Raw genomic sequence first — 69,757 nt, 5'->3', positions numbered from 1 at the left:
ACAGTTTCAACGAGTCACTTCAACTGTGCTCTCATAGACTTTGAGAGGCCAAAGAAAACTTCCAGAAGTAGCGAAATTGAGAGTGGAAATCTTGAGAGTCTCATCTTTCATATTAAGGAGCGGTAGAATCACGGACTGTTATAGGTGGAAGGGATGAGATAGCATCTCCAGGTCATTCATTTTGCAGATGCAGACACTGGAGTTGTGATTTATTCGTGTATTGCAGCTGCAAACACACGTGCTTAAATCAATACTAATGATTTGAATAATTAGATACTAGTCAGCAGGGGATATGAGAAGGCATTTTGGCCTCCTATTCATAGTACTGGAGCTGGGATGATAGAAACCAAGAGGAAGGGTTTTCTCTTGTACACCCAGATACTGGTAGCTGACACAGTGAGTACCTCTGACCTTTCTAGGGGTTCTCTAGCTTGTTTTCCAAGATTTGGGGCAGGTGGAAGGGGAGGAGGGCCTCATTTAAATCCCAGCTAAAAGCCAAGAACTGTGCTGACGTTGCACATGTGTTATCTCACCCTCAATGTATAGCACTCTGCTCTTTTCACACCACCGACTGCACTACCTTAGTGGCTGGTTTCTAATCCGGTTCTCACTCTCAAAGGGTAAATTAATCCTCCCTCCCTCCCTCTTTATTTGCCCTTTGATTATGGAAGAGAAATGCTTCAATCTGAAGTCATTGGGAGCCCCAGGGGACTGAGTTAGTGGGCCTTTTTCACCTTCTTAGGAGTTATTGGACTTCTAAGGGCATTAAAACTCTATTTCAAGTACCTTACTACCCCCAGAAATATTGGGGGCTAGATCTCGCAACATAGCAGAAAAGAATTTTTATTGTAGAATGTGTATTACATCCTAGGCACTGGAAGCAAACCTCAAAGCTTCTATTCCTAGGAACAGACGGGGTGCAGGTCACCAGGAGGAATTCAGGACAGGAATATAGGAAGAGAACGTGATTCATGGATTCAGAGACTAGGGACTCAACCCCTGTGTCGGTGAATTTCTGAACTGCTCACCAGCAAGCCTCACCTATAAGCCTGGGCAGGGATCATCTGTCCTTGGGATGCCACAGGGCCTGGTTTTAGAAGTGGAACAATAATGCTAATTAAAATGTCATGTTCTGGCCTACAACAGACAACAGCTGGTTTTAAATTTAAGAAATCTTTTTTAAGGAATTGCATCCTACTGGCCTGTACAGACGATGAACCTGAGTTGGCCCTGGCCTTTGTCCGAATGTGTGCTCTAAGTCACTTGCCTTTGCCCCCAGGGATCTAATTAGGATGAGCTGGCCCACTTGGAACGCCAAGGTTGGAAACACTTTTGTTGGTTAACATTAGATAGCTGTTAATATTCTTATCTCGTGTATTTTATCAAGCCTCACACATGTTTAGGCAAAAACCTCCTTTTCTGGGAAAATTAAGGAGGAAGATATCAACTTTTGTTCTCAGAATCTCTGGTGCTTTCCTGCAAATGATGCTATCCTGTCTCCTCTTCTTACTCAGTGTCATGAAGGTCAGAACTCTGCTGAAGCCTTATGTGCTTCCAGCTTGTGGTTTTTAGGAGTTTCTCTGCTGCCTCTGGAAAAAGTGACCATCATCCTGGCCTGTGCTGACCAGGACTGGGAGCTGGAAGAGGCCAGCAGCCTCCGTGCTGTCACTTGCTGAAGAGGTTGCTAATAGCTCTGTGATCCCGGCTTCCTCCTGGGACAGTCCTGACTGGTGGATCCTTGCCACTGAAAGGTAGCAGGCTTCTAGCCACGGAGTTCTAAAGGTCTGATTGCTGGGTTCAAGTCCAAGACCCTTTGATGGTAGAATTAAGAAGTAGATGAAGCAGGGACTTCCCTGGTGGTCCAGTGGTAAAGAATCCGCCTTACAATGCAGAGGACGCGGGTTCGATCCCTGGTCAGGGAACTAAGATCCCACATGCCATGGGGCAACTGAACCTGCACGCCACAACTACTGAGGTTGCACGCCTCAACTAGAGAGCCTGTGCGCCACAACTAGAGAAGAGAAAACCCGCACGTCACAACGAGAGAGAAGCCCACGCCGCAACGAAAGATCCCGCGTGCCACAACTAAGACCCAAAGCAGCCAAAAATAAATAAAATAAATAAATAATAAATCTTTGAAAAAAAAAGAAGAAGAAGAAGTAGATGAAGCAGAGACGTGTTGGGAAGTGGTTCAGTTTTGGGGGGATTCTTCCTGGCTCTGCAGTCCCAGGATCCCGGGGGAACCCAGCCGAGAGGGTGGAGGTTTTGGGTGTTGGAGGTTCCCCATCGTCCAGCCACCCCGAGCCTGGTGGGTTTCCTTTGCTCTGGGGACAGTAGCATCTCTGGGGGTAGGCTGCTTTTCCCATTTCTCTTGGTCGTCTTCTATTGCAGCAGCAGAAGGCACAGCAGGCCATTTCCTGAGCCGCCCTGGCTCAGAGAGGCAGAGGCAGAGAATGCCCACTGGGCCCTCACCCCTTCAGCCACTTCCTGAGGAGCAGTCCTGGCAGGAGCGCCAGCCATGTTGGTAGGCGGCTGCTGTCCAGGAAAGCTTTGGAAGTGACTTGAGCTTTCCACTCAGGGCCCGGAGGCATATGAACCCTGGGGTCCGGCTGCTCGTCTCACCCGAGAGCTCTGTCCCAAGCCCTGGGGCTCCTGTCCTAGGCTAGTGTTTGCTTCTGAGTAAAACTGGGGGCAGCTTTTGGCTCCAATTTGCCAAGTAGGCCTGGTGTGATGATCTGAACAGGCCTCATTGAGCTGCTCCTGGCAGAGGAAAGGTAGGCAGGTGGACTCTGCTCTCACCTGTAAGGTTTTCCCCCTCTTTAGGGTGGGAACGTCCTAAGCTAAACTCACAGCCTCTCTTGCACCTCTGTTAAATGGGCTGTCAAGGGTCCCCCGCATCAGGCTTTGTGACGTCCAGGTTCCCAGGGAGGGGTTGTGTGGTCTGTCCAGGCAGTGTTGGGCCTCGGCTTTTCAATGTCAGGCTCACCATTGCTGGCAACACGGGGAAGGTGGCTGGGCAGTTTGGCCCCCTCTCCCAGCTTTCCAGGCTTCTCTCCTTTTCAAGAAATTGTTGAGTCACCAGCATGTGTGTCTGGCATTTGGTTTCCTCAAATTTACAGCCTTCTCAGGGTAGAGTTTTTTCCTTTCTTCAGCTCCCAACTGGTTGGGCCCCTGGTTGCATTTCTTCCCAGTCCTCCTGACTGGCGCAGAGCTGTCAGGCCAAGACGAAGAAAGGGCAGGATGTCTGGGTCACTCTTGAGAGGTACCAGGCAGCTGTGTCTGCTAGAGGTTTCCTCAGCAAAGCACCAGCTCGTCTCCAGCGTCTCAGGAGCTGCACATAGAGTGACAGCTGCCAACAGAGCAGGGACCGGAATCCGTGGGTCTTGGAACCAAGCCTCCATCCACTCCACCCACTCTGCAGAGCCTTCCCCTCACAGTGTATCTATTTGAGCTTTTATTTACAGCTGCCAACTTCTATCATTAACTCCTATGCCTAAGAAGAAGCTCAAGGACTGTCTGGTTTTCTGGTAATCACAGCTGAAGAACAACCAACTAGTTACTGACCCAGGTAAGGTAGTATTCAGTCATTCAGTTTTCTAATTGTTTCATCAATTAGAAATTGATGAATCATTGATTCATCAAAATGTACTCTTTGCCAGACCCTATGCTGGGTCCAGGAGATAGAATGGAATAAGACACAATCTTGATCTCCAGGAGCTCCAGTTCCAGTGGGAGTTCTTAGCTCTGTGAGATGGTGCGAGTCCATCAGTGGCCTAGGACTCCACAACATACATTTTAGTCCCAACTGTAAATGAGGATTCCATTTACACCATCTTCTGCAGTGCCTGGAGGATGCGAGCATTGTTTTATTTCCTCGTCTCATAGCACCTTACTCTGAGTTGAACCCTGGGCCTTGCTTGGCCTTGAGGGAGTCCACTCCTATGCCTTAGTTTCCTCAACCAGAAATTGGAGATGGCAAGAGCACTTAGACCTGGGTGGGTGAGATGCAATGACGGATCTCTTCCTCTCTCCTTACCCAGGGTCCTTGCCAGGTTGTACCTGGTGATGCTGGCAGCCAGCCTTTTTCCGGCCCCTATTTCTGCTCACCCTGTTGCCAGAGAACTTGGGGGTCTGGATCCTATCTGGCCCCGTCAGGGTGGATTACTGAATGAGTGGTTCTTTTGCCCCAGTCCCTTTCCTGTGCTATAAATAAGCCCCATGTTTATTTTCTTATGTTATTGAAATGAGCACTTGGGATTTGGGCCTCTTGACAAGTCCGGAGCGCGTCCATCCGGTGCCTGGTGAGGGCCCTGCATGGCTGGCTGCTGTCTGAAGTTATTTGCAGTCCTCCCGCTGTGTTTTGGACGTGGCTTAATTTCAATAGTAAGGGCTGTATGCAGCCCTGTATCTGCTGATTTTCAGGTTTCAGCTTTCTGCCAGCCTTACTGCCTGCTTAGAAGTAAAGCCGTGTTTCTCATTCAGGGGATAACAGCCACAATTGAGGTAATGAACGAAAATTGTGTATTGGTGGCAGCAGCTCCTATAGGATTTCCTATAGAGTCTTTCTCTAGTAGATCCTGAGGGGCTTACCTTCATCTCCTTCATTCTGCCTACCCTGTGCCCAATCTCTGTTATTGTTTTCTGGATATAGGCCTAATAGTCCTAATGATTCCTCTCCTTACAGCCTTGTTCTTGTCACCAGATTGGTTTGATATATTGACAACTTGACCAAATGAAGATTCCATTGACTCCATCTTCTCCAAAGCATGGAAGATGCAAGGATTTCTTTTCCTCTTCCCATAGTATCTCCCATTTGCCAGTTGTACCTTGGCCCTTCTTTAAAAGTTATAAGATGAATATCCATTAATAACAGATAGATGCTCCCTTTAGTACCATGGCTGCACCATCTCAATGGAGAGGGTGACCTGGGACATGGTGGAATAGAAAGGAAACATCTGGCAGCCCAGTGCAGCGTATTATATGCTATGTGGACGTCTGGGAAATAGGAAGTGTTCCGAGTTAGGATTTCCTAAGGAGTGATTTCTGGCTCCTTCAGGCTTTGACAGTTCATCAAAAGTATCCAATGAGACTGAGCAGCACACAGCATTGTCTATGAGAACTTGGGCTAAAGATCATTATCTGCTTCTCAGGATGGATTAGCCTAGTAAGTCACTCAGTAGAGGAACCTTTCTGTGGACAAACCAGAACCTGTAGTCTATTAATGAAAAGAGTTATATCTAACAAACAGTTTTCAGACAAGGAACCAGGAGAAAGTAAATTTTCACTCATATGTTTTTAGTCTGTTGACTCCTAAAGATTCTTTTCTTTTAAAAAATAAAAAGCCTATTGTGATGGATTCATATTTATTGAGCACTTACTATGTGCCAGATACTGTTCTCAATATGAAGATGTTGCATTGAACAAAGTGCCTACTCTTGTCAAAGGTACATTCTAAGAAGGAAGACAACCAAAATGAGTAAATGAATAGAATTTCAAATGGTAAAAAATGCTATGAAGAAAACAGCAGAGTAAAGGGGAGATGGATAGTGACTTGGGCATGAGGAGGTATTTAAGATGGGTCGGTCAGGAGTGGCATTTAAACACAGATCTTAATGTTGAGAAGGAGTGGACCATGGAGATACCAGGCAGAGGGAAGAGCTAGCGTAAAGTCCCTCAGGCAGGAAAAAGCTCAGCTTGTTTTTAAGAACAGCAAGAACTCCTGTGTGACTGCAGTTTATTGTGTGTGGAGAGCATGGTAGAGATGATTGCCAGAAAAGTAGGCCAGCACCAAATTTTGTTGGGATCATGTTGGACAAAAGAGTTCTGGATTTTTATTGTGAGTGTGGTGGGAAGACACTGGAAGGTTTTAAGCAGAGGAGTGGAGTGGGGATGGGATTTTTGTTCAAAGATCCTTTCAGCTACTATGTGGAGAAAAGGCAGTAGGGAACAATAATGGAAGAAAGGAAATCAGGAAGCTATTTTAGGAGTGCAAGTGAGAGATGGTAGTGGCTTAGACTAGGATGGTAGCAACAGAGATGGTGAGGAGTTATACTGGGAGCAGAATCCATTGGACTTACTAATGAATTGGATATAGGAGATGAAAACAATAGAGGATTCACAGCTAACTACTAGGTTTTTGTTATAACTGAGCGATACTATTAAGTGAAATATGGCAGACCGGGCAGGGGTAAGGACAGAGAAGTATGAGAGGGAAAATCAAGAGCTCCACTTTAGAGGTGTTAAGTTTGAGATGTCTTTTGGACATCTAGGGGTGGTGTTACTTAAGCAGTTAGATGTCTAAAGCTCAAGGGAAAAGTTAAGACTGAATATATAGCTGGGATTTAAAACCATAGGACTAGATGAGATTACCCAGAGAGTCAGAATAGGTAGAGAAGAGAAAAGGACTGTGGCCTGATTTACAGGTAGAGAAGATAAGGAAGAACCAGAAAAGGAGACTGAGGAGTTGCCAGTGAGTTAGGAAGAAAACCAGGAAGATGTCTGTAAGATAGACTGTGATAAATTAGAGATACACATTGTAAACCCTGGAGCAACAGCTAAAAACATTTTTAAAAGAGGCATAGCTAATAAGGCAATATTGGAGATGGAATACCATAAAAATATTCAATCAAAAAGGATTGAATTGATTGAGAAAAGAGTAAACAAAGAACAGAGGGGAAACACACAAAAAGCAAGACAGTAGACGTAAACCCCAACATGGCAATAATTACATTAAATGTAAATGGCCTAAACATTCTACTTAAAGGACAGAGATTATCATTCCATATGCTATCTATGAGGAAAACACTGTAAAATACAGTTGAGTTGAATAGAAAAAATTATAGTAGACAAATATGAATCACAAGAAACTGGAAGTGATTTTATCAATAAAGGACAAAATAAACTTCAAAACAGGAACATTTCCAGGGAGAAAGAGGAATAATATATAATGATAAAGGAGTCAATTCATAAAGAAGACAAGTAATCCTAAGTAAGTAGGAACTAAATAACAGTGCTGCAAAATGTATAAAGCAAAAAACTGACAACTGAAAGTGAAATAGAAAATCCACAATTATATTTGGATATTTCAGCACTCCTCTCTTAGTAATTGACAGAACAAGTTGATAGAAAAATCAGAAAGCTATAGATGACCTGAATAACACTATCAACCACTTTGGTTTAATTGACAGTTACGGAACACTTCATCCACCAATAACTGAATACACATTCTTCTCAGGTGCACATACAATATTCACCACCAATGTGTTGCACCATAAAATGAATCTCAATTTTAGAGGAAATGAAAACATAAAAAGTGTATGTTCTCTAACCATAATTCAAAAAAACACATACACCCTGTTGTTAATTGCAGCACTATTTACAATAGCCAGGTCATGGAAGCAACCTAAATGCCCATCGACAGACAAATGGATAAAGAAGATGTGGTACCTATGTACAATGGAATATCACTCCGCCATAAAAAGGAATGAAACTGGGTCATTTGTAGAGACGTGGATGGACCTAGAGACTGTCATACAGAGCGAAGTAAGTCAGAGAAAAACAAATATTGTCTATTAATGCATATATGTGGAAGCTAGAAAAATGGTACAGATGAACTGGTTTGCAAGGCAGAAATAGAGACACAGATGTAGAGAACAAATGTATGGACACCAAGGGGGGAAAGCGGAGGTGGGGGGTGGTGGGATGAATGGTGAGATTGGGATTGACATATATACACTAATATGTATAAAAGATAACTAATAAGAACCTGCTGTATAAAAATAAATGAATAAAATTAAATTTAAAAAATATATATATACATATACAATAAAAATGGAAATAAAAAAAAGTTCAGGTTGAGAGGAGTGTGTGTGGAATTCCAACGAGGCCTAGGTTAGAATAAAAGATTCCTTGATAAATACGCTGAGATAAAATGAGACTTTGAGAAGGTTTCCTGACAAGACAATGTTTAAAGCAAACAATAAGTTTGGATGAAGTATAAACAGATGTATAATTCACCAACACTTGATGCTGGTTTGAAGATGGTGAAGTATACTAGAAAGAGGTCTAGCCTCAGAGGTTAGAGGCTTGTGCCTTTCACCGTAAGACCTGAGGCAAATGACTTAATCAGTGGTATTTGTTTTTCTCATCTAAATAATTTTAAGAACGAAGGAGTTTGATTAGGCTTGTCTCTATCTTTGTAAGCTTTAATCTTTCATCAACAAAATGCCAATGTACTCACACACACAAAAAGTATGTTCTCTGATCACAGTGGAATTAAGTCAATAACAGATATTGTGGAAATCCCTAATAGTTAGAAATGAAATAACATATTTCTAAACGCACGGGTTAATAAAGAAAAAGAAATAAATTAGAAAATATTTTTAGCTGAATGAAAATGAAAGCAATGTATTTAAATGTGTCAGGTGGAGTACTTGGAGATCTATACTTGAAGTGCTAATATTAGAAAAGAAGAGGGACTTCCCTGGTGGTCCAGGGGTTAAGAATCTGCCTTCCAACGCAGGGGACATGAGTTAGATCCCTGGTCGGGGAACTAAGATCCCCCATGCCACGGGACAACTTAGCCCATGTGCTCTAGAGCCCATGTGCCACAACTAGAGAGCCTTGTGCCACAACTATTGAGCCCACGTGCTCTGGAGCCCATATGCCACAACTAGAGCGCCCCTGCGCTACAATGAAAGATCCCACATGCTGCAACTAAGATCCCGTGTGCCACAACTAAGACCCAACGCAGCCAAATAAATATTTTTTTAAAGAAAGAAAGAACTAAAATCAATTATCTAAGCGACTACCTTAAGAAAATTGAAAAGAGCAAATTAAATACAAAGTGAGTAGAAGAAAGAATAAAGATAAGCGTGGAAATAAAATAGAAATGGACGAACAATGGAGAAAAATCAATTAAACAAAAGCTGGTTCTTTAAAAAGATCAATAACTAGACTGTTCAAGGAAAAAAAGAAAGAATAAATTACCAGTATCACAAATCAAATGGGGGCATTGGTACAGATTCTAAAAATATGAAAAGGGAAATACATATGAAAACTTTATACTGTTAAATTCTACAGTATAGATGAAATGGACACAAACTTCAAAAGACACAAAGTGATAAAAACTACCTCAAGAAGAAATAGAAAATCTAAATAGCCACATATCTGTTAAAGTAATCAAATTTGTAGTTTAAAACTTTCCACAAAGAAAAATCTAAGTCCGTATAGTTTTACTGGCAAATTCTATCAGATATTAAGAAATCATACCAATCTTACACAAGCTCTTTTCAGAAAATAGAAAAGATAGAAATATGTGGCAACTCATTTTGTGTGGCCATTATTACCCTGATACCAAAGCCAGACAAAAACATTGCAAGAAAAGAAGACTGCAGACCAATAGCCCTCCTGAGCATAGACACAAAATTCTTTTAAAAAAAATTAGCAAGCCAAATCAACATACAACATGACTAAAGAATATAAGGTTGGTCTAATATTTGAAAATCAATATAATTTACAACAGCAATAGAATAAAGGAGAATAACCATATGATTATCTCAATAGATATAGAAAAGATAATTTGACAAAATTCAACACTCATTCATCAATGTCTTTAAAAAAACAAAAAAGAATCTTCTGTATAGTGCAGGGAACGCTACTCAATGCTCTGTAATGACATATATGGGAATAGAATCTAGAAAAGTGGATATATGTATATGTATAACTGATTCACTTTGCTGTACAGCAGAAACTATCACAACATTGTAAAGCGACTATACTCCGATAAAAATTAATTTTAAAAATATTTTCAGAATTCAGAGGAAGGCTTTGTGTGAAAAATAAACATAGAAGACCCTTGTGTTAAAAAAAGAAAAAAACATAGAAAATATATATCCACACAAAGACTTGTACACAGATGTTCATGGCATGTTTATTCATAATAGCCAAAACCTGGAAAAAACTCAAATGTTAAACAACAGATGAATGCAAAGGCAAATTGTGGTATATCCATAAATGGAATACATCTAAGCAATAAAAATAATGAACTGAGACACGACATGGATGCTTTTCCAAAATAGGTGAGCAAATAAGCCAGACACAAAAATGTACATACTGTACATACGTACTATACATACATACAAACGTACTCTTATGAGTAAAAATACAATCCACTTATTAGAAGTTTTACAACAGGCAAAACTAATCTAGAGTGACAGAAAGTAGATCAACATTATCTGTTGCTGGGGATTGGCTGGGATGAGACACAGGGGAACTTTTTGGGGTGAGGAGAATGTTCTATATTTTGATTGTGGTGATGGTCACATGTCCAAACATCCAACTCTACATGTAAAATTGGTGCATTTTATGTAAGTAATACCTCAATAAAGATGATTCTTTTTTCAATGGTCGTTAAAAACTGTCACCTTTCACAGTTCCTTGGCTTTGTCATGGACCAGCGTCTTTCTCCTTTACCTGGACGTTTGCTTAGGCCTCAGGTCTAGGCTACCTCCAGTTCCATAGCCTCTGTTTAGTGTTTTCTGTTGTGTTCTTGATGTAGACGGCAGATTTGCCAGGCATCTAGCTGATGTTTATTAAATGCTTGCTATAGTACTGTACCAGGTGTTACAGGTAAGTAGGTGAAGAAGACAGCTTTTCTGCCTTCGAGGAGCTTATAATCAAGTTAATACAGGAAATAAGACCCTTATAGTCCTGTCTACTGTACACAACTGAACGATTAAGGGTGAATTGCACACACTCCCTGCTGTGGTCGCTTCTGACTTGGTGAAGAGGGTGAGACTTGAGGTAGGTTTTGGAGAATTAATAGGTGGAGATGGGCACTATATGGATAGGGGTGTGCTGGGAGGTCAGGCAGGCACTTTGACCTGGGGGGAGTGAAAGGAAACAAGAAGATGAGGAAGTATACTGGATATCCTAGATTTGTAGGAGCACTGACTCCAGGTTGGGACATTAGAAATGATGAGGCTGGAGAGTGGTTTAGGGCTAAACAAAAGAGCTGAAATGTCTGTGGGCAGTGTGAAGGCCTTTCAGATGATTGTTCTGCTTGGGGACGTGATCAGAGCTAGTCTTTGACACCACCGTGTTGACACAAATGATGGAGTGGAGCAGGGAGGGATCAGAAATGGGATGTAACTACTTAAGCAGTAGCCTAGGTAGTAAGTGACAAGGCACTGAGCTGAGTGGTTGCTGGACTCACTGGGGAACTTGCTGGGAAATGTTGAAATCCTTTGAGATATGGGGTTGAGAAGAACAGCCACTTCACCCATATAACATACCAGCCACACTGCTTGTTACGGATCAAATTGTATCTCCCTGCCCCCCACACTAAAGTTAATATAGTGAAGCCCTAACCCCCCAGTGTGACTGGATTAGGAGATAGGGCCTATAGGGAGGTAGTAAAGTTTAAGTGAGGTCATGGGGTGGGATCTTAATTCATTAGGACTGATATCCTCGTAAGAAAAGGAAGAAACACCAGATCTTTCTTTCTGCATGAGCAAAGACCACGTAAGGACACAGTGAGAAGGTGGCTGTCTACAAGCCAGGAAGAGAGGCCTCACTAGAAAACAAATCTGCAGGCACGTTGATCATGGACTTCTAGCTTCCGAGAACTGTGAGAAAATAAACATCTATGGTCTAAGCCACCCAATGGGTGCTATTTTGTTATGGCAGCCCACGCAGACCAATACACCACTCACCACGAGATCGCTTACCACCCACGTTACCCAGCCCATAAATATAATATCGAGGACCTCAGGGCTTTATATTCTGGTGAAACACCTTTGTGAAACAGTACCTTAGCCTTTGGCATCCTGCCCTTAGCCACTCGGATAGAAGTCAACCCTGTTAGCCCTTCCCAACCGTCAGAGTGCGTGATTCCTCCTGTCTCTACAGCTCTTCACTATTTTCAAGTATTTTGACTCTTTGGGACTTCATAACCACTTATCTCACTTCCTATGAGATAAGCAGGAGTTGGTTTTCCCCATTTTACAGATGAAGAAATGGAAAATCAGAGGATTTTAATGGCTTGCCTAAGATAACCAAGCTAATAAGTTGAAAAGTCAGTTTTTAAATCCAGCTCTCCTGTCTCTCGCTCACCACACAGCTTCCCGGCCCGTGCTTTGCTATGCCCTCCTCTGGACAGAGCTTTCTGTTCAAACCTATCTCAGAGAGGAGATGTGGGCAGCCTTTGGGCATTCTTCTCTTCCTTCCCTTGTTCTCCCGACACACACACATACTCACTCCCTCACTCATTTATTCATTCTCTCTCTCTCCATAATGTAGCTTGGCCTTAGTGTCATAACAACAGGGAGCTCTTCCTTTCCCCCAGAGCCTAAAAATGGCAGAGCTCCATTGTGGGTAGAGGACAGAGCAGGGATGGGGTGGGGGGCTTGTGATGCAACCAAAAGAGAAATCTCAGGAGGTGTGGCGAGAACGCTGCAGCCCCTGGATTATCTGAACTGCATCTCGACCAAGGCTCTGGGGGCATCTCATGTGGGCCCCACCATGGGTTTATTCCCAGCTAGTTAAGGCAACACCTAACACATGGTGTGCACAGGGTCATCGACTGAAGCTTCTTTTGGAAGTTTGCCCTTCCTAAAGCCTGTTGGTCTGTGTGGAGCTAAAAAAGGAAAATCTGTATGGAATCACAGAATTCCCGGGAAAATGTCGACTCTCACACCCCATTGTCTCTGGAGCTGGCACGCATCTTCTCACTTCTGAGCCCTGTTTTGAGGGATGGGTTGTTTGTGGAGGGCCTCTTGTTCCTGAGCAGCTGAGCATGCAAGTCTGAGCCTGTGTGAGGAGAAAGACCCCCACTGCTGCATCACCCCGACCGGCCTAATCAAGGGTTTCTGCTGAATCACAGACCAGCCAGCTTGTGGTGCCCTGAGGTTGGCAGTTGTTCTTGTAGCGAGACCTGGGACAATGGGATTGGTGAGAAGCTGACAGCAAGAGCAGTTTCTCTGGAGGTTGGAAAGAAGCTATCTACAGACCGCCCCTGAGGTAGAGTGGAGGTGTGGAAGGCTTAGGGGCGTAAGGATGGTGGAGGGATGACTGGGGAGAGGAAGGGTTTGAGCCCAAGGGTAAGTGGAAGAGCTCTGAGATGAGCACTCTCAGACACAAGACCTCTCGGGCCATTTTAGGGAGCTGGCCTTGTGCCGGCCCAACCCCGGGGACACGAAACAAAGAGGTCAGCCTTCCAGTCCTGGGCTTGGCTCGTCAGGGGTGCACGTGACCCCTTGAGGAGCAGGGTGGGCAGGGTCCACGGCCAAGCAGAGGCTCTGAGTTCACTCCAGGCCCATCTCTAGCCTTCCTCTTCCCATTCAAAACCAAAACAGAGCCTCCCCTCGGCCCCACCTTCCCATTCGTTCTCTCACTTCCTCACTGTACTATTTTCTGAGGCATTCAGACGTGAACGGAATTGGCCCTCTTTCGGAGCTTTGTAGACACGTGGGCTGGTCAGGCAGATACACAGGTAAATCACACGGTGTTCTGTGCTGAGACGCTATTACAAACAGTTCTGTGGGAGCACAGAAGGAGCAACCACCGGCCTGGCGGTGGAAGCTGGGGTGAGGCGTGGTGCTGAGAAAGATCTTCACAGAGGACATTATCATTTGGAGGCCACAGAGCACGAACAGGAGTTTTCCCGGTAGAGAGGGCTGGCGACGGGGCCCAGGCATTTGAAGCAGACAGATGGCAAGTCCACTACTGTGGCCAAGTGAAAGGCCCCAGATGGTTTGGGGAGCAATGAGTGGTCCTGGCGGCCAGACAGGGAATGGCTGAGCTATAGTAGATATTCAAGGAAGCCCTGCTGGCCTGGTCCTCCCCGGAGACACTCCTTGGAGGCACAAGTCCCAGGGATGGGTTACGTGAGTCACCAGGGAGGCCCAAATGACCCTGTCGAGCCATCCTGCCCTTTGGCAGTAGCACTCATCTGGACTCCAGGTTACTGGGGTTGCTAAGCAGGGGTGCAAGGCAGGCGGCTTCCCATGCACAAGGCATTTCTCCCTCTGCTTCTGTTCCCACCTTGGGACTTAGCAGTGACTTGGTGTGGAGAGTCCAAGAGCTGCCATGACCCTAACAGATGAAAAGGGTCATTTTTAAAGACAAGTTCCCAGCTCAAGCCAACCTAAAACCATCTAGGTCCATATTGAACGAGAACTTACCCTACAGGTACCGAATCTGAGATGTGTCTCCAGGAAAGCAGCATTTAAATAGTTGGAAAAAGATGAAAAGGAGTCTCCCGTCGGACTCAGAGCTGGTAGCCGGAGGGAGTAATCGTGGTCCTTCATGTCACCACTGCCACATCAGCTTACAAAGTCCATGCATGTGTCATCTCCATTTAATCCTCCCCCCGCGTTGGTGAACTGGGCGGGGACAGGCTTCTTCCCCTCCGTCAGATGTGAGAGCTGAGGGTCAGTCAGGTCATTTGACGAACGAAGGTGTCTCCCCCTCGGCACGGGGAGCCGGCGGGGGGGCTCCCTTGGAGAGTAACTGCCTCTTCCTTGAGTCACCTTCATGCTGGAAAGCAAGGAAGCATCTATTCCATAGCAGAAGCTGGGCCCCCCACCCCTGCTCCATAATTTGTATTTAGAGCTTTGCTTTAAAAATCCCCCAAACAAACCTCCTGCAAGTTCTCTCAGCCACTAAGTGTAGAGCCAGGACGGGGACCTGCCTCTCCTGGAAGCCTGTCCTGCACTCTTTGTGCCAAGCAGCCACGTCTCCCCACACTGGACCTCCATGCCCTGGCTCGCCCCTTGCTTTCGGAACAGACCCTGGAAACACAGATGGTACCAGTGACATTGAGGGGCCATGATGAGCGCACTGGAGATGCAGGGGCAGCCCCTGTTTCCCTCCTTCCCCCCTCTGCTGCTTGCCTGCTGTGCAAGCAGGTCCTCTGGGATGAGGGGGGTGGCGCTCCAGCCCCTCGCAGGCCACGCACCCCTCTTTGTGCAGGAGCCCTAGCCGGCCACCTGTTGTTAATCTAGCCCTGGTAATCCATTCTGTACTGTGTCAGCAGTTCAAAAGGGCACTGTTAGTATTTTTTGCCGACTTCAATTAACGTGAGATTTCAGAGGCCCCTCCGATCACATTTCATCTGTCACAAGTCAGGAACAAAACAGACAGGTTCCAGTTGAGAGGAGGAAGAAGAAGGAGTTTATTGCAAACAACAACCAAACAGACAGTTTGGGCTGTGCCCAGCCAAGGGTGCGCTGGGCGCGCGCAGCGGCATCAGTGCTCCATTTGGCCCCGTGCCTGGGCCCCTACGTCCTCTTCTCATCAACAGTCCTCCCCTCCCCCAAAGATGTAAGTGCAATAACTTACTTTAAAAGGCAAGAACGTTTCTTTTAATATTTTTGCTATAATGTAGTTACATGGTGGTATAGGCAGTAAAATTTTATGGAACCGACCTCATTTTTTTATACATTTTTCTGAAGTTTTAATGTCTTTTTCATATATATTTTTAATATTCCACCCCAGGCCATCAAGCTAAAAGAAAAGTTGCATTTATACAGGGTTATGGTATCTTACAAGGAGAACAGTCAGTATTGATTGAGGTTCATGTTCCTTCCAGCACTCAGCTCTCTTTTCAACCACTGCACACCAAACAGACTATTAGACATTGAAAACTGTCCTTCAAAATCAGTAGTATAAAGGCCTAGCTCTATGTATGTATGTGAAGGGGAAGAAGGGGCGGGGCAAGGACAGGTAATGTTTTGTTCACTGGAACACCTTCCCCTCCCTCCAGCATCCTCAGGGAAGTCTCGTGGGCTCCCAGTGACTTTGAGAAGTTGAGTGTTTGTTGTCTTCTCGTTTTCCTCTTTCATGATCACGGATTATTACCCTGGGGGCCTGGTTGCCAGCCATCCTCACTCCCGCTAGGCCTGTTTGCTTTGGCACCTGACAGGCCATCACGCAGACCCAAAGCCCCAGAGCGTCCAGCCCTGAGAGGGAATGGCTGCGGAAGCGGGATTTGTGGTGGTTTTTCCTGGAAGAGTTCCTCTTGTCCACCCAGCGGGAATGAGGGCGGAGGGGACACTGTCACTGGGCCCAGTGTGGCTGCAGCCATGGGCGCTGGGAACCCACCTCACGATTGCTACCCCACCCCCTTGCAGTGTCTTTGAACTAACTTGGCCACCATGCTTCCCCAAGCTGGAGGCATGGTGGTGAGAGCTGAGAATCAAGTATAGTTGAACGAATTCAAGGAAAGTTCCAAAGCCCATGTCTTCCAAGTGCCGTTGAAGACTTGGGGACAAGCCTCTCTGTGTGTCCCCAGAGCCCTCTCCTCCCATGCCCTGGGAGCAGTGAGGGCATCTGAGGGTGGTAGCAGCAGCTTAGTAGTGTCAGGCCTTGGCTGCCGAGACTGGTTCCCAGCAGGGATCAGAGGCTGGCAGTGTGGGAAGGCTGCCCATGGGCCTGCCAGCCACCTATCACTTCCGGCTTGCGTGGCCATCTCTGTTGAGATCTTAGGCAAATAGCAAAGAAAACCCCACCTCTTTTAGCTTACTGGCTTAGCAGTGACCCCCAGAGAGGGTCCACTCTCCTCTGCACCTGCCTTCATGAAACCTCACTCCTGAGGACGCCGCCAGCCCCAGAGAGTCGCCCAAGCTTGCTTAGTCATCACGGGAGAGGCTGTAGGGGCACCTCCCGCCCCAGCAGCTGACAAGGCAGAAGGCCTGGGCCCAGCCTCCTGACCAGGGGAGCTCTGCGCAGCACCGGCCATCAGAGCCCCTCGCTCAGCTCTGCCTCAGGTGAAACACGGCTCAGGGTGGCCACGTCCCCCCCTGGGGGCCAGGGTCATCTCCACTGTGAAGGGATTGGGCTAACTAGAGGGTTTCTAATGCCTCCCCACTGGGCGATTCTGGGATTCTCGGAGTGTCAGGCAGGCCCTTGAGGGCGGGGACAGGGTGAGGACAGGCCTGGGGCTGGGAAGCTACCTGTGGGGAGATGCATAGGGACATTTTACACCAACATTTTAATCCTAGATACTTGACTGTGTTGGTGGGACAGACAGCCAGAGACACACAGCCTTCTTCTATCGGAAGCTTTTTCTTCTCAAGCTTTGGGTTGCCTGACTTAGGTCTGGCCCAGGCAGAAAGCAGACACAGAGAGGAATTGATGCCCGGGGTCCCTTCCAGAAGATTCCACTTAGGGCCCTCCTTCTCCCTTCCCTCCTCCTCTGCGGCTATCCTAGTTCTTTCTCTCTGTCTGATTCTCTCCCAGGGGAGCACATACCCCTGGTGAAAGTCCCTCTCATGTCCTTCCCAGCCAGTAGGGCATTTAAGGAGGAACTGGGGGATTGTCTCCAGCCTAAGGCCATTTCTTCCTTCCTCTTTCTGGATTCTGGGAGTTTGAGTTGTTTCCGCCAACCTCAGAACTGGAAAAGGCTTCCTAAGAGTCAGTCCAAGATCCTCAAATGTACGAAACACTAAAGCCAAGCCTCCAGGAACATTTAATTCAATATCCAAGACCCTTTTCACTTCTAGAAGGTCAACTCTAGAGCTACGGTTCACAAAGAGGTCTGACTCTTGTTAAGGGAAGTCAAAGCCAGCTCCTTCCCCAGTCTTGTTTCTGGAGCACATGAGAACATGAGACAGAGGTGGAGACCACGATGTCCCCGAAAACCTAAGCAGCTCAAGGGGAGGGTCTCACTCCTCCCTGCCCACCACCCAAGAGGCTGTCCTGTGTCCAGGCCTCTGGGCCTGGTGGACCTGGCCCTCCTCACTGACAGAATCGGGGTAGAAAGGAGAAAAGGCAGGCCCTTCTCCCCAGGGGCTACCTGCCAGGGGGCTTCCCAGGGCTCTGAAAGGCCTGCTTTGGAGGACAGGTACCCTGTGCCCCGAGCTTAGGTGACGGCTGGGCCCTGGAGCCTAAACTCAAGCTGCAGGCCTCATATCGGCAGAGGTGGCACCCCTGCAGAAGGAGGCCCCTCCCTGCAGGCGGGGAAATCTGCTTCCAGAGAGCATCCTGACCTCTGTGTCTGGAACAGAGCAAGTGACCCAGAGGAGCTCAGCCCCACGAGCCCTTCCGGAGGCCAGGGCGAGGGGCTGGGGTCTCCCATCCCCTAGGGCAGAAGTGCAAGGGCAGGCGCTCTCTGCCCTACGCCCAGAGGAACACAGAGCCTCCGCCTGAGTGGAAGGCTCTGGGCAGGGGTGGCGCTGGAGAAGGCTGAGGGCCACCTAAGGCCGTGTAGGGGCTGGCCTGCCGCTTGGAGCCCGAGTGAGCGTGCACTCATCCTCTGGCAGGTCCTGCAGCTGCTCTTGGTCCTCTGCCACCGTGCCCGCCGGCTTAGCTGCTGTGTCTGAGGTGTAAGTCCTTCCACACCAGGACACTGCTCAGCAGCCCCAGTGAGTGACCAGAATGGGACATGGGGAGGGACAAGCACCTCCAGATCCTCCTGGAGGGGCTTGAATGGATGGAGAAAAAGCTACCCAGACCTGCCCACTGTCGCCATCATCCTGCCTGCAGCGGGATGTCAGGTGGCCGGAGAGCGGACCTGTGTGCACGAGACCCTGCCCCCCCACTCCCCTGGACACCTCCCTGCAGCCCTCCCTGCTCCTGGAAGCTTCCTTCCAGCTTCATGGGTACCGTGGGCGGTCTGCATCCTCCCTTGCACTGTTCACCCATATCCAGGGTCTCGGGGTGCGAGGGCGGCTGTGCGTCCTCCGGGGCCAGCGTTGCTGGGTGGCAGCAGGATCCTTCAGCTCCAGCTCGTCTCTCTCTCTGCCCAATCCCACCGGGTGTGCCCAGCACAGGGGACAGCAGGACGGGGACTCCTCGCCATCCAGGGTGAAGGCAAGGCGCGTGGCTTGGGTCCAGGAGGTGGGATTCCGTGGGCTTTTAGGGAGAGAAAAGGAGATGGGAAGGCCAAGGCCGACTCTGCAGGGCAGCCTGTTCTTCAGACATAGTCATTGGCCTGGTGACCAAGGGACCACACAGCAGAGGGAAGGACGGACATGACTGCACTGTGGCCACTGCTGGGTCTGCATGGGAGTCTATCCTCGACTCAGCGGTCAAACTGGGCAGGGCAGAGGAGCAGGAGTGGGGAGAAAGGGTCTTCAGCTTATAATGGATGCAAAGCTGCAAAACTCGGCCGCCTGGCTTCCTCCACTGCCTCTGGCCAGGAGCAGGGGGCTCGGCCTCAGTGTCTGCTGCCCCCTCCCTCCCAACAGTCCACGGGGCCTCAGACTTGGAGCGGCGGAAAGTGCTGAGGGTCAGGCCCCCGGCCCCGGGCCAGGTTCCTAAGAGGAAAGTCGAATGGGGGGCGGGGGGCCTGGGAAGCATGGGCGTGGCCAGTGCCCCGAGATGGGGGAGGGCACGGGGATGGGACGGGGGTGCTCTGTCATGTGGCCCAGGAGATGGCTGCGCTGTGCTCCTTGGCCTTCATGCGGAGGGCCGCGATGCTCGACGTCTTGCGGTCTGGCTCACCGTTGAGCTCGTAGCCGTTGAGGCCCGGGTTGAGGCCCGCGGCTCCAAACAGGCTGCCCATGTGCGTCTGGCCCACGTGGCTGCCAGCCCCAGAGACACCCAGGAAGTCGGTGACGCCGCTGGCCCCAGAGCCGGGGGGGTGAGCGTGAGGGGACATGCAGGCGGGCACAGGGTCACAGGGGACCACGCACGCTGGCACCGGTGAGGCAGCCCCGTTGTTGCTGATCCAGGACGGGTTCTGAATCTGGGGAGAGGGGAGGCAGAGGTGTCACAGGCTGGCGGGGGCTGGGGTGCGGGGAGTACATCGGGGCTTTCCCCTCCCCCACGGATGACCACTCCTCACTTACGAGCCCACCCTGATGATGAAACCATTCCGGAGCGTTTGCTTGGGAGCCTCTCAAAACCTTTATGGCCATCTAGCCCCTTAGGAGCCTTTGGCTTTTAGGCTCTGGCTCCTCTGTTCCCAGGGCCAGGCGAGCGAGCGGCAGATAGAGGTTCCGTTTTAAACTTGAAATTTCATCAAGCGTCTAGTGAAAGGGCTGTCCTGGGGACACAGCTCACCAGCTGAGGGCAGCCCGCAACTTAAAGGCAGATGCAGACTTTGTCTCTGCATCCGTGGACCGCTAGGGTCAGCGACTGTCTCACTCGTCTCTGGCTCTTCCCCAGGCCTGGCAGGCCCTCGAGACTTGATAGACGGGAGCTGACGTGAACCCAGAGAGCTCTGGCACTGGGAACATGGGCTGTGGGCTTGCAGGCTGTGGTGTGGAGGGGATGGGGTGGACAGCGGGGGCCTTCCAGGGGCTCGAGCCCTTGAGGCTTCAGAAGTAACTTCCGGGACTGAAAGGGCTGCCTCAGGAGGTGGTGAGGGGAGGGCTGGAGCCGGGCTGGGGGTGGGGTGAGGTGGGGGGGCACATGGAAGGTGTTCAGGCAGCAGGTGGGGTTGACCTGGACATGTTGTCTTCTATCTGTGCAGCTGTAATCCCTTCCCTCCCCAGCTTCCACCTCTGGACCCATTTTCCTCTCAGCGTTTATGGGGAGATAGAACTGGGGACTCAGCCAAAATTACATCCGTCCAAGTGTCCAGGCTGCCTGACTTTACTCACACTACTTCTCGTCCCTTTGCATCCCACTGAGGACTCAAATGCCCCAGGACGAGGGAATGACTGACAGCCATGGAGGAACATGCTCTGGTGGGGATGGGAGAAGATGGGACAGACTCCTGGGAGAGCTGTGAACACGCAAAACAACCTTTCTGAAACTGGATAAGTCACAAAGCACTTTTGCACAATCTAATTTAGACCTTCGAACAACCTCTAAAAGAGTTGAGGCAGATGCTTTTCTAAAGCCCAATTCACAGGTGAAGAAACGAGGCTCAGAGAGCTTGTGACTTGCCTGTAGTGAGAAAGCCCTGGAGCTGGGATGACTAAGGATTCCATGTTCATTCCAGCCCTGCCTCAAGGCCTCCAGGCTTTAGGACCCCTCTCCTAGGAAACACTCGGAGTGGCTCCCGGGGGCCTGGAGGCCCCCCTGGCCTTCAGCAAAGCTTCCTCGGTTCTGATGCTCACAGCGCAAGTGGCCAAAGGGGCAGAAGAAAAAGCCACTCTCACCGCCCCGGCCTTCCTCCCCTGAAGTCCAGCCAAGGCTGGGTCAACACTTACGTCGGACAGAAGGAGCTCCGGGCCTCCCACATTCTGGAGGAACGCACACGCCCGGAATGGGCCCCGAGTCCTCTTTCCGGGGACGGTGCCCCTTCTCAGAGCGTGAGGGGCTGGGGACAGGCACGTACCTGGGCATAGTTCTCCGCTCGGGTGAGGAGGGGCAGCTCGTAGGCCGTGGAGAAGTGGGTTCGAACCTGCTGCATCTGCCCAAAACGCTCCCTCTTCCTCCACTTGGCCCTCCGGTTCTGGAACCAGACCTGCAGGACAGAGCAGTTGTCACGGGGGTCAGGCCAGGAGCTGGAGGCCCCGCCTTCGGGCAGTGCCAGCCTTTCCCTTGAGTCTCACCAGTTGCAGTGTAGGGTCGAGGCCATGGGGCTACAGGTAATGTGTCCGCCTCGGCCTTTATCCTCAAGAGTTTACAATCTAGAACGATAGACGTTGAGAGCCTGGAAGGCACTTTATTCCAGTTTATCATGTGGGCCTGATCTTGGGCCAGTAGCTTCCTTTTTCTAAGCTTCAGAATCTAGAGCAGGCAAGTGTCACACACACAAAACACACGCCACTAGTCATCTTAGCGGTCATCTAACCAACCCCAGCATGGGGGGCGGCCTGATCCACTGGGGCCACAGACTCCTGGGGAGAATCTGATAAGAGCTGTGAGCGCTCACCCAGAAAATCATTCTCTTGGACGATCGCACACATGTGGTTTGCCATCATTTTCCAAAAGGTCTGGGCTTCCTGGGACCTCTCTGCCCAGGTTCAGGATTTCCACTTCCTGAATCCTCTGTGCAGACTTTTGTCGGAAAGAGTCTCCCGGCTCAGGACACCCTGGGTTAAAGATTCTCTGGGGGACAGGGGTTCCGTCGGGCTCCAGAGGCAGTCAGGGACGGCTTTGCGGAGGGAAGGCTGGGGCTGGGCTCCGAGTGCTGGCTGGAGGGACGGAAGTCCAGGCCGAGTTTAGAAACAGCAGGGCACACTCAGGAGACCTCGGGAGGCCACACTGCCAGTTGGGGGAGTGATGGGAGGGAAAGGACCATGGAGGTGGGAGCCAGATTGTGGGGGGCCTCAAATGCCAGGTGGAGGGGGTCGCCACGGTGCCTCGAAGAGAGGCAGCTGCTGCAAAATCTCAGGCTGAAGAGTAGCCTGGTGCCGAGGAGGAGAGGAGGCCCACCTGTCACTGAGCATGGGGGTGGGGTGTTGGTGTGACCTGACCAGGTACTGGATGGGGAGGGCGGGCTCTGAGTCAGGTGTGTGAGCCAGGGTCTCTGGCCATGGGGGTGGAGGTGGGGTGGGTACTTTTCCTTTTGCAGGAGCAAAGTTCCTGGCAGGCTGAGAACTTTCCTAAGGCTCACGGGCAGGAGCTCGCCTTGGGATCTGTCACTCCTGCCAGTGACTTGGGATCTGGGGAGGGGGTGACGGGGACAGGGGAGGGTGGGAGAGGGGGAGTGAGCAGGGCTCAGCTTCCAAGCCAGAAAGGGCTTCAAGCTGAGTCCAGGGCAGACCTCTGAGCTCCGTGGAGGGAGATTCCTGGCAGCTTGATGTGCACCTACCCGCTGCTGACTGAGGTGCACGTGGGCACACCTCGAACAGCACACCGCCCCCGCCAGCAGTCTTGCTGAGAGCATGGAGCTTCCTCGGACGAGGGGGAGGGAGCTGGGCCTGAGGCCTGGACGGATTCACCATGCAGCAGCATAGAAGCTGCTCAGCCCACGGGTGCCCACTGGGGTGCCTGGCATAACCACTGGCCTCAGTTTCTGCATCTGGAAAATGGGGCCAATATCTGTGCTGACCTCTTCCCAGGGGTGGTGCCTCTGAGGGCAGCAGGTGAGCTAGATGGGAAATGCTGTCACAGAGTTTTTAGAGTACTTCACACTTGTTTATCTTATAGCTCCTGACCTTCCTTGCTGTCTTTTGCTAGAAGAAAGAAGTCAGAAAAGAAGCGGGGGGTGTGTGGCCCAGGTTAGTGTGCGGAGGGTGGGGGTGAGGAGGGAGGGTGAGGCTGCAGCTCGTCCCAGTACACAAGCATGAGTGTCACACACACACAGAGCGCTGCTGGCATCTCTTTCAGCGTCACTCTGTTTCCTGTCTTGACTCTGGTGTAGGAGAGGCACTCTCCTCGGTCTCCCACCCCCACCCCCGGAGCCGGCCCTCTCTTGGGCTGGAGTCTCAGCCGCTGCCCCACAGCCTCCCGGGGCTTCCTGTCCTCCTGGGGCTCCTGGGGTCCGGGCCCAGGCCGCCCACTGGGAGCCAAGGGCAGACTGGGTCTCCTCTCTGCGCCGCTGAAACGGGATCCCCCTTTATCGGTGGTCTGGAATGGGGGACTGGGGGCAGGATGAGAGAATGAATCAGAGGCGCTTGTTTTCATTTCATGTTTAATTTCCTGCAGGCTTAGCTCAGTCTTTCCGCTCCTTCCTCAGCCCCCCAGGGTTCTCTGAGGGGGAGGCCAGCGGGAGGGGAGAAGCCCACTGGAGGCATCTAGATATATGACTGCTTTCTTTCTTTGAGGCCGGGGAGAAGGCTAGAAAAAGGTGACGTGTCTGCCACTGGGGGGTTGCTGTTGAGTCTCTGTGGACTCGGTCCCGTGGTGGGATCCAGAGGTGCTGGTGGAGGTGACACGCAGGCGTGGGCTGGGCTGGGAGGGACACGGATGGGGAAGGAGGCAGCCCAGTATCCTGCACGGGGGCCTGGGGTTGAGGGGAGGAGCAGAGTGGGGGGAGACGGAGTGCGTGGTGGTGGCTGGAGGTGAGCGCGGGGGAAGAGGCGGGGGAGAGGGGAGACCTGGGTTCTCCGGGAAGATAGATGAGCCTGGGGGAGAGGCAGCTGAGAGAGCACTGTCTTGGGGAGGGAGTGGAAGAGGGTCAGGCTGAGGGATTTATTTGAGGGCTAAAGATGGAGATCGTGGGAGGCGGCACAGCTGCGTGGAGCAGGCCGATGGGAGAAGAGCTGCCCACCTCCACTCTCTCCTCCGGGTCTTTCCTCCCTGGGCCTTACCCTGCATACGAGGCTGGAGGCTTTCTGCCCAGATGAGGCTTTAAGTCAGCCTCCTGGTCTTCGGCCTCCTCACACCTCAATCGGGTGGCGGCAGGGGTATCCTCGCGGGCCCCTTCCGTGCTCACATCCAAGGGTCCTGAGACTCAGAGCATCCTTCCATTTCTGACCCTTGGAGCCTGGGGCTGTGACAGCTGCCCCCTTAGGTGCTCCGTGCCTCAGGCTCTGTGGCCCTAGGCCTGTCTCCACTGTGCAACCCCAGAAGGAAGGGGGACTGCAAGGTCCCAGCCTTCTGTTCTTCGTGTCTCGGCCCAGGACCACCCTGCTCCCAGCCACCCCAGCCCGGGCCCACTCAGCACGGGCCTCTCCCCGAGGAACCAACCATCTTGGCAGGGTCCTTGCTAACCGCAGCCCATGTTGGGCCAGGGCGGGGTGGCCCGGCGCAGGGAGGCCTCTGTCTTATTTTCTTCAGACACCAGCTGCGGAGACTGGAGTCCCAGACAGCAGGGAGAGGCCCCTGCAGCCCCCTGGAGCGGGGCCAAGCCCCGGGCTTCTTCCCAGGAAAGGTCCGTCTCGGTGCCCCCCATCACCCCCTCCCTGTCCCCACTGCCACTCTACGCCAGGCACCTGGCTTCCCACCAGCTGAGTACGGGCCCTAAACAAACTCAGCAGAGGCAAGCAGGGAGATCCATCCCCACATTCCCCCATCCCTGGGGCACTGCCAGGCTCAACCCAGAGATCTGACATACATGACAGTCCCACCCACCCTGCTGCCTTTATACAAAGAAAAGTCTCAGAACAACCTGGCATGTGTCCTGCTACGGCAAACTAAAGTAAAAGAAGCACTGGGCTGGAACTCAGGGTCCCACGTTCTATTCTCAGCACTGCCACTGAATCACCTTTCCTGAGTCACCTGATCACAGGTGATCGCTTCCTGCCTCTGGGCCTCTTCTTCCTTGATATCAAATGAGAGGACCAGGTGATCCTTTCCAGCACTAGCATTCTATACTTCTATGGCCCTTCCCTTAGATGATAAGATATGCACACATTAGAGTTTCCCTTTCTGCCTTGGCTGCCAGGAAGCTCAGGGTTGAAATTTGCACTCAGTGGCAAATATGATCCTTAGTCTAGATCTTTGACATAAATACCTTCCCATTTCATGACTTTGTTCTTGTTCTTAGATGAAAATAATAAACCTTTAATTGTAAGCTACCCCAGCTCCTTTTTGGAAGTAGGCATAAATGTGTCTGTGTGTTTGTGTGTGAGTGTGTGTCTGTGTGTGTGTATGCAGGGAGAGCGCTCCATTTTAGCACTCCATTGTGGTGCCTGAAAAATGTAAAACGTACCCTAGTGTCATTTCCATGTGTTGTACTAGAAGGACCATCCTTCTTTTGATACTAAGTGAATTTTACTTCTTGGCACTCCTGTCCATTTGTTAGGGACACACATGTGTACTGCACAGAAAATGAACGGTTTGCTTCACACAAACGCAGCATCTACAGGAATGCCCCATAACAGCCACCCGCTCTCCACCTACTCCTTTAGCTCCTCCCAAATCCATTGGCTGAGCTGAGGCCAGATGCTGTGGCTCCTGTCCAGACTCTTGAGGCACCAGGAAGTCACATGACTCAGGTGGGACAATGGGTGTGAGAAGGTTTCTGGAATCACAGTGAGGCCTCAGCTGCCCTGCCTTTCTTCCCCAAACACTTACTGCGAACTGGAGAGGAATAAACCGGGAAGCTTGTTTTTGGGAATTTACAGATAAACGACCTGACTGTTCAGAACGCCCTCGGGTTCCTGCTGTTTCTGGATGGCTGTGTATTCACTGACAACTACCAGTGCCTTTTCATATTAGCCATTTTATTTTATTTTACTCTATTTTATTATTATTATTTTTAATTTTTGGCTGCACCGCATGGCATGTGGGATCTTAGTTCCGCAACCAGGGATCTAACCCGAGCCCCCTGCAGTGGAAGTGTCGAGTCTTAACCACTGGACCAGCAGGGAAGTCCCCCACATTAGCCATTTTAGATGAAAACGTTTCTGGACCATATTACAAATGCCTCTGCCTTTTTAAACAGAGCATGGTGGAGACTGATGAACCTTTTATTGATGCCTTAGAAACACTGCTGAAGATTCTCTAGTGAACAAATGCAAGAGAAGGCGCCCTTGGGGTCTGCGAAGTAACAGGGCTTTTTGTCCTGGTGCTGAAAAGACCTGAGCAGAGCTGTGCTGAGCTGATCTGAACTGTGCTGCTTGTTTTAAAAAAAACTCCTCTTTGGTCTGAAGCTGTTGATTTCCACAGCCCACAGGAGGGGGAAAATAGCTATCTGCCAACACCTGGTTTGCTGTTTCTAACATGCTCTGGGTTGGAAAGGCAGGCTGAACATGACCTTTATTCTGTGTTACGCTGAAGCTGTGTCTGGGGTACTTAGAGGACTTTGATTCCTTTCTGGTTCTTTCTCTGCTGTAATTTCATGCAGGGAGGGAAGACACACCTCTGTGGTCAGAGGAGGTCAGTTGGTCCACGTATGTTTATTTTTTGCCTTTGTTGCTCTGAGTTCGGCCTTCTCTAATTGGTAGGAATACAGTGTTGAACAACAGACCGTACCTGCCCTCAAGGAGCTCATGTTCCAGTGAGAGGAGACAAACAGATAAAATATTTTAAGCCGTCATAAATTCTATAAAAAAGATAAAATAGGACAATGTGGTAGAAGCTGACCTGGTTTGCTTGTGTTGTTTTGTGTTAATGTGGGTTGAGTTGTGTTGGGTTGGGTTGAGCTGTATTGGGTTCTATTGTGTTATGTTGGGTTGGGTTGAGCTGTGTTAGGTTTTGTTGTGTTGTGTCGGTTTTGGTGGGTTCTGTTACTGTGTTGAGCTGTGTCATGTTGTGTTGGGTTGTGTTGAGCTGTGTTGGGTTAGGTTATGTTGTGTTGTGTTGGTCTCTGTTGGGTTGCATTGAGCTCTGTTGGGCTGTGTTGGGTTGAGCTCTGTTGGTTTACGTTATGCTGTGTTGTGTTGGGCTCTGACAGGCTGTGTTGAGCTGTGTTGAGTTCTGTTGAGCTGTGTTGGTTTAGGTTATATTGTGTTGTGCTGTGCTGGGTTGTACTGTGTTGAGCTGTGTTGAGTTCTGTTGAGTTGAGCTGTGTTGATTTGGGTTATGCTGGCCTGTGTTGAGCTGTGTTGGGTTGAGCTGTGTTGGTTTAGGTTGTGCTGTGTTGTGTTGTGTTGGGCTGTGCTGGCCTATGTTGAGCTGTGCTGGTTTAGGTTACGTTGTGTTGTGTTGTGTTGGGCTCTGCTGGCCTGTGTTGAGCCGTGTTGAGTTCTGTTGAATTGAGCTGTGTTGATTTGGGTTCTGCTGGCCTGTGTTGAGCTGTGTTGGGTTGAGCTGTGTTGGTTTAGGTTGTGTGTGTTGTGTTGTGCTGGGCTCTGCTGGCCTGTGTTGAGCCGTGTTGAGCTCTGTCGGGTTGTGCTGGGTTGAGTGTTTTGGTGGTCGGGTGATGGTGGGGGCCCCTTCTTTAGCCATGGTGGTCGGGAAGACTTCTCAGAGGAGGCATACTGAGTTGGAACCTGCAAGATGGAGGACGAGGCAGCCATCCTGGGCAAAAAGAAGATCTGGGTTGTCTCTGTTTCTGCCCACTGGGCTGCTATGGATGTATTTAAGTTCGTCCTGTTTCCTTCCTAAGAGATAGGCCTTCCAGAGCAGAGACCAGTCACCATCTCCTTCATGAAAGGGACTGGACTCCCACACTACGTAGAACTCAGAAGTACAGCTTACAGGCGTCCTGCCCGTCCACTGGGAGCTTCGCACCAGCTCCAACCAGAGCAAGAGGCCAGACAGTGAAGTGAGTGAAAGCCGACTTGCTCTGGTTGGAGCCGGGGCGTGAGGGGTGGGCTCCTTGCACCGAGGTGAAGAAAGCCCTGGCGTGACCGGGGACAGTCAGGCGGTCCCAGCTCCGGCCACCATCCCAAGGGCAGGCCCTGCTCTCCCGCGCCCTCCCAGGCGCCTTCACTGACCTGCACGCGGGCCTCGGTGAGGTCGGTCCTCATGGCCAGCTGCTCCCGCGCGTACACGTCGGGGTAGTGGGTCTTCTGGAAGACTTTCTCCAGCTCCTCCAGCTGGTAGCTGGTGAAGGTCGTTCGGTTCCGCCGCTTCTTGCCCTTGTTGCTCTCGGAGTCCGCCTTCTCCAGTGGGCTGGGGAGGTCGGCGCTGGCCCGGTCCTGGGGCCCCTTCACCCCAGCCTCCTTCACGCTGAGGTAGCTGCTGTCCATCCCCACGGTGTCAGAGTCGGGCGGCAACTCTGGCTCACCCAGGGAGCTCTCTTTGGCTGAGGGGGGAGGAAAGAAGGTCAAAAACCAGTGGCTGAACCAAGCATGAGAGGAGGGAGGGACTGGGGAGCTATCCCTTGCCTTTGCCCTCTCAGGGAAGTATTGGGTGCGAGGTCAGGAGGCCCAGGTTCTAACCCTGGCTTGCCATTAACATGCTGTGTGACCTTGGGCGAGTCTCTGAGCCTCTCTGTCCTCATCTCAGCATGGGCTCCTTTCCACACCAATGTCCTGTGACTCTGGGTCAGCCAATCTGATCTCTATAACATTTAATCTCCACCCCACTGACCCTGGGCTCCTCCCTCTAGAAGGACTCCCTTTGCCAGCACTTCTTCGGGCGTCGAGGTTGCTGACTCAGTGCCTCGGACTCCCAGAGTGGGAAGGAAAACTCAGTCAGCAGCCATATCTGGCCCAACTGGGCTTGGAGTGAGGAGGTGAGGCCCCGCCTTTCCTGGCTTGGTCCTGTTTGGGGTTCAGCAGGGGCTCTGGAGACTCTGCCCAAGAATCCAGCGCTGAGGGGTCCTGTCCCGGCACCCTCCACACTGGTCTCACCTATTGTCCAAGTGGTGACCTGCCCCTCCAGGTGGGGGGCATGTTTACTAAGGAAGTGGGGCACCTCCCCCTGACACGCCCAGGATGCTGACACGGGGGACCCAGCAGACTTACACAAAGCTCACGGCCCAGGCCCACAGCCACTGCTGTCTAACAGAACGGGGCTCTGCCTGCTGATTCCTGGATGCTCAGAGCTGCAAAGGACCAGTCAGCCCACAAGGGTCAAGGGTGGAGCGGGAAGTAGCTTGTCCAAGTCCAAAGAGCCCAGTTAGCACCCTGGGCACACACTCGCCTCAGGGCAGGGGTCAGAGCACAGGCTCTGGAACTGGCACCAGGGGTGTGAGTCCCAGCTGGGTGCTTTGGACAGTTCACCTAACCTCTTTATGCCTCAGTTTCCCCCTCTATAAAATGGGGATGCAGAATCCTGTAGGATCTTCCTCACAGGGTAGTTGTGGGATTAAAAATGCTGACACATAAAGCACTCAGCGTGGTCCCGGCGAGGCAGCCTTTTGCCCGTATCATTAAGTTACTCCCAGTTCTGGTCTAGACTTGTGAGCAGAAGATTCTGACCCAGGAGAAGTCCTCCAAGTGGGCAGGCCCTCCCTGGAGGCCCCAAGCGCAGGAGCGTGTGCGCATGCTGTGGGGAGGGTGCTGGACTGGTGTCTGGAGACAGGGGTGTGAGCACCTCTCTGAGCCAAATTCCATTGACTGTGACTCTTGTAGAGTGAAATAACATACAGGATTAATAAGACGTGTGTGGGGAGCATTTGACAAAACCTTTCACACGCGCAAGCTCTGATTATGACAAGGATTTGTGGTAGGTGTGAGCACCAACCACTCTGACCCTTGGTCTCCTCTTCTAGGAAGAGATCTGAGCAGCAGGCATTAAGTCAGGACCATGCCTCTAGCCCGGGTCTCTTAACCCTGTCCGGGTCCTAGGGCCGAAGTTTCAGGTTCAGTCTCGCCCCTGGCTTTCTGTGTACACTGGGGGCTCTCTTACTGCTGGGGAAGCTGAGAGGGACGTTTTGCTCTCTGTCATTCTCACCTCCCTCTTCAAGGCACTGAGGAAATCGAGGTGGAGGTGAATGCCCAGAGTGGGCCTGGAAGCAGCTTTGGGAGGCTGTTCCTGAGGGCCACTGGCAGCGTCGATACCAGCAGGGTGGGGGGCTGACCCTCAGGCATCACATATGACACCCACGTAAGCCCAGACACAGGCAGACCGCCACGGCTTTGGTGACAGCATCATGCAAGCTGCAGCTGGCAGCCGGGCCAAGAGCTTTCAGCAAAGATATTTATCTTCCTGGCAGACAAATAAGTTTTATGTTTTGGGTTTTTTTTTTAAGGAGAAGAAATCCCACCCAGTCTCACCAAAAATAAACATCTCTGTTATGCAACTTCCTGGAGGCTAGACTGGGGAGGGGGGTGCAGCCCCTGCCCCCTCTGCCCTGGCACTGCTCCCCAGGCCCCATCCCATGACCCCGTAGACCTTTGCCGTATCCTCTGGCCTTCAGCCTGGGATCGGGACCACCCCATACAACAGCAGGGGCTGGGCCATGCAGGGGAAGCTCCATGTTATAAAAAGCAAGTGCTGGTAGGGACCAAACTCCTCATGTTAAGTCAGGGGAAACTGAGGCCAGAGAGAGCGGGAAATGTGCTCTCATTAGCGACAGAGTGCAGCCTCTCAGCCCTTGGTTGGTCCTTTACTCCTACCCATGGTCTCGCGGCCTCTCCTGGGGAGAGAGGTAGGACCAGAAGGAATCCAGGGGCCTCACATAACCTAGAGGCTTGGTCTGCGCATCCTGGGGTCAGAAGGACCAGCCCCAGAGGAGGAGAGAGTGCGGATGTGGCCTCTGGGAGAAGCTCCCCAGCGTGGGCTCAGCTAGGGGGGAGGCGGCAGAATGTCCAGTCTTCCAAGAAGAGGAGTAAGAATCCAGGTTCCCCCCCTCCAGCCACCCACTGAGAGGGAGCGAGTGGGTCAGGAGTGGGGAGACAGCATGGCGTGTGCAAAGACCACCAGACCGAGAGATGGGAGATCTGTTCGCAGTCCCGGCTCTCCCAAAGTCTGCCTGAGACTTCAGAGGACGCCTTTTATGTCCCAGAGCCTCATCTGCACACGGGAGCAGGCACGCCCTGTCTGGTGTCACAGCTTTGGCCCGGTGGAGTAAGTCGCCCTCCCGTCTTAGGGACCAGTGGGACCTTCCCCTTGGGATCTGGAGTGGGGAGAAGAGGGGAGAGGATGGGGCCATGTCTGTCCAGGCAAATGTCAGCTCACTGGAAAGGCTTAGAGATGAAGGAATTCTGGCAAAACTGAGGTTTCTCTGGTCCTTGAAGAGGGAAGGAATCTTCCAACTCTCCATCTTGATTAGTGATCATCTTGCTTTAAATTCTGAGGTTGGGCCCCTCATTTAGACAACAAAGGAAAATCCCCCAAGGTTCTGACCCAACTGGTCAGAACGACAAGCCAAGGAAGTCCCTCCCAGGTGCTCAGGGCATCAGTTTCCACCTGCTGCCACCCCACAGCATCTCTACAAAGTGCTGTCATCCAGGCTTTGGTGACAGAGAGCTCACTGCCCCCAGGACAGATGGACCATCTGTCCTGAGGTCCAGCCCGTCTCCTGTAGGGTCTGGCTCATTGGTCCTGGCTCAAAACCTCCCGGGGCCTTTCCCAAGCCAGCCCTGCGGACATCTGGAGAGGGCTGCCACGCCTCTCGTCTTCCATCCTCCTGAGTAAATAATTACAGTTCCCACCGCTCTTCTGCAGGAGGTCCTGAGTTTAACAGGCCTGCCTGAGGCAGGTGGGTGCCAGGGATGGGACGGGTGATGGTGTTGGGCTTTGGGCAAAGCCAGCAGATCGCTCTGCAACTAGATGATCCAGAGGGGTCGGGTGGAGACTTGGTACCGTGGCCCGAGGCCTGGCGCTGGTCAGGGTCCAGCTCGCTCTGTGACTCCCTCCTCAAGACGGCCACTGAAAACGGGGCCCGAGACTCAGGCTGAATTACTCCTGAACAAAGGAAAGCACTGACCTCCTTGGTCTCCCTCACCCCCACCTCTGTCCACCTGCCTGGAATGTCCCTTTTTTTCCAGCTGGCCTCCAAGGTCCAATCAAGCACCAGCTCCTCCAGGAAGCCCTCTCTGACTGGGGCAGTCATACAGACCCCGCCATCCAGTTACTGACTGTGTTTTCGGACTAGTGTATAATCAAACCCCAAATGTCCAGCTCCTCCTAGAGAATCAGTTCCCTGTGGGTTGGGACCTCATGTCATTTGTCCTTTCTCAGCCCAGGATGGGACAGGCAGCAGACAGGCAGGAAGAGGTTACTGAAGAATCAACGAACAATTTCTAACAAACAAAAATCACTGAGCTCTCACTCTGTCCAGCTACCTCTGTGCACCTGCTGCGTGCCAGTACCTATAGGTACGTGCAGAGACGTTTGTTGAATGAACACATCCCCGTAAACACTGAGGAGAAAGGTGGCGATGATACGTGAGAAAAATGCCCGTAGTGACGAACGCCTCCAGCAGAGGCTGAGACAGAAGGGGGAGGTGAGATCACCGAGGGAGAGAGGAAAAGACGGAGGACGGAAGAGGGAGGGAAGAAGGAAGGAGAGGAGAAACACCAGGCAGACATGAAGGATGTCTCCACGCAGCAAGCAAGAGGGTCAGGGAGGCAGAAGGAGAAGCACAGAGATGGGCTTCACGGAGCGCGGCTCCGGAACTGAAATGTCCAGGAAACCCAGTCCAGCATCTGCCAGGAACCAGCTCTGCATCCATCGCGCTGCTATACTGGGACAGAGAAAAGGCCACTGGGCTCTCCCAGCGTGCCTCGCTGCTGGGCCCACCTTCTTGAGGCCCAACAGCATCCGGCACTGGCGTGAAGCTGAGCAGCGACAGAGCCCCTTTGGGTCCAGGCCACCTGCCTCCCTGGCTGGCTTCCCCCCATCCTCCCTGGGGCAACCCCCTGTGGACTCTGGCCTGGTGCTATGCTGACACCCCGCCCAGAGTGGGAAGGGATCCCTGGGCGGGCTTTGTCCCAGGCTGTGTGGCCCAAGACAACGTAATTGCAAGCTGCAGCTTCCCCGAGAATGTCTTGATCTGGAAATAGGTCCCAGGCTACCCAGAGGAGTCAAGTAATGTGCACAGAACACCGTGAGTCATCCTTGCCTGCCCTGATGCAGGGACGCTGGCCCTTCAAACAACCCCAGGCAAAGACTCCCATCGACCACTTCTGATGAAGTGGGAAGCATTCTTCGGTTCGAGGTTATATTCTCCATCAGGAGCCGCAGAAGGCCCTTGGGCCTCTGCCTGAACTCCCCTGGGGAGGAGGCCTGGCCTCTTCTGGGAGCCACCTGGTCTGCTGCCGGACAGCCCTGGCTGTTGGATTTCAAGAAATCCAACGAGAAACGGGAAACCTTTCTTCATTCCCTTAACCTCTAGCCACTCGTCCCGGTTCAACCCTAGGGTGTCACTCTACTCTAGACTAACTTTTTTTGACATGAAAGGCCTCGAAAGATTTCCAAAGGTGACCGTGATTTTTTTTTTCATGACTGTGATTTCAAGAGAATTTTTTTTATGGCTGTGATTTAAAGAGAATGAACTTCTGAAGCCATCTGGGGACAGGGTGCTGCAGGCCTCTGTGTGTGTATCCCTTCCGCGTGCACGGATGTGCGCCCTCGGGCACGGGGCAGAAGCCTGCAGTTGCACATGGGTGCATGGAACACATGTAGTGGCCTGCGGATAGGTCTGTGTAGCGCGCAGGCTCGTGTGGTCAAGGGCAGGCACACAAGTGGCACGTGTGTGCCTGCGGACGTGTGCTGTTGCGTGTGGCTGTGGGTGTGAACGTGACCCTGTAGATACACGCGGGTGGGTATGGACGTGGGTGGTGCGTGCGTGCGTGCGTGTGTGCGTGTGTGTGTGTACCTTTGCACATGGAGGGTCTAAGGGGTTTGAGTAATTTTATCCTCCGTGCTTTTGATTACATCTATTTTTCCTCCAAACATCTGCTTTGTGGGGGACATGCCGCTTACTCTGTTCTCGGGTGAGCCGGCCGCATGCCCTGTGGCAGTGTGCACACCACCGATGCAACCTCCTTAAACAAAACAGGCCAGCGTGAGGCCCTTTCATGCTATTTAAAGGGCACTGACTAAGCCCACCGCTGTCCAAACAGTCGTGCGGGGGTGGGGGCAGAGGTGAAAGGTGAGCCATGGATTATAACCCCAGCCTACCTCATCTGCTGCTGGACTCTGTCCAGAGTTCAGCTTAGACGGCCCTAGTTTTAGCTCCAGGCCCAAGAAATAACACCAAAGGGGGAGCAGTAACTGGGGCAGCATTTCAGCAAACATGCATGGAGCCTATCAGCGCATACCCGGTAGAGACGGACGGTGCTCCTGCCCTGGAGGAACTGCCAGTTTGTAGAGAGGAAGCACAAGGGCTCAGGCCAGCCACCCACGAGGTGACTTAGGCACTCCAGTCACCAACATGCACCCACCCAAGCCCTAAATGTGCCTCTCAGAACAAAGAAAGTCCGAGAAACCGTCACAGATCACAGAAGGCTAAGGAGACATGAGGACTAAATGTGTTGCGGTATCCAGGACAGGGTCTTGAAACAGTAAAAGGACATTAGGGAAAAACTAGTGAAATCTGATTAAAATGTGGAGCTTAGGTAGCAGTAACGTTAAAACTAAAAAAAGATGGGTAAAATATTTGAATGGACATTTCACCCAAGAAGATATACATGGAAATCAGCATGACGACCCCCTCAGTGTATTATCCACTAGGGATATTCAAACTAAAACCCCCTTGAGATATGGCTACACACCTATTGCAATGGGAATAAAAAATCTGATGATACCAAGTGATAGCGAGGATATGAAGCACCCGGAACTCTCATTCTTCGCTGGTGGGAAAACACCGTGGCATTGTCTTGTAAAATTAAACATACTCGTACGGCTAGACCCAGAAATCCCACTGCTAGGCATTTGCCCTAAAGAAATAAAGACTTATTTTCATTGCAAACGTGTATGCAAATGTATATAGCAGCTTTGCTCATCATCACGCCAAACTGGAAACAACCCAAATGTCTTTTAACAGGTGGAACAGCCATGCAGTGGGATGCTACAGAGGTAAAAGGAGCAAACTAGTGATACGAACAATGGCATGGATGACTCTCAAAGACAGCATGATGGTCTATACAAGAAGCCAGTCTCAAAATGTATACAGTGCATGACTCTACTTATTTATCGCATGGTATTCTGGGGAAGGTAACAGTACTAGGATGGAGAACAGATCACTGGTTGCCAAGGGCTGGGGAGGGGGCAGGTTTAGACCACAAAGGGCTGGTGTGCAGAACTATCCTATCTCGTTTCCCAGTTGTGATGGTGAGTACGTGGGTCTGTACAGGAATGTGTTCAAATTCATAAAATAATACCCCCCATTTTAATTTTACACCATGCTGTTTTAAAAATTAAAAAATATGTAAACTATAGAGAAAATTAAAAATTGGGTTTAAATATAGTAAAGAAAAACTAAGTAAGTAAAAAGTTTGTATGTCTTCACCCAGAAATCTCACGTCTAGGGATTTAAACTAAAGACAGAATTAGGGATGGACACAAAGAATTAACTAGAGAGAAAGTTCATCATGGCATTATTATATGGAAAAACTGAAAATAACCAAAATTTTCAATAATAGGAGATTGGTTAAATAAAGGACGATATTTCCATAACTGGAAGATCCTTCCTGATTTTCTTTATTCTACAGACTGTTTCTCTCTTGGCATTTAATACACATTATTTTGTATCTATTTGCTTTTCCTTTATTTATTGTCTCTCTCTCTCCCTTCCATAAAACAGGGAATATATCTGCATATACTTGACTTGTTTAGCCCTTTTGTTTAATGCCTAGTATTGTGGCTGGTATGCAGAAGGGGTTCAATAAACATTTGATGAAAAAGGAGTGGAACTGATGTGAAAGAACAGCATTTTAGTAACTGAAAGATGTTCGTGTTATAGTAAGTAAATCTCATTTTGAAAAAAAGGGGAGGTAGGGGTGGGGTACCTGTCCTCAGAAAATACTAGAGGTTTCCAGAGGTAAGAATACTGGTATCTGGGTTTTGTTCCTTTTTTTTTCTCGTCTGACTTAATTTTCTATTTGTCTTACCATGACCAGAAATGGCTTTTATCATTTTAAAATGCTATGTGGAAGCAGCGATTAGAATCCTGAGTGACGTCTGCTCTGGCAGGTGTTGGATTCGGCTGTGTGATGTGGGTGTGAGCGCCATGGGGGAGCCGGGTGGAGGAAGGGTAGGGATGCTTCAGCGAAAGGCCCCTTTCGCGGTGGGGATCGGCCACTGTCCTCACAAACTGGGCCGCCCCCCCAGCCAACCCCCCCCGCCCCTTAACTCTGAGGCCTCTTGGATACTGGAGATTCCCAGAGCTCTGGCTTAAGCGTAGATCTCATTGGTTTCTCTGCCCTCAGACTCACCGCCCTCAACTACAACCAGAGAGAGTGTCTAAAGCACACATCCCATCTAGTGTGAGCCTGTCTGGAGGCCCTCCACTGGTGCCCAGAGCCCTCAGTAGGATGGTCAGATAGAATACAGGGTGCTCAGTTAAATTAGAATTTCAGAGAAACAGTTATTTTGTAAGTGTAAGTATGTCCCAAATATTGGATGGGGCATACTAATACTAAAACTTATTCATTATTTATTTGAAATTCAAATTAAATGGAGCGCCCTGGTTTTGTTGTTAGTTTTTTGCTAAATCCGCCAACTCTTCAAGTCAGGCTGACTGTGGCATTCAGGATTCCCCAGGCGGGACTGACACTGGTTCTCCTCACAGACTTACATCTTTCCACACCCCACCTCTGCACCTCGCTTCCGGTCCCACACACCTGCCCTCATGTCTCCAGTACACTGCTCGAGCGGCTTCAGGCTACCCCATTCCTGCATATGTGCTCTTCCTTCTAACTGGAATGCCCTTCTGCCCCTCATGCATCTGGCTAACTCCTCCTCTCCCTGCGTATCTTCCTCTGTAAATTTTGTGGCTTTTTCCCCCCTCGTTACATAGAATTATCTATGTTCTATATGGAAATTAAAAAAAAAAATCAAGACAGACCAAAAGAAGAAAACTGTAACACACAAATACAAAAGGGAAACATAATTTTTTTTGGTACAAGTCTTTTTTTTTTTTAACCTAACACTATCCTGTATATCTTTCCATCCTATTCTATATTCTTCTACTACATCGTTTTTAGTGGCTGCATAGTATTTCACCACATGGACAAACTATTTTATTTCATCAGTCCTTTACTGCTGGGCACGTGGATCGCTGATGGTTTGAAATGATAACAGGCCTGGGATGAATATCGTTCAGTTAAATCCCTTGATACTTTCATGGTAATTACCTTAGAAGAAGCTCCAGGAACTAGAAATACCGAGTCAGATCACAGTCACACCTTAAGAGCTCTGATAAATGTGTCTTCTAGAAATCTGCCAATTTCCTCCGTGTGCCCACCTGCTTCAGGGCCAATACCCGTCATTATACTGTTTTTTAAAATCTTTGCCAGTGTGAAGGATAAAAGTGAAATCTTGTTTGAATTTACATTTTTTTATTACTAGTAAAGTTAACCTTTTATTTGTTGTATTTCTTCTTTGCTGAATTGTTTCTACTGGGCTTCCAAGGTTCAGTGCAAGGCCGACCCCTTCTTCCTCCCTGACCCCGGGGGGCTGGGCTTACCTCTTAAACACTGGATTCTCTGCTCTAAAGCACTGGTGTGTGGTCCTGCTTCCCACTCCACTGTGAGCGGTTCAGAGCAGGGCCTCCCTGATGCACAGCTGGGTCCTGAGCTGGGCCCGGGCTCCTTCTGCCTTTGGTAGCGCCGGGGCAGCTCTGCACGCCCTGCTGAGGTGCTGGGGCGCCCATAGGAAAGGGACCCAAGGCCACGGGGCTGAACTCCGGAGCCGGGGGGCCTCGGTCCCTCAGCACACACTGCTGTGTGTGGGCCTTGCGGGATGATGGGGCTCAGAGAAACCAGCCACGGGGCAGGGCATGAAGGGCCAAAGGTGGCCCCGCTGCTGCTAGGGGCCTGGGCAAACCTTTTAGTTTCTCTGCTTCCTCATGTCAACAAGTATTGCCGGATTTCCTGCCAGCGAGAGGAGAGAAGGGGTTATGGAGAAGGCGCAGCCCCTACAGGAAGCCAAGACTGAGGAGGAGTCGCGGGGCCCTGGGACGCCATGCGCACCCACAGGGCAGGTTCCCGGGTCCCTGCATAAAGGCTTTAGGCAGCACCCCCAATCCAGCATGATCAAGGCTGCAGTGGCTCACACTGGCCACCAGGAGGCACTGCAGTCCCAATTAAGTTCCTCGGGGCCAGAGGTGATGCCCCAGGGTCCCGGCTTCAGATGAAGTTTCTCCCAGTTTGGTTAAAGGCACAGGCCCTCCCTGGGAGGGTTGGCCAAACAAGCAGTTATTCAGTCCTACTATGTGTCTGCCGCTGTCTCAGCCCTACAAGGGACACAGGGGTGGATGAGGTGGGTCCCTGCCCTTCCCCAAAGAGCTCTTTCCTCCTCTGGTTCTGAGGGTTTCCACATTCTTGACTTCAGAATTCCCACACGGTGGCTTTCTTCAGCACCCTCTTTCTACAGATGGGCAAACTGAGGCTCAGAGAGAAGGAATCCATTGAATGTCACCACCACTGGGTGCCAGGCCTGACCTGAGCTCCTGAGTCCCCAGAGTCACCTCCCTTCGTGGAGACTCTGGGGAATCCTCGGTCTTCTAGCTACTTACAAGGGAGCCATGCAAATGCTGCCCACACCCAGGTTTGCCCAGGTGGCTGTCCACGCAGCTGGCGGATCTGTTGCCAGCTCTTCTGTGGGCTCTTCCCCAGGGAAGCGTCAGCAGAGGCGGGGGCTGCAGCCCCTCCTCCATCACTCCACTCTCACAGGGCTCTCTTGGTTCTTCCCACACACTGAGGTGGGGAGGTTTCCTGTGGCCCAGAGGCTGGAGGGCGCCTCCCAGAACCAAGGAAGGAAAAGGAATTAGCACTGGGATGCTTCATGCTTTACCCAGTACTAGCACACCTGTCATGCCACCACTGCTGCTCTTCACAACAACCATGTGAAATATGCCCATTTGACAGCCCCAGAGACTGAGGCCAGAGGGAGTAAAGGACTTGTCTAAGAATACACAACTGGTGAGAGGCAGAGCTGAGGTCCGACCCCTAAGCCTGCGGCAGTTCCTCTGGGCCCTCCTGGAGTGGATACCCTGTGTGGGGCTGGGACGGGACAGCCAGAAGACAGGGTCAGGGAGGAAGGGAAAAAGTGGGAGTCACAGGAGAATGGCTCCTCTCTGACGCCCCTACATCTGCCCCATCACATCCAACCTTCAGTGCTGGCCCTGATGAAACTGTCCTGATAGAACTTCATCGACCATCTGGGACCTCAAATGTGGACCCATGCCTTTTCCTGGGACCTTGTTTTCAGGGTCCCCTCCATCCCCCAGCTTACACCCAGCTAATTCTTTCTTGTTTTCTTTCAGACACCGGGTCTCAATTTGCATTTGTTCTCCGCTAAATACCAAAGTATTTCGAGGTAAAGAGGCATATGTCTGCAACTTACTCTTAAACGGTTCAGAAAGAAAGAATACGTATCTGTGTATAGGTATGTATATTGATACATACATATATACAAGAGAGATTGAGAGTGATAACACAAATATAGTAAAACGTTAAGATTTGGGGAATCGGTGTCAGGGGGATCTGGGAATTCTTTGTATTCTACATTTAACTTTTCTGATGTCTGAAAATATGTCAAAACAAAAAGCTTTTAAAAAGAAGAAGTATGCAGACAAACGGGAAGAAACCACTTTATCCAGGAATCCCAGTTCTGAAGCCGGCATTTGTCATAATTTGAACAGGACCCAGACCGGGGTTTAGTTAGCAACCTCCCCTCCTCCCCGTCACCAGCACTGTCCACGGCCTCTGCAAATGAGCTTGCACATTGGAATCAAAATCACAAGGCAGAAGCCAACTCTAGGAACAAACCTTGCTTCCCCAGCCCTATGGAAACCCACATTTCCATCCACGTAAGTAACTGGCGACCCCCTTAAAGCACGTGGTTCTTCTAAATGCTCTTCCAAGGCCCGAAGGAAGCAGTATTTTGTTAGCTGAGGTCAAATTACTCTCGGACCTTAAAAGTAATAAAAGTACCTTTTATTGTTTGAGCCTATTATAATTTCAGTCCTCCTACAATTAGTCTAAGTGAGCGAGGTTTCCTTGTATCCAAAGAGAAGGGCTTAAAAAGAAAGCCCACTGACAATAGCTGGACCATGGAAGTGACCTAAGTGTCCATCGGCAGATGAATGGAGAAGCAAACTGGTCCAGCCACACGGTGGAGTATTATTCAGCCTCAAAAAGGAAGGAAATTCTGACACCTGCTACAACACAGATGAGCCCTGAAGACCCTATGTTGAGCGACACAAGCCAGTCACAAAAAGGCAAATACTGTATGATAGCACTTATATGAGTCCCTCGAGTAGTCAAGTTTATAGAAACAGGAAGTAGAACGATGGTTGCCAGGGGCTGGAGCCCGGGGGTGTGGAGTTAGTGTTTAATGGGGACAGAGTTTCAGTTTTACAAGATGAAAAGAGGATGGATGGTGGTGACAGTTGCCCAACATTATGAATGTATGTCATACCACTGGACTGTACACCTAAAAATGGTTAAGATGGGGCTTCCCTGGTGGCGCAGTGGTTGGGAGTCCGCCTGCCGATGCAGGGGACACAGGTTCGTGCCCCAGTCCGGGAAGATCCCACATGCCGCAGAGCGGCCGGGCCCGTGAGCCATGGCCACTGAGCCTGCGCGTCCGGAGCCTGTGCTCCGCAACGGGAGAGGCCACAACAGTGAGAGGCCCACCTACCCCCCCGCAAAAAAAAAAATGGTTAAGATGGTAAATTTTATTATTACTTGTATGTTACTACAATAAAAAAAATTGGAAAAAAAGAAAAGAAAGCCCACTAGCCTGTGTCCCTCAGGGCCTTCACTGCCTTTAGCCCCCGAGGTCCCCTCCGTCCGCCCCCTTATGCCCCAAATTTCTTTTTTTTTGTCTTTTCCCTGATGATGTGACTTGGTTTGCATCTATTCATTGTGCTCCTTCCTTGGTTTACTTGTTTGTTCATTCACCAATAACCTCCCCAGAGCTTCCCCTTAGTCATGGCCTCATGGAAGGGACAGACGTGTAACAGTGTGGTCAAGTGTTATGGGCCCCTCTTGCCATTGCAAGAGCCCTGCATCCTGGGCGCAGCGTGTCCACAGGAAGGAGCAGTCAGTTCTTGTTGAAAAGGTCAGGGAGGCCTCAGCAAGAGCGTGACCTTGAACTGCGTATTGGAAACTACAGAGGTCCTGGCAAGGCACGCTACATTTTATGGCAAAACAGGACATCCCAAGTCCCTACTGAGCTGGTCCTAAATTACTAAGTGAGAAGCCTGAGGGGCCTCCCCACAGGGCTGGTGCCACTAATAAGGACAATCACATAATCACTCGTGTTTGAGTAGTACTGATCCATCCACTATCTTATTTGATCCTCCCCAGATCTCTAGGAGGTCTGTGTTTTTACCCCCATTTTACTGATGAGGAAACTGAGGTCCAGAGAAGCTTAACTTGCTCAAGGTCACATAGCTAGGAGGGGCAGAGCTGGGATTTGAACCCAGCTGGTCCAGCTCCAGGCCCAGTGTCCTGTCTATGGCCTCTCACACAACGATGTGTTGTCTCTCTTCCGTAGACAGGCAATCTTGAAGGGATTGCAGGCAGACTTAGTCTTGTCATTGGGAGACACAACTGAGCCACTGGAGGTGTTTCCATCACAGAGGACTAATCTAAACAGAACTTTCAGGTGACCATGAGAAGCCCCATGTATGATCGAACACTTGAACATCACCTCCTGATACTTACTGGGGTGAGCTGGGTCGTGACCTCAGTCAGGGACTCTAACCAGCCCTGGGAGCTGCTATCCTCATGGAGACTGAGGTTCCCCGGCTCCTTCCTTCCTGGTCCAGCCTAGGTCTCATCCCCAAGCCCTGCCTCACGAGGCTGGAGGAGATCCCAGCACCCCGCAGGGGCAGGGGCGCTGGCCCAGGCTGGGTCCACTGTCACGGAAGCAGAAGGAGCCTCCACACTCTCCCTTAACCCCAACAAGAAGTCCCAGAGCTCAGGGGTCACCCTGGGCCACTACTCACCTTCCAGGCAGGATACGGAGACCCCGAGCGACCGACCACAAGGCCTGTCAGTGGAAGGACTGTGTCTGCCGGTTTCAAATCAGCTTGGTGGTCTGTCTGCCCCTTGTCCCTCTCTACCTTCACCTAACCAAGTGGCTTTGGGTATGTCCCTAAATATCTCCCACCTAATCCCTCAGAGCAGGGAGAAAATGTGCATTCCCAACCATCCCCATGGAGACACACTGAAATAGTGCCATTGGATCCAAGGGAGGCGAGATGGAGAAGCTTAAATCCTGCTCTAGGTGAAATGAATGAGAAGTCTTTGGAGCAGGACAGACTTGGGTTGGACTCCTGATTCTGCCACTTATTTGCTGCATTCATTCATTCAGCAACATTTCTGGAGCGCCAGCTATGTGCTGGGCAAAGTTCCAGGTGATGGAAATAGGAAGTCTAATAAAGCATGGCCCCTTCCTTCCAAAAGTCCCCCTTCATGAGGGAGGCAGTGATTATGGTGCGGGGAGGTGGACAGAGCAGAGGCATCTAGGCCAGCCTGGCGGGGGAAGCAGTATTTCCAGGACCACTCCAGATCTCTGTATAGGAGCGGCTTCAAGGCAGCGATCTCCTTGGAGGGGTGTGTTAAAGCTGAGTAGCTAGCTCTTTATGCATGATAAGGAAGTGTCAGTTTTCCCCATTAAAGAAACGGGGAAATTTCTAAAGGAGATTGTTAAGGAGGCTTACAAGCCACTCATGCTTTGGCAAAGTGACTTGGCCTCTTTGTGCCTCGGTTTTCTCAACTGTAAAGTGAGGTGGATGATACCCACATCCCAGCGTGTTTGTGAGCTCTCAATGAAGTCAAGTGCAAGAATGCACATCTCTGCCTGATACACAGCACACGCTCTATCAACGGGAATCCCCCACGATAGCTTAATACCCTTATTATTTGGAGGCAAGGTAGGCCAGGGCAGCTGCAAGAGCAAAGCAAAGTCAGTCACTCAGGCTGCAGTGTCTCATCCTTCCCCGCCCCCCGCCCCAGGTGTACTCTTTTAAGCTCAAGTTTCCCCAGCTCCAGCTGCCCAGAACATGCCACAAACCCCTGTCCCAAGTAGCCCCCCACCCAGTCCCCTTCCAATCAGGGCCCATTTTACATACATATAACAAAGACGATAAATGGGGTGAAATATTTGACACAATTTTGTTTATCATTTGTTACATACATATTTAAAACTGCTAGTTGATGTTAAAGAAAGGCCCTTCCATAAATACTTTTTAACCTGTTAGGTTGCAACTTGAAGCTATAGCCACGAAATGAGAATTGTAATTTTTTTTTTTTTTTTTTTTTTGCGGTACGCGGGCCTCTCACTGTTGTGGCCTCTCCCGTTGCGGAGCACAGGCTCCGGACGCGCAGGCTCAGCGGCCATGACTCACGGGCCCAGCTGCTCCACGGCATGTGGGATCTTCCCGGACCGGGGCACGAACCCACGTCCCCTGCATCAGCAGGCGGACTCTCAACCACTGCGCCACCAGGGAAGCCCGAGAATTATAATTGTAATCACTGCATTGAAGACAGTGTGGCTTACAAGCCAGTTGACAAAGGTCAGAGCAGTCGTGAGCTCCTTATAGAAAGCCCACTCCCACTTACACTCTGGGAGCATCTGGACCACTTTCCTATGGAGGTACCCCAATATTTAACGGCTCCGGAAGAATTATCTCTGTGGGAGCATCTGCTGCCCTCTAACTATCATACCACCCGAAAGCTCTCTGGGGGTGGGGAGTGGAGAGACGGACCGTTCCAGAAAGGTAACCGATGCCACCACCACTGCTGCTGTCATTTAGAAACCAACTTCGGTGATTCGGGACTATGTTGGGGTCCCTTCTGCCCAGCGAACCCCAGGTCACCTTTCCAGGCCTGAGTCTATTATCACTTCCTCTTTGGGGATTTCCTGCCATGCCCTCCTCGGAACTCCCCTATTGGCCCCTAATAATTAGATTACTTTTCACAAAGCATTGCAAGTGTGGGTGCATGGCAGCCTCCACCCTTAGACAGTATCTTCATCATGGACAGGGAAAACATCTTATCAAGCTCTGGTCCCCACATCTGGCACCCAACAAATACCCTCTGAATTAGATGAATCTCGTTAAGCAACTAAATGTCTCAGCCTGCAGAATGACCACGTCGGCCTAGAGAGAATTTTTTTTTCCCCACCAAAATCAAGTGTTTTCTTCCTCCAGATGTGTTCATGCTGTGTTCATAACCTAAAGAATCACTTACAAGCCAAAAAAGCAAGAAGATGTTTCTCTCCTTGGACAAGAAGGGAAAATAATGGCTGAATTAATTGTGAGGCTGCTAGTTAAAGTTTTCTGAGGTTGATGAGGCTGGATAAGATTATTCAATCTTAGCTTAACAAAATTCCATCTTTAAAATTATAAAATGGTTAAAAATTCAAAATCTCTAGAACAAAATTATACCTAAGCTGTTAGAGTTTCCATCTAAATGGCTGGGATGTGGAGCAGGTGGGGTCCAAGTGTTTTGCCCATCACGTGTAATAAGTATAAACAATGTTCAATAGTCCAATATTTGCAACAAACATGTTGGTGAAGAATGATTCTTTCATTGCCTTCTGCTCATCTGGACTGAACAAAATGTCAAATACGTCTCTGCTTTAAAGTGTACGGTGTGTACCTTCTACCAAGAAAACCGCAGTGGATATGTGATGAGTACATCTCTTTTCAGTACTCTGTTAGTACTTCTCAGGGAAATGAATCATCCCATGAAACAGTGAGAATGTACTTTGTGTAGCACAAAAATGGCTTCGTGTCATCTCCTCTGAGGGGCTGAGTCCTGTGCAGTTTATTAGGTAAAGCCCGGCCCTGGCTGTCCACCTGCCTCGGCTCAGGCAGTGTTTCTCCAAGGCGGCCCCTGATCCCTGGTGCAGAGCTGATGCTGAGCGAACAAGGAGGCTGGTCCACGAGCAGTCAGTTACCGTGAGTTTAGGGAAGGGGAGCCTAAACTCCCCGGCAGGCCCGTCCTTGATCCCTCCTGACCCCATGCTAGGCAGGCAGCCGGCCTACACCCCTTTCATCACTCATCCGTATTTTAAAACATTTTGTCAACCACACAGTGTGGACTCAGTAATAAATTGCTCATTTTCCAATTTTATGCTTTCAAGTCAACCATAACTCTTTGTCAAAGTTTCCGGCTTCACCTACTCGAAGTTCCAGCAAAATCCTATCAAAAATAACAGCTACTATTTATTGAGTACTTACTCTGTTCCAGGAACTGTTTTAAGCTCTTTACCTATATCATCTTACTTAATCCTCACAATATTATTCATATACCCACTCTACAGATAAGGAAATTGAGGCAAAGAGGTCAACTAATTTGCCCAAGGTCACTCAGCTAGACAGGCTGAAATCTGTTCCCAGGTCCTGGCTACACTGGCCTCACCGAATCCAAGGCATCGGAAGCTTCAGGCAGCCTGTGCAGCTGAATTGTAGGATGAACCCAGTTTCTACAAGATTCCAAGAACATTAGACACTGTGCCTGTTACTTGCCTTTGGGCACCTGGCTTGGAGTCTAGGCCTCTGTTTATTCAACTGGGCTGGGGGATTCCAAGGCAGGAAGCACCGGCCTCATAAGAGCCCCCTTTGGGGCTCCCACTGCTCCACCGGCAGTGACAGTGGGGGGCAGAGCCCCCCTCGCCTTTGGTCACCTACCAGGGGTGTAGAATACTATCTAGTCCCTGGCTGAGCCACTCACTGGACAGCACTTGGGATGGAGGGCAGAGGACAGGGGGCAGCAAATGCCTCTTATGAGAATCAAATAGAAAATCTTCAAGATGTTCACAGGGCCAACAGTACAGAGCCGGGGGGCGTGCACAGGGGACCTTCCTCCTAGAGCTCCTCCCAGCTCCATGGGGAAAGCGCTCTGGGATCACCTTACCAAAAGGAGTAGTCTCAGATTCGGTCCTCTCAGGAGGCGGTGTACGGACCCTGAGAGCACAGGAGAATTTCCCCCAAGGCCATGTCCTCACAGGAGGGTCAGCTGGAGGACATGGGGGCTCCCAAACAGCAAGGGGCCTACTCAGAGGCCGAGGTCGTGGCTCTGGCACCCTCACCACTAGCTCTGCCCACCACCCCTTCTCACCAGCTCTGCTTCCTGGAAAACAAGTGTGTCCCGGAGCTGAATCTCTTTGGCTGGTCAGGCTCTGGCCTGGAGGCGAGGGACTGAACAGGATGACTTAATGCGGTTCCCCATATTCTGCAACTCTGGACCTTCATCTCAGAAGGCCATGCCGGGGACAGACCAATTGTACAGAATAGAAAGCCTAGAAGTAAACTCGCAAACATATGGTCAATTGATTTTCCACAAAGTTGCCAAGATCATTCAATGGGGAAAGGACAGTCTTTTCAACAAATGATACTAGGAAAACTAGATATCCACATGCAAAAGAATAAAGTTTGACCCTTATCTTACACCATCTACAAAAATTAACTTAACGTGGATCAAAGACCTAAACTTAAGAGCTAAAACTATAAACCTCTTAGAAGAAAACATAAGGGAAATTCTTCCTGGCATTGGAGTTAACGATGATTTCTTGGATACGACAATGAAAGCACAGGCAACAAAAGAAAAAATGGATAAATTGGATTTCATCAAAATTAAAAACTTTTGTGCATCCAAAGGACACCATCTAGAAAGTGAAAAGACAAGAATGGAGAAAATATTTGCAAATCACATATCTGATAAAGGATTGCTACCCAGAATATACACAGAACTCCTACAACTCAACAACGAAAGCCAAACAACTCAGTTCAAAAATGGGCACATGAATAGACATTTCTCCAAAGGAGAAAGACAAATGGCCAATAAGACATACAAATGGGGGCTTCCCTGGTGGCGCAGTGGTTGAGAGTCCGCCTGCCGATGCAGGGGACGTGGGTTCGTGCCCCGGTCTGTGAAGATCCCACATGCCGCGGAGCGGCTGGGCCCGTGAGTCATGGCCGCTGAGCCTGCGCGTCCGGAGCCTGGGCTCCGCAACGGGAGAGGCCACAACAGTGAGAGGCCCGCGTACCGCAAAAAAAAAAAAAGATATACAAGTGTCCAAACACAAAAGGACAAATATTGTATAATCCAATTTCTATGAGGTGACTGGAGTAGGAAAATTCAGAGCCAGAAAGTAGAACAGAGGTTTCCAGGGGCTGGGAAGAGAGGGGGATGGGGAGTTATTGCTTAATGGGCCCATCTGGGATGATGAAAAGGTTCTGGGAATAGTGGTGACGGTTACACAACACTACGAATGTACTCGATGCCAGGGAATTGTGCGTTTAAAATCCTCGAAGCGGTAAATTTTATGTTATGTATATTTTACCACAATAAAAGTTATCCCTAATTAAAACAAAGATTTGAATTTTAAAAGAGGCTACACTAAGCTTGGGGTCTCAGCCTCTCACTGCACTGCTCAGAGGCCTCCAGGGGCTTCCCTGAAGTCTGAATACCTCACCAGAAAGTAAATGGCCCTCTCGGTTTTGCCCCTGTCATTCCTCAGGCAGATTCTTGCCTGTGTCCATCATGCCCCCAGCAAGCCACACACCTGCTCTTTCCCAAACACTCCATGTACTTCCCTGACCCAAGTGCTATCTGCTGAGTCTAGAGTGCTGTTCCCAGCTCGTTCAGTTGGTGAGCTCCTATTCAACCTCCAAGGCCCATCTCAAATGCCCGTACTCACTAAGTTTCAGTCCATTCGCACTTTTCCTGAGGACTCCCATGTCTTCACATTCCCGTGGGCGGGAATCAACTCATTCACTGCCAAGTGCTCCACGCCTGATGACACAGGGGCACAACCCGGCAGCAACTGTTGGATGGGAGGGGGAGCCTTTGGCAGGACACCTCTCACAGCTTTGTTTATGCCCAATACCCTCTCTAAAGAGGCAGGAGGAACTCCATCAGACTCCATCAGAGTCTCCTCCACCTCTCTGATCCGCCTCCCAGAGCGCCTGGCTCACTGCATAGTGGTGGCCACCACCTGCTGAGTACTGACTCCACCCCAGGCTCAGGTCTAAATGTTTCTTCTCACCTGGGCTGTAAGCTCAGGACAGCATCCTGGCCGGAACACAGTGCTGCATCCCTTGAGGGTGTGGAATCTCAGAATCCTGGGGTTGGGCGGGGCTGAGTGGATGGGGTACCCAGGGAGGAACATCTTCCGCCCTGGGGCCGCCCCGCTAGGCAGACGGCAGGAAGAACCAGGAGCCCAGAACTCACTGCAGGGAAGCGGGGAGACCTGAGAGGAGTGCGTGTGGCGGGGAAGGCGGGCAGAGGGACGCCTATTTGACTAGAGCTGGCCTGGTGGAAGCAGCAAGACCCTAGCTGCGGCCTTGGAGGTGACAGCGAAGGAGAACAGTGGGGGGAAAAGGTGCTCCTCTAACTGCCAGAGGCTGAGAGGACTCCAGCCCTGTGCAAAACAGGGCAACCCAACACTTCCCTACTCCCACTCCCCAGAGGGATCCCTGAGGGAAATAAATTATTTTCCACCAGGGTACAAGAGAACTACAAGTTGGGTTCTCATCCAGGCTCAGATTCAAAAGGAGGAAGGAAGAGAAGATAGAAAGATTTTTAGAGTTCCTAGCATTTCACATCCTGATTCCTCCCTACCTCCCTCCCTCCCTTCCTTCCCTCCCAAATGTTCATTGAGCCCCTGCCATGTAGAGCAAGCCCTTCTCCAGGCTCTGGGAAAAGTTTGAAACAAAACAGACAGAAGCCTCACGGCAGTCTCTCATCCTCCCCAGGAGGAAGGTATTTCCCCATTGTTTGCTCCCAAACAGGGTCCTTAGCTCCACCCTGCCCTGACCAGAGGTTCTGGCACGTTCCTGGGGCCTCGGGGAACTCAAGGAGTAATCCCTCAAAACAGTTATGAGGTCCCGTCGCAGTGCCTGGCCCCGTGTTCTCACCGCAGCGCAGCAGGACACTTGAACAGGGAAGAAGCTGGGCCCAAGGGCAAAGGTCAGGTCTAGACTCCAACCTGCCAGGCACCAAGCCCATCCTTGACCTCCCATCTGCCACTGCATTCGCAGATGGGAAGATGAGAGAAACTCTTTGGGGGCCATATTTGTAAAACCCAGTCTTTCAATCCCATATCATCTGGGATAGGATGAGCGTGACCTCAAATCTAATTAGGGTCATCCCACAAAAGGATGCCATCTGGGTTCTCAGAGACCTTGGGCGTCAAGTACTTACCTTTGCGCCTCCAAGCTGTCCCACCTTGGGCAAGTTACTCATCTTCTAAGAGTCTGCTTTCATCCCTGAAATAGGGATGATAATAGGGTCTCTCTCTCAGGGCTGAGATGGGGATTCCGTGAAATCACACCCAGGAAGCGCACTGGCACAGGCAGAAGTGCTCAGGAAACATGAGCTGTCACACGGGGTCCTCAGCAGCAGAGGCCTTACTTGCCAACTCTAACCTCCTTTTGCCTCACACCCCATCAGCCTCACTTCCTCGCTGTCCCTGTCCTGAGGCAGGGCGTCAGGCAAGACCGCCAGACTCTTCCTGTTTGGCAGGCTGGACCGAGGAACCTCTTGGTACAACGAGGCCTGGAAGAGCGCAGAACCCCAGGGCCTCAGAAATCAACTAGTCCCAGGCAGGGGGTTTCAGATGGGAGAGCGAGGCCCTGAAAGGAGATCTGTGCATAGAACCGTGGGCATCCCTGTCTACTCTGCCCTTCGATGAGCTCCCTCCTTGAAGGGGGGCCGTGGAGCCATCCCAGCTCAGTGCTGGGGTGTGAGCCAGACGTCAACCCATGTGGCTGAGTGATGGGGCTGCAGACAAGGCCAGGGAGACCCCTGGATATCAGGGAGGCCCACAAATCTAGGAGGCACCAAAGTTCTGAAACCTGATCGGAACCCTGCCCCCCCCCATTCAAAATACCTTAGTAAGCGCAAGATGACTAAGGGGGTGGGGCCCTTAGTCCTCCCAGGTGGAGAACATGACCTTGCAGGATGTACCTGCAGGCACACTACCTCTCTGCATCCTCACACTCCCTTCCCACGTAGGTAGGGCAGGCCCAAACAGATCCCCTCTTGCAAATGAAGAAACTGAGTGGAACGGGAGATAAGGGGACTGTTCCAAAGGCACAGGGCCATTTCCAGGGAAAAGCCAATACTTGAACCCAGATCTCTTGACCTACAGAGAAGGCATGGAGGGGGAAAAGGGAAAAGAGAGAAGAAGTTGCCAGCTTTTCAGCCAGCAGAGGAGATCCAGCTGGTCTGTGGCAACTCCCAACTTCCCTCAACCTCTCTGAGCCCTCACCTTCCTGGGTGAGGTTCCGCCCACCAGGGGGAGTAGGGTGAGCCAAGCTGCCCCTCTCTGCCCAGCCTGAATCTGGGCTTCCCCTTCCCAGCACCGCCCCTGTGAACTGCAAAGAGCCAAGTCACTAGTCTGTCTTCTGAAGGCAGGACTTCTGGACCTGTAGGCAGGGGCTGCGTCCAGGGCTTCACAGAATTCCCCGTGAGGCCTGGCACAGGGACAGGCAAAGTCTGGTGAGTAACTGGAATTAGGCATTTCAGTCCCCTTCCCTGTGAAACAGGGCATTTGGGACCGGGTGGGGCACCCACCCTGACACCATGACCCATCACGTTGGAGGGCTGAGTACCAGGCTTCTAGACCCAACCGATGTCCGCAGCCTGGCACATGGTCAACCTCAGAGGAGGAAGTCGGTCATGTGGCCTCAGCTAACCCCCCTTGGGCTCTCACTGCATGGTTTCCATGCACTTAGGAAAGAAAACCTGGTTTAGGGAGCCCAGCAGAGAGCAGAAGTCTTTGCCCCACTGGGTCACATTCGGGATGAGTTCCTGCAATCCCACCGGGTGCTCTTCTGTTGCCCCGGCAACCCCAGGAGCTCATGGTGGAGCCCACCTTATTTCTGAAGGAGGAGGAGACTGCAAACATCTACCCTGTTTGATGCATAGACTGCGGCTTACTGGATGGGTTACAGCGAAGGGAGACAGTGGGCGGGGCCGGAGGGGCGGATACTCCCCAACTCCTTCTTCCCCTGCCCCCAGCAGTGGTTCCCCCCTTCCCACTGGTCTGTGGGGATCCACTTCTCTTTAGGCCTCAGTTTGCTCATCTGTTAAATGAGATCTGCAGTGAGCATAAAGATGGTGCGGACTCTTCCACAGGCAGCCCCACAGGACCGCGGGCACATTCAAGAGCTGGAGGTAGGAGGAGGCCCCGCTGCAGTGTGGGTGGGCTGGGTGAGGGCCCCAGGAAGACGCTTGGGCTCGCCCCAGCCCCAGCTGGCCACAGGGGGACTCTGCCTGCCACTCGGTGAGTCAGCCTCCCTGAGAAGCCACGACCAGCGACAGAGAAGGCCACGGGCCATGACACACAGGCTCTTCGTCACCGCCTCCTGGCCCGAGACTCTGGTGGCAGAGCCTACAACACGCGCGGTCCCCAGGGCGGGCGTAGGGGGGAGGGGTGTCCAGGATTTGCACAGGAGCTCACCCTCGCCCGCACACGGCTCACCTACACTGGCTGCACCCTCGGAAACTCTGGGGAACGCATGCCTTCCATATAGGAGCGCACACAAATTAGTATGCACGGTCCCCTGCATCACCCTGGGAGCAGGACCGGACCGATGAGTATGGGCGGGGCACACCGCTCCGCATTCATGATGGACATGCGCTCACACAAACCCCCAGGCCTCCACCCACACCACCCAAGGTACTGGGAAATGCTCACAGGGGCACTTAACCACACTCCGGCAACACTCCAAATGAGACACCAATTCTTCATTCATCCTTCCGGCCAGGAAACATTTCCTATGCCCAAATGTATATACCTGGAAGGACAGAAGGTATATAGGATAGCAGGGAGCCGCTCGCTGGGTGTGTTCTAGGAGGTCTGGCACATGGTAGGTGATCAGTAAATGCCAAGATAGGGGAGATGGGTGCAGACAGGGGACAGGAGTAGTGGAGGGGCCAGGAACCCCTGAGCCCCCGACTTGAGCCTGGTCACTCGTGAGCAAAAAGACACCCGCCCCTCTCCCCTCTCCATACTGAAGCCCCAGCTTGGATGGAATCTAGAGCCTGCATTCAACTTCCGATGCTCTAGGACCGCCTGCCCACCTGACCTGGAACTGCTGCCTACTTGGCGCCTGCGCCCCTTAGCACACCCCAGGAAACCCTCAGGACATGTTTCCACTTCCAGGAAAGCCTTTCCCGGCACACTCAACCCCGATTTCTCCTGTACAAAAAAAAAAAAAAAATGTATGTAAGGGTGACGAGGGCAGGGAAACAGGGTGAGGGGGGTCCAAACTGGTACCAGCACAGTAACCCCAGCTGTGGTTACCAGCACAGTAACCCCAGCACAGAGGGCCTTTGGAAATCGTCCAGACTCCTGCATTTCACAGAACTAAAATTCGGACCTAAAAGGGAAAGGGAAAGGGGAGGGATTTTCCCAAGGCCGTGCAGGGAGTAGAGAACACCGTGGTGGAGACCCGCTGCCATCTCAACCCAGAATGTGTGCCCTGCCTCGACGGGTGCCAAGCTGGACCTTCGCGCCCGGCCCAGACCCTCCACAGCCTCTCAATCTTCTCCGCCATGGCCCTTGGAGAGCTCGGAGAACCTGCTGCTCTGCCCCGACCTGGGTCCCTAGCAGTCCATCTGAGAGGTGCTTGGGGCTGACGCCCAAGCTTCGGGACCCCCAGTTTGGAAGGAGAATCCGCTCTGAGACAATCTGCTTTAAGAATCCGATGAAACGCACGCTGGCTCCCTCTCTTTCTCCAAAGCGCAGTGTCGCCCGCACCCAGCAGCCCCGACCCTGTGGTCCCCAGTACACGCGGCGTGGTCCTCGGGAAAGACAGGTACTTGGCAGGCAGTGGCACCCCTTTCAGCGCCCCATCTACCCGCCGGTATCTCCCAGTAACCCTCCTCTCCTCACGCGCATTGTCCCTTCTAGCTGCCCGAAACTGCCCGCTGCTCAGAATCGCCACCCATTCCCCAGCCTTTCGCTGCTCTGAGCATCCTCTTTGCGTATCTCTTTTCCTCTCTACTGAGCCTCAACTCCCCTTCCACCGCTCCCTCCCTTCCTTGGTGCTGCTGGTCTGGGGTGGGATGGGGTAGAGAAGAGGGTCAGTGGCAGAATGCACTGGAGATGGGTGGGTGCACAGGTCTGGTGCGTTTGGAGCTCCCGCGACACCTCCCTGGACACACTGGAGGCTTCTGTCGCACCACTGAGCTCAGCCTTTGTAGGGAGACCAGCTTCCAGGCAGCATGGCATTAGCCGCCCCGGGCTACCCCGCACCCCTGTACTGGGTGAAGAAGGAGCATCTTGAATGGAGTTGGGGGTGTTGCCGCCCATCTGCACATGTGTAGGCTAGGGAAGATGGCACAGGGCTGCACCTCTGGATGGAAGGTCCCTGGGGGCCACCAGTAACTCTGATCTCAGAAGCACCAGCCTACAGCTGGGAGGCCTTGGTGGCCGCACAGAAGTGCCGCCTCTTTCTCCAGAAAAGCCCTGTTTTGAAAAAAGGGCCTCTTCTCACTGTCCAGTCTGAACAGAAGGCTGGCCTGTGGCACCCACAGCTCCGGAGCAAAGGGCGAGGGTGGGGCGGTGTCTTTCACTCTAAACTTGCTGGGTGATTATCCGCCCATAGCTGAGTCCCCCCTGTCTTGTTTTTCGAATCTGACGACCTGCCTTGTCACCTCAGCAACGCCTGGCAAGCCCTGTAGCTGCGGGAGCACGTGGCCAGGTGGCACCTGGCAGGCGAGGTCCCGATGCAGAGCCTCGATCTCACCGCCTCACCCGAAACAGTGCCTGTGCCTAGGTCCTTCGGTTTCCTGAGGGCGGGGGGAGCTGAGGCTGCGGGTGCTGAGAGTTCTCTCCAGCCAAGCGTGCTCTCGCATCCGGCCCCCAACTCCCCTCCCCTTGCAGTGAAAGGCACACCCACTCCAGCTCAGCCTCCCCATTCTCCATCCCAGGCCCTCGGAGCCTCGCGGGCGCCCGACAGTTTTCACATACTTTCCCTGCCTGCTGCTCCGGGCACCCTGGTCCAGGGGTCGGCGGAGAAGCCCGAACCCCACACAGACCCCGGGACTCCAGCCTCCTTTCACACCAACATGCAAAGGCCCTTACATTTCCATTTCATATTTCAGTTTGCCACCAAAACAAAGCCGAGGGCAGACTTGCGGGAAGAGAGAAAGGAGCTGAGGCCAAGGTGAAAAGGTATGCCCACGGAGAAGAGCGCCCAGCTGCTTTCTGAAACGAAGGTTCTCGGGGACTACGGCAAAAATTTATGTACGGTACATTTAACTTGTTTTCCTGCTGTGGCCCCTCTTTGCAGCGGGCAAAACTCGGGGCTTCGGCGACTTCATGAGAGCCTTGCGCAGCAAGGTTCCCGGCGCAGCCCCTAGTTCCCTCGAAGAGTAGGGACCGCGCAGATCCGGGAGTACAAGGTCAGCCCACTGAAGAAACGCCGCTATCGCGAACAGGGGGCGCGCGAGGGAGGGCGGGGGGGAGGGCAGGCTCTCTGGCTTCCCTGAAGTCTCTTCTGAAATTTCCTTACAACAACTTAAAAAAAAATCCCCCCACCCAAAGTTTTCGTTTACAGATACAGTACGTAAATGGTCTGCGTCTTGATCCAAGTGGTCGTTATACAGCGAACACGTACATAACAATTTTTCAAACTTTCCACTTAACTGTGTACTTCACTGTATATAAATTATAATAAAGAAAACTTCGTGCGCATCGACTGATTTAAAATAATACTAGACCTTTAATCCAGGCCTTCTGTTTTTCTATTTAAGATTGTATGTGTTTAGCCTGGACTGTTAGAGCAGACTGGAGCTTACAGAAATGAACAAAGTAAAAAATAAAAAGCATCTTTCTTCCTCTCCTCCCCCACCCCCAAAATTGACCGGGGGTCGACGTCACAGCTCCCAGGCTTGAGTTTTCCCTCCATCATCCCACAATCACCCAGGGGCTCTTACGGCTAATGTGCAAGCCTCGGTTTCTCGCTGTCTTTTTTTGGGGGGGTGTCTCTCTTACACAAAACACACCCCGGTTCTTTGAGTAAAGTCGAATATGACCCAGGAGGAGTTTACACATTTTGTGGTGTGTGGATTGTGCTGGTGGGAGAAAATAAATATCTCTAGCATTCAAACTCTGCGTCTAATTCGCCAAATCAAGACCAGCCCCTCGGCGGTGCCCCAGGGGTCTCCGGCCCTGCCCTCGTCTCCCAAGACCTCTGCGCTAAGAGCGCTGCCTTCGCGGACGGCTGGATGGGAAGGTAGCGGTGGGCTAGCAACGAAAACCTGCGTGCACCGAATCGAAAGCGAAAGAGAAGGAGGTAGCAGGGCCGTTCTCGGTAGCGTTCCGGGGCGCAAGGCCAAGGCCTGGCGGGCCGCGCAAGCGGCGGCTTGGAGAGTCGTCCGCGTTGGGAGCGAGGTGCCGGGGTCCCTACTCCCGCGGCGAGGAGGCTCTTCGCCCGGCTGAGAAACATCGGTCTCCAGCCTGGCGTGTCTCCTGGGGCCCATGCGGCCGAGGATGGGCCAGCGGGCAGGGACTTCGGAAGGCCGAGTGTGAACCCGGAGCCTGACGGGGTCGGGATTGCAACACGCGCGGACACAGTGGGGCTCTTTAGTAAAGCGCGAATGTCTCTGCACCCCGGGGGGACCGTGGAGTCACACGGTTCGTCGCCCTTTTAGTACTGATGGGGAAACGGAGTCGCAGTTAGGGAACGTCTGCAGCCGTGGAAGGCTTCTCACCTCCTCTTTCCCCATCTCCGAGAAGCCCCGCCACTGGAGACCTGAGGCGGCCGTCCTGCCCCAGGCTTTCTCGCCGTGGCCCCAGCACAGCCCCCAAACCCGCACCCTTCCAAGGAGCGCTTGGACCCAAGGACTGGCTCCCTGGGCTGACGTCCCAAAGGAGACCTCGGACCCTCTCCTCCGCTCGGTGCAGTTGCCCAGACGGAGGCACTGGCTTCCTGCCCGGGGGGACCAACAGAGCTGGGAAGGAGGTTGCCAGGTCAAAGCTCCCTTGGGTGGGGGCCGAGATAAGCCGCTGCAAGTCTAGCACCAAAGCCGTGTCTGCCTCTGCCTTTTCCCCAAGCTGCTGGGGACATCCGAGGTTTTTGCCTTAGACCCATTTCCCCCGCTCTGGAGTACATGCTCTCACAAGTGTGGGAGAGAACCATGTCAATGCGTGTTTCAGTCTCCCTGCTTGCTGGCCATCTAGAGAGCCCGCTCCAGGGGCCCTCCTCCCAGCTGCCTCTACAGAGATCAGAACCTCACCTCTTGGTGCCTCGGTTTCCTCCTCTTGGACCTAATGTGCCTAACTTTTTTTCTACAGGAGCCAGAAATCTCCTCTTGGCCAGAGAAACAGCAGCTGCTAAGAGAAGGGAAAGAACAAGCAGAGCTGTTTGTTGTTTGTGGCTTTGCCCTGAGCAGGGCCTCCATCTCGGGCATCAGGGAAGTGGGGTCCTGTTGGTGTTTCCAGCTGCCTTTTGTCTCAACCTGTAGCTTTTGGCTTTGCCTAGCGCAAGGTCGGGGGCCTGCCCTGTCCTCACAATTGGGTGCTTACAGGTTCCAACGGCACAGAGGCCGACGGTAGAAACGTGGAGCGGGGAGGCTAGACTCTTGCTCTGTGGGGGAACATTTACTACCCCATGAGGCCTTACTGTTATCTCCTCGTGATGCAGATGAGGAAACAGGGCTTTAGAGGGATTTCTTACTCTCAGGTCACAGTGTGGGCTGCCCCAGTGGCTACTGCCTGTAGAGGATACATTATGCAGGCTGGCAGTGGGGGCCCAGCGGGGCTCAGAGGCAGTGCTCAGAGGGGTCTAGCTCTTTCCCTTTTCCCTCTGAACCCGAAGACATTTCCAAATGAGAGGCTGAAAGCAGCTCAGGATCTCTCCTTGCCTAATTAACTCAGCCTCCTCAGAAGCCTCACTGGTGAATTTCTCTAACACATGAAAAATCAGTGCGGTAGGAGAGAAAACATGCGAGTCCCCTGGCTCCGCACAGCGAACCTCCACGGGTCCCTCAGTCCGCGACTTGCTCACACCTAACATTCCCAAAGGACAGGGACCAGGAGGGGCCTGGGTGAGGCCAGGAGGAGGGAGCCTGATCCCCGGGGCTGGCAGGCTGGTGCATGTGGACAGGGCGAGAGCCCCTCTCCGCCTGAGTGTGGAAGGAGCACCTGTGTGGAGCTGTGAGTGTCTGTGATCCGAGTGCCTGATCTCATTCCAACAGGAAGGTGGAGAGGAAAGGTGGAGGAGGTGGGGAAAGCCACCGGATCTCTCTACATCTGCTCAGTCTGTCCTGTGGATTTGAGAGTGTGTGGCTCTGTGCGAAGCCACATGAGCGTACTTGGTGTGTGTGTGAGCGCGCTGCTCATGAGGAAGTGGTGTGTGTGTATGTGTGGAGTCCAAGTGTAGTCAAGTGTATGTGTGAATGTTTGTGCGTGTCAACGACCGCTTAGTGGACTAATTCTGAGCCTGTGGGGAGCCAGATAGAGGCTGAGTGTAAGGAAGCGTCTCCCATGCGTTGCTTCCTAAGGTTATCCCAGTCGCCAAGGCCTCCACCATGTCCCACCTCTGTCCCCAGGCCTGGTGTCTCTCCATCGGGCCTGGATCAGTGCAGCCAAAGCCGTTGTCCTGTCAGAACCAGCTCATTTCCGGGGCCCTGCCTGAAGGCCAAGGCCGCCGGGGGAGAGTGTGTACCCAGGGCTCCTAGCCCAGGCGTTTTTCCCTCCCTTCTCAGTTTCTCTCCCTGCCAGCTTGGGGCTCACCAATGCCGATTCTGTGGGAGAGAAGGCCCAGGCTCCTCAGCTGCTCTGGCCTCAGGCCACCCTTGAGAGACTCTCTCCTCCACTACGGTCGCGGCGCTTCGGGGCCCAGGCCTGCGTCCTGAGGCCGCCTTCAAGGGGGCTTGGAGGTCATTTAGGCCTCAGGTTCCCCGTGGGCTCAAATCAGGACCCAGAGCCTTCCCTCTTGCCCAGCACTGTGCCGCCTGGAACTCTGTTCCAGCCGGTCGGTCCTAAACCATTGTTCCGAGGCCGCCGCCTCTGGGGATCGCCGAAGGAGAAACGCTCGGGAACTCTGGTCGGCCCGCCTGCCCGCCGCGAACCACCTCGACTCAGGTCTTCCGCGGCCTCAGGCGTCTCTGGACCCGCACGCGTGTGGCGCCCCGGTTCCACGGCATCCCGGGCGCGCTCCGCCGACTGCGCTCCAGGCTCCCGGCCGGGCTCCGCACCTGCGACGCTCCCACCTGCGGCGCCGCCCGAGGAGCCCCTAGCCGGCGAGGAGCGAGGCCTCGGCAGCCCCGGAGCCTAGCGCCCGAGCGCTGCGCTGCGACTGTTTCCCGCCGCACGCCTTGAGCCGGTGCGAAGCATCCGCTTCAAAGTCGGCCCGGCGGGCAGCGCAAAGCAAGTAGTTTGGGGGAACGGCGAAGAGGGGAGAAACAGACTCCAGGTTGAGTTTAATAGCCGACGCTCCGCACCCTCCGCCGAGGGATCTGAAGGGGGCAGGAGGTATCCCTTGGTCTCCTCGGAGCGGTCGATCCCCATTTTCCTACCCGAAGTCACACGCAGCTCGGCCCCGCGCCTCCCAGCCCGCCAACTCCTGCCTCCCGCAAGCCGAACGGGTTTTGAAGGTGCCGAAGCCCTGGGTCCTGGGGACCCCAGCCCGAGGGATTCGCACGTGCACTCACCGTAGCAGGGGACCTGCAAGGCCGCGTTGTGGCCGCCGCCGCCTTCCTGGAGTTTGAGGCTGCCGTCCGGGGGCGTCTTGCAGGCGCCTCGCTGCAAGTAGAGATGCGGTTGCTGCGCGGGTGGCTGCGGCGGCGGCTGCGGCTGCGGCGGCTGCGGTGCCGGCGACTGGGGCTGGAACTTGTTAAAGGAGCCCCGCGCTCCGGCGCCACTCTCCAGGGGTGCCGCCAGGTCCTGCTGCCCCGCGCCGTAGCGGGCGCGGCTCTTGGCGTCCCCGAATCCCTGCCCTTTGGCGGCAGCCGACAGGAAAGTTGTGCTGAACTTATCACCGCCGGGGTATGCCCTAAAAGGCGACGAGCCCTCCCGGCTCTGCGACACCGGGCTGTAGTAGGCGTCCATGGCAGCAGCCGGCGACTCGCAGTAAGAGACGCAAGTCTCAGCATTCATGCCTGGCTTGGGCGGGCGACGGGCGGGGGCGCGAGCGAGAGCGCGAGGACGCCACCGCGCGCCTTGGCTGGGAGTTTGGAGAGGCAAGGAGGCGGTGGCTGTGCGCTCCGCGCCGGCCTGCTCGCTCTCCCCCCTCCTCCGCTCCACGCCTCTCTCTCTCTCTCTCTTTCTCTCTCTCTCTCTCTCTCTCTCTCTCTCTCTCTGCTCTCACCCCCTCCTCTCTCTCCCTTCTCCCTCCCCACAGCTGGCCCAGGAAAAGAACCGAGGACTGTAAAAAGATTCAGATGTTTCGGAAAGTTGACCAGATCTCCCAAACCCTCTTAAGATTTTGAAGCGGAAAAATAGAGTGAATTTTTTTTCTTGACTTTTTTTCCCCCTCCTCTCCCTCTTCTCCTCTCTCCCTACTCTCCTTCCACCACTAACCCCTCCCCCCCTTAAGGAGATGCTACCAGCTCGCTCGCCGCTCGGAGGGGATTCTACCAAGAGCCGCCCAAAGGCCTTTTCGATTCAAGGCGGGGCCAGGGAGGTGTCTGGACTCCCCGGGCTCCCGAGCCTAGGCTGCGAATTGGTGGGTCCAAGCTTTGCCCTAGGGGAGGGGGGTATGCAAAACTTTAGTGACAGATTAAAAAAAATATAAAAAAAACCCAAAAACCTAACAGGTTTCGACATTCGGAGTCTGATGGGCCGCTAGCGTCCGGGTGCAGGCAAGTCGTTCGTACTCTTGCGTGCGAATTTGGCGGTGCAGCTGCGAGTCTTCCCACTGGTGCCTTTTCCTCTGTTTCCAACCCCTTTTCCCTATTCTCGGTTCCTCCATGAAATTAACACACACACACGCAGCAGTCATCCTGTGCACGGCCACTTTCACGTCTCGTTAACTATTTCCCTTTCCTGTAAGGGCACTGGGTAGGGATGAGGAGGGGCCCGTGTTCACTCAGACACTGGAGAACCCCCAGGCTGGGACAGTTTCCGAAGCCTTAGAACGTGGCCCCCTCCCCCCACCTCTCCCCTCCTGGGAAGGAGCCGCGTGTGCCTCAGGTTGGTCTCCGCCCGGCCGAGGGGATTTTCTGCCTGGCACACCTGAGAATGTAGAGCTGGGAGACCAGCTGGCCGCGCCTCGTCACGCTGTCACCTGCTCACTGCTCGGGTGGGGGTGAGGCAGTCTCTAATCTCTGGCCTCTCGGTCCCCGACTGTAAACCGAATGGCTTGGATTTGATGGGTTGTGTGCGCCCCAGGGAAAAGAGCGTTTACAGCGCGTCGAGTCCTTTCCACATGGCTAATCATCAACTGCACCTCACAACAACCGTGAGTGGTGGAAATCGGGGTCCCCAAATTTTCCAATGAGCAAACCGAGGCTCAGAGAGGTGCGGTCACCTGGCTGAGGTCACACAGCCGGGAAGTAGCAGCGCCTGCCTTGAAACCCAGGCTGAGGTTAGTCCCTCGGCAGATCTGGGATGGTGTTGCTGACAGCGAAAACGCACAGAACAGAGGAAACGGATCTCTGACTGCGGAATGACTCAGTTTGAAGGAGACCAGTAAGAGCAGCCCTCGATAAACTGCAGGGAAAAATCCGTGGATAGAGGACGTATCTCAAGGGAGGCTGGGAGTGGGGTGAAAGGTGAAGGGGCAGAGTAAAATGAGAGAGGGCCTGAGTGCCCTGAACCCGGGAATGTGGGTCAGAAGTCAATCTTCTGCACCTAAAAGGTCTCCCTAAGAAAAAATATCGGGGGGGGGGGTCGTGCTTCTACCCCCAACCTCATCTTAGCTAATCCTCACCCCCACCCCTCTCCCTTGGTATCTCTGCTCCTTGCTCTGCCGCCGACTGCGCGATCCCACATCTGGTTTCCATCGCGGCTTACCTTGAAGTGCTCGTTAATAAAGATATTCTGCAAACCGCGGCCAGGGGTGCGCAGGCCCGAACCCTTCCCCCGCCGCCCATGGGGACCCGCGCCTCTCTGGCTCGCAGACCTAAGCCAAATGAGGATCTTATAGATATTGAGAGCCTGTTGTGCCAGAAGCCATCCACAGGTCATTCCCTTGGGCTGCCCCAACTATCTGGTGACGCTGGCCTCGTCATACCCATTTTCCAGATGGGTAGACTGAAACTCAAAGAAACGAACTAATTTTCCAACCTCGGAGAGCAAACAGTGAGTGAGCCTGCCATCATCCCAAATGCTCCTGTTCAGCCCAAGTTCGTTTTAGTTCTCAGAATCTGCCAAGTTCTGGAATCCACCCATCTCATCCCTGCGCTTTTGTCTTGCCAATAACTTGGTGTTCAGCGCAGAGCCTCTTCCTCCAGAAAGACTTCCCATCTCTCCCAGTTGGGGCTGCATCTCCATCCTGGACTTCATGGTTGTCCGGTGGCCCGCTCGGTGTTCGTCTCCACCTCAGTAGTACGAGGTTTCGAGAGGGAAGCCTCTGCCCCGCCTGGCACCCCACAAATATTTATGGAATAAAATAGTAAAGCCTGGGTTCCTTCCACTGCTCAGTGAGGCAGTTCCCAGAGTCTTTGGTTTCCTCTAGCCAAGGACAACCGGTTGCTCTCCCTCCCCCTCTTCATGAATCAAGAGACAAAATTAAGAGCGTGCTGGCCTCTCCCGGGCTGCACAAGAACAGTGAGTTCTCTCAGAGTAGGGGCCAGGCCTGCCTTGTTCACCGCAGGGCTTGGCACATCCTAGGCACTCATAAAATGGGCACTGAACGAATGAATGAAAATGCCACGTGGTCCAGTCCGGGGTCTTAGAGGCTCATTTTTGCTGAGCTGTTCCAAGCTAGCAGGCTACTCTGGTCCCCTGCACCCTGAAGCTGCCTGCTAGCGCCCAGAGGGTGTCTGCAGTCCTTCTACTTCTCCCCCCATCCTCCCATTCCAGGCTTAGACACAAGGAGGAAACTAAGAGAAGCAAAATGCATGGGGCGGGGGGTCAACACCAAGACAGGTACAATGGCAATTACAATATTCTCCAGTAACTTCTGAGCTGCTCTCAATGCAAATTGCTGTTCTCAGTGCAAAAAGACAAAACAAAAAGCAACCCTGCCGCGTTCCAGAAAGTTTTCTTTGAGCGTTGCTTCTTGCCATCTACCCACCCCATGCTTTTACGACCTGTTTAATCATGGCCTCATTATTTAACCTTTTCCTGGCCACCCCGGGGAGAATTTCAAAACCCGAGCCCTCGGGCGCAGACTTTGGTGTCCTCAGCCGGAATCCCTCCTGGTGCACCGAGGTCCTGGCCCTTGGAACCAGCAGGGGGGCCTTCTACCTTCCTACGAGGTACCTTAGAGATGAACTCAGAAAGAGTGAGCGTGTGCCTGCGAGTGAGAAAGTGCATGTGGGTTTGCCTGTGACTGCGTGGGAACATTCTGGGTGTGTTGTTTTCCTCACAAAAATCGCTCCGGATCCCCCTCCTAAGTCCGTTCACACATGTCTTTCCCCAGAGACGCTAAGTGTAGCTGGTTATTTCTCTGTGTGTTCAATCATTTGCTGCTCCATCGGCCCATCCATCTCTCCATCCATCCATCCCTCTGCCATAGCTGAAAGCTGACCCCCTCTCACCCAGCTCCCCTGCAAGGGTGCAGGGCACCCTTTCAGCCAGAAGTGACATGGACGCCCCTCAAGCCCAGTTGTGGCCCTGCCTTTGCCTCCCAGTGCGTCATTTCTCTCTCAGCTAAGGTTCTCCCTGGCTCGCTGTTTGTCCCTCCACCATTGAAGCGCCAGGCAGTATCTCTACACTTCCGGTCACTTCACCGTGTACCAGAACAGCTGGGGGTGGCAGGCCCCTCTGCTTCAAGCCCTGCATCCCTACCCCCTGGCAGACACACCCCTGGCTGCCCCTTCTCTCTTGCTTTCGCATTGGCCCGCTTAACCCTCCTGAAAGCAGATTCCCCCTTCTGTGGGCTCTGCACACAGCCTGGGAAGGGGGAAGGGTGATAGAAAGTCTTTCTTTGCCAAGGCCAAATGCCCACTATCACCTCCTCTGGGAAGCCTTCCTTCGCCCCCTAGCTACTGCTCTGTCACATCTGCCTGGTTATTTTCTCCATAGCGTCTATTCTTAGCTGACATTGTCTCCCACATTTGTTGACTTACTTGTTTTATTGTCTGTCTTCCTATGGGAATGCGAGTCCGTGGCTACTCTCTCCCCAGTAGGAAATACAGTGCTCAGCACATAGCACTACTCGGTAGATATCTACTGAGCAAATGACTAAATAAGTGAATGAACGAATGGCTATCGGAGGAGCATTGCCCTAGGTTTGCAGAGTAACTGCTCAGTCCCTGTGGCTCAGGGCTGGAGCTCTTGAGGCCAGGGGTGTAGGACTGTGTTGGTTAGAAGGTCCCTGATGGAGAAGGGAGAGGCACAACAGACACTCCTTTATTTCAAAGGGAAGGACAGATTCGGAGCCACCGCCTTTGGTCTGAGTTCCCTCCAGCCCATCCCCCACTGCACTTTCTCTGTCTTGTACAAACAGTGGAGCTGCGGAGGGAGACCAGACCCCCTGATCTGTTATGTGACTTCCTCTGACTGCCCCAAGTCTTGACTTCCAGTGTGAGTAACACAGGGACCGTACCTCAGTGAGTCGCGTACACTACTTGGTTTGCAGTTGCCACTCTGTAAATGCCAGGAGGCAACAAAGACTGCTCAGGCTTTCGGGGCTGCTGAATGGGCATTTTGAACACCTGTAGAGGGGGCGGGAAGAGTCAAGAGATGAAGGGGGAAGGCCAGGGATCTTATAAATCTTGGGCGGGAACGTTCCTGCTCTGCAGACCCCAGTACACAAACCTCACACTCCCGACACAACATAAATAAGCAATCGTGTTTCGGACAACCGTTACATGTCAGCTCTTGCACATGAGATCTTCGCAGTCCTCGCAACAGCCTTATGGTGGTACTATTATCCTCATTTTACAATGATTAAAAAATCGAAGCACAGAGACGTGAAGCAATTGCTTACGGTCACACAGCAAAGCAGACGACTTGGGATTCGAACTCAGGTGATATGACGTCAGAACCCACGCTCCTCACCGCTGCGCGTTCTCAGACATCTCTGGGGCCCCGCGGGTCGAAAGGTTCCTGATTCCTCTCGGCCTGCAGGGCTCTCAGAGGAGCTCCCACTTCTCCAGTGCCGCAGTCGCGGGCGCGAGGGATTCGGGGCGCTCGCCAGCCTCGGCCGCATACGCTAACCCACAGTGCCCTCCTGGGGCGGAGGACCACGTTGTAGCCCCGAGGTCCGCGCCAGCGTTCACCACCGGCATCCAGCCTTCAAGACTCTGCCCCGATCTCCCCGGAACGCGGACACCCAGGCACCTTCCCGCGTTTGGCTCCAGCACCCGCGGAGCTCCCGGGGCGGCCGCGCCCCTTGTGGGATGGAGCCCGGGAGGGAGGCACTCCCCGCCCAGGTTCTCCGAAGGCTCCGAGGCCGCGGCGAGTGCGGACGCACCACCCGGCAGGTCCGCTCCCAAGTGCTGCCCGCGGAAGGAGCGCGGGTCGCTTAGGCGTTTTGAGCCTAGGGAGGACCTCGCAGGGGAACAGCAGGTCCCGGGAGCGCCGAGTCGTCCGCCTTTCCTCCTTGCCCACGGCCCCCACCTCTCATTCGGACCAGTACCCCGAGTTTAGGTGCTTAGCGTTCGCGGAGTCTGGCCCCCGGTCGGCTCCGGGCTGGCGCACGCGGAGAGGCCTGAGAGGGACAGCGCCCACCCCACCCCGCCATGCTATGCTTTATAAGGCCGCGGAGTAAGGGGGCCAAAAGGAAGTCTGCATGCAGGGGTATGTCTTCATTCATATGGGAAAAGCACGAACTCCCGAGATGCGGCTAAACGAGGCGTTCTAATGAGTTCTAGTCGCTCGCACACAGTTCGGTCTTGAGGGTCAATGAAATACAAAGCCGAAGGGATGAAGGTTTTGAAAATGACCAACCCCGACGCTCCCGCCAGCCGGAACGCATACCTCCAACACCCTTCCCCCGCCCCACGATGCGCTGCCGGGATCTGCCTCCCCGATCTCCGGGCGCCGCAGGCACCGGGTACCTTTCGGAGCAGGACTGGGGTTCCGGTCCGAAGGCGCGGTCCAGGCGCGCGACGGAGCCTAGTTCCCTGTTCCCCACTTAACCCAAGGGCAAGGCAAAGCGCTCAGGGCAGGGAGAGAGAACTCAGAGGCCACAGCAGGCGAAACTGGGGTCTGGCGAGCCCCCTGGAAAACCCGGCTTGGCTGGAAAGCTCGTGAGGGGAGGCCTCCACATAGCCGGGGCGGCCGCCTTAATCCTTGATCCGGAGAGGAAGTTGGAACCGGAAGTCCTCCTCTGGGGTCCGAGCCTGTGCACCCTTTGCATATCGGTTACAGCCCAGGAGAACACAGATAATTTACATCCACAGATAATTCCCCAACATCATTAGCCAAAACCCCAGCCAGGTGCTTGTATCGAAGCCCCCTGTCCCATCTTGTCTTCTCCCCTGTCCGTTCTCTCCTGGAAGCCGGCCCTCTAGGATTTCAGAAAGATCAGCCGTGGGAAGGTGGAGGCCAAAACACACCACCTCACATACACAGGAGTCCTGAGGCGCCTCGTGGGCAGAAATGCAGCTTCAGTTTCTTGGGGTGCTTGCAGGGTGGAGAGGATGTGTCCTTGCTCAGCCTTAGTTCTGAGGAAACATATAGAAACTTTCTATCCATTTCTCGGCTGGGGAGAGGGAGGCTTCAGTGATGGAGGGAAAGGAGTGTTGATGGCCAGCGGGATCTGAGGACTCCCTCACACTGTGTGTCTGCATGTGCCGGTTTCTGGGGAGTGCGTTCAAAACTGTCAACAGTCTCAAAGTGGATCCTGACCCCAGAGGGTTAAATTTCACTCATTTGGGCAGAGCTGATCCCTTGGGACAAAACAGGGCTCTTTCCAAAGCCCTCTCTCTTCCCTCAGACCTGGACTTTACCCCCTTCCTCTCCACATACCCTTTCCCTCTGCAACAGAGAGGCCTAAATGTCCAGGCTGGGACTACCCAACTGACAGCCTAGAGCAGGGTTCCCCAACCCCCAGGCTGCAGACCGGGTACTGGTCCACAGACAGCAGTAGGCGAGCGAGCGAAGCTTTGTCTGCTGCTCTCCATTGCTCCCCATCACTCCATTACAGCCTGGACCATCCCCTTCCACCCGCCCCCCGCGTCCACGGAAAAATTGTCTTCCACAAAACCGGTCCCTGGTGCTAAAAAAGTTGGGGACCTCTGGCCTAGAGGGTCTCTTCCAGGTCTAGTAAGGGGTGGTCTTCCCAACCTGCCACTCAGAAGACCAAGATGGAGCCAGGGAGAGGGAGAGGTGAATGGGGCAGGCTTCTGTGGCGGCAGGAAAGGTTTCTTGATTCTCCTTCTCCCGGGATCCTTGGAATCAGCCCGGGGCCCTTCCCCTCTGCCCCTCCTTTCCCCTCTGCCCCTCCTTTCCCCACTCCTCTCCTCTCCGCCAGTCCCCAGAGCCTGTTGGCATATCCGCACACCCTCAGTGCCCTGAGCACACTCTGCTGCCATCACTGGGAGCAGAGTGGGGCCCCTAATTCCCTTCTCTCTTCTCCCACAGCCCTGAGAGTCCTCCTCCCCTTAGGTTTCATTTGTCCACTTGTCCCCTCCCCCAGCCCCAAGAGTTCGTGGGCAGCCAGTGGCAGCTGTGTTGACTCCAATTCCAGCACTCCCCCCAGTGCTGTTCTCATGGATGGTGGGAGGGGGCTTCTGGATTCTCTCTAGGACGGAGCTGGACTCAGGAGTCTGTCTGTGGCAGTGGCGAGGCCTCTGGGGCTGGAAAAGATGGGAGGAGGGAGGAGGCAACAAGGGGTCCCGATAGTCATTCCATTAGTGGTCAAGAGCCCAGCTTTAGAGTCAAGTTGGAATCCCACTTCTGCCACTTTTTGGCTGTGTAACATGGGCTCTGTGACTTCTTTCATGGGCCTCAGTTTCCTCTCCTGTAAAATGGGGATAATAATAGTACCTACTTCATAGAATAGCTGCATACATTAAATGAGATCATGCTCACTTTAGGTGTTTTCTGGTATCAGCAATAATGACTTCCTTTCCATATGGAACACTCTGCTATTTTAAACATTATAGCCCAGCCTTAAAGAACCAGAAATGACCAGTTGGGGTTCCTGCCCTTCAACCATTGTGAAAATGGGTCATATTCATCCTCCAGACCACAGCTCCTCCCTGGTCAGGGTCTTTTAAGGCACCAGGAGTGAAAAGGCCAAAGGAATTTTCAGGTCCCATGGTCCAGCCCCTCCTGTTAGCCGGTACAGGCGAGGTAGAGGCTGTGTGTTGTGTTTTGGGGGGGAGGTTATAGGGGAGAAGGGTGGCTGCTGACCTCCAGCTCCGGCTCTGTCCCACCTCAGCACTTTCAGCAGCAGTGCCTTCACATACCTTGATTCTCTGTAAACTCACCACTGTCCTGTGGAGGAGGGTTTATGTCCCTGCTTTACAGGCAGGGAAATGGACGCCCCTTGCCCAAAGCACACTGTAGCAAGAGGTCAGGATGACCCTCGAGCTCGGGTCTCATGGCTCCCAGGCCTGGTATCTTTACCCCGGCGTCCACAGTGCACTGGGGCCTCAAGGACGGGCTTGGGGTCTGGCATCAGCATCCCCTGCCTGTACCTCCTCCCCCGCGTGCCCCACCACCTGCCTCCAGAGAGAGATGTCCCCGCCCCAGCACCTGTCATAGGAGGCAGCCTGAGCACACACTGTGATCCACATAATCCCGAAGTTTGTGATTGGCAGGGAGGAGGGCTGGGAGGAGGGCTGGGAGGAGGGGGGGGGAAGGGGAATGCGGGAGAGATATACTTCTTGAGTAACCTTAGATGCCCGAGACAGAAGGAGAGACTGCTACAAATGGCGCTTGGCTCAGTGCCTGGCACATAGTAGGTGCTCAGTAAATGGTGGCGGTTATTATATTTCTATTGCCTCCTGCTCTCACTAGCAGTCCCCCAGCCACCGCAACCCCCTCCATCTGAGGATGCCTGTGGCTTAACCTCCACCCTCTCTCTTCCACCTCGCCTGGGGTCTTTCTCTCCTCGGGACCTGTGGGCGCACAGCTGGCCTCGCCGCCGCGCTCCCGGCTTGCCCGGAGCCCGGCCCAGAGCGCACAGCTGCAGGCAGACTGTGGTCACTTCTGGAGTCGACCTCTCCTCCCCGAGCCGAAGGGTGGGTGTCGGGGGAGGGGCCTTGACTGCCAAGCTAAGGGCAGAAAAGCAGTGCAACCGTGTGCTTCCCCAACCCCGAGCCTTCGTGGGAACCTACGGCGAGCGCTCGCGGCTCGCGGCTCGCCCCCGGAGCGGAGAGAATCGACTTGGAAAATCAAAAAAGCAGCTGATGAGTTAAAAGAAAACCAAATCTGTAGTCTCCTTCCAGACTCGGGCTGCCACCAGGGGACAGAGACGAGGCCCCAGGAACCGGGCTGCGGACATCCCTGGCAGCTGGCGCTTTCGCTGCGTATATTGGGTGCCCTTTCAGGGCCCTGAGTACCTCCGCTGATCCGCGCAACGCGCACCCCTCCTCGGTCCTCACCCAAGGGCTAGGAGAATGAAAGAGACAGGGCCAGGCCACGAAGACGAGCTGCCCACCGGAAACACCCAGGGAAATGCAACCCTTCCAGAGGTGGCGGTGGAAGGAACATATGGCTGGAGAGCCGGGAGACCCTGCGCTCCTGCCGCAACTGCGCAGTGACCCGCTGTTGGGCCTTGGACACCGGGATTCCTCTCTCAGACAATTATCCCCATCTGCTCTGCCATCTTCAGGAGCGCGGAAACTCCTAGCTGCTTTCTCCAACTTGAATTCGTTTCCAGGTTGTAGAGGAGTTTTTCAACGGGTAGTTGAAAACGGGCTAGCTGTAGAGGCAGGCAGATCTGGGTGCTAATCCCCAACTGCGGTTGTGAGAGCTTGGGCAAGTCATTCTCCTCCTGTGTCTCAGCGTACAAATGGCAATGATTATTCCGATCTCCTGCGAAAGTTGTGAGGATTAGAAATCACGTGGGTAGGCACTCCCTTAAGTTCAGGTCTTATTCTTTTGGGGGACAGTTGCAGATCTTCAGGGGTGTGGAGGAACAAGCAGTTCTTGTGGCCACCCTGACCTCGAGTCCAGTCGCGTTCAGATTACCCCTCATCAGGTTTCCGGAGCTCCTAACCGGGGGCCACGTGACTCGCTCTTTGATGGCCAATCGAGTCCTTTCAGGATCAGTCTCCTTTAAAAATAATTCACCGGTCTTGTCCTTACCCTTGCCAAGCTAACTGGACTCACTTTCAATTTCTTGGTGATGAAGGTAGGGGGCAAAATGAGCATTGCTGATTTTTGTGCCGAAAATAGCAATCGATGCCTTTTTTCTTTTCTTTTTTTTTAAAGGTGAAGTCCTTAAAAATTAACCATTTTAAAGTGAACGATTCAGCGACATTTAGCACATTTGCAGTGTTGTACAGCCACCACCTCTGTCTAGTTCCAA

General features: G+C 52.6%; 1 protein-coding gene across 1 annotated transcript; it reads right to left on the bottom strand.

The window, feature by feature from the left end:
• Positions 1 to 15,155: 15,155 nt before the first annotated feature.
• ALX4 (ALX homeobox 4) lies at positions 15,156 to 59,438 on the bottom strand. Its single transcript, XM_004264031.3, has 4 exons — positions 58,872 to 59,438; positions 28,110 to 28,420; positions 21,233 to 21,361; positions 15,156 to 19,690 (listed from the first exon to the last, which is right to left on the bottom strand). Exons 1-4 carry the CDS (start codon positions 59,314 to 59,316, stop codon positions 19,361 to 19,363), a joined length of 1,215 nt encoding a protein of 404 aa, XP_004264079.1. The 5' UTR covers positions 59,317 to 59,438; the 3' UTR covers positions 15,156 to 19,360.
• Between the last annotated feature and the right edge of the window lie 10,319 nt (positions 59,439 to 69,757).

Source organism: Orcinus orca, chromosome 8 (assembly GCF_937001465.1).
Source record: "Orcinus orca chromosome 8, mOrcOrc1.1, whole genome shotgun sequence".
In the NCBI taxonomy this organism is placed as follows: Eukaryota; Metazoa; Chordata; class Mammalia; order Artiodactyla; family Delphinidae; genus Orcinus; species Orcinus orca.
This window is presented reverse-complemented; position numbering and strand designations above follow the sequence as displayed.

Excerpts from the sequence above, each read along its gene's own strand:
- ALX4 (XM_004264031.3), bottom strand. The coding sequence starts at position 59,316 with ATGAATGCTGAGACTTGCGTCTCTTACTGCGAGTCGCCGGCTGCTGCC. Across the intron at positions 28,421-58,871 it reads CTTGCAGGTCCCCTGCTACG|CCAAAGAGAGCTCCCTGGGT; the intron begins GTGAGTGCACGT and ends CTCCCCCCTCAG. Across the intron at positions 19,691-21,232 it reads GAGCGGAGAACTATGCCCAG|ATTCAGAACCCGTCCTGGAT; the intron begins GTACGTGCCTGT and ends CCCTCTCCCCAG.